General features: G+C 43.3%; 1 protein-coding gene across 1 annotated transcript; it reads left to right on the plus strand.

Annotated features, from left to right (window-relative positions):
• Positions 1 to 22,364: 22,364 nt before the first annotated feature.
• LOC123773918 (DNA damage-inducible transcript 4-like protein) lies at positions 22,365 to 50,019 on the plus strand. Its single transcript, XM_045767887.2, has 4 exons — positions 22,365 to 23,002; positions 44,165 to 44,351; positions 44,996 to 45,151; positions 46,883 to 50,019. Exons 1-4 carry the CDS (start codon positions 22,936 to 22,938, stop codon positions 46,959 to 46,961), a joined length of 489 nt encoding a protein of 162 aa, XP_045623843.1. The 5' UTR covers positions 22,365 to 22,935; the 3' UTR covers positions 46,962 to 50,019.
• The last annotated feature ends 2,446 nt before the right edge of the window (positions 50,020 to 52,465 follow it).

The raw sequence follows: 52,465 nt of genomic DNA on the forward strand, positions 1-52,465 counted from the left end.
GAAGCCGCTACCAGCTCTTGGTCTGGCCTTATATCCCAGCTCTTGGTCTGGCCTCATATCCCAGCTCTTGGTCTGGCCTCATATCCCAGCTCTTGGTCTGGCCTCATATCCCAGCTCTTGGTCTGGCCTCATATCCCAGCTCTTGGTCTAGCCTCATATCCCAGCTCTTGGTCTGGCCTCATATCCCAGCTCTTGGTCTGGCCTCATATCCCAGCTCTTGGTCTAGCCTCATATCCCAGCTCTTGGTCTGGCCTCATATCCCAGCTCTTGGGCTGGCCTCATATCCCAGCTCTTGGTCTGGCCTCATATCCCAGCTCTTGGTCTAGCCTCATATCCCAGCTCTTGGTCTGGCCTCATATCCTAGCTCTTGGTCAAGCCTCATATCCCAGCTCTTGGTCTGGCCTCATATCCGAGCTCTTGGTCTAGCCTCATATCCCAGCTCTTGGTCTGGCCTCATATCCCAGCTCTTGGTCTGGCCTCATATCCCAGCTCTTGGTCTAGCCTCATATCCCAGCTCTTGGTCTGGCCTCATATCCCAGCTCTTGGGCTGGACTCATATCCCAGCTCTTGGTCTGGCCTCATATCCCAGCTCTTGGTCTGGCCTCATATCCCAGCTCTTGGGCTGGACTCATATCCCAGCTCTTGGTCTGGCCTCATATCCCAGCTCTTGGTCTGGCCTCATATCCCAGCTCTTGGGCTGGACTCATATCCCAGCTCTTGGTCTGGCCTCATATCCCAGCTCTTGGTCTGGCCTCATATCCCAGCTCTTGGGCTGGACTCATATCCCAGCTCCCTCTGTGGGCAAACCTGGCACCTTGGGACTTATAAGAGACCCATAATCCATGCTCATCAGCACCGCTCCTGTGTCAGGTAAGTCCACTACGGGCTCGCCATAGCCCGTGCTACTTGCCCCGCTCCTGTGCCAGGTAAGTCCACTACGGGCTCACCATAGCCCATGCTACTTGCCCCGCTCCTGTGCCAGGTAAGTCCACTACGGGCTCACCATAGCCCGTGCTACTTGCCCCGCTCCTGTGCCAGGTAAGTCCCACTACGGGCTCACCATAGCCCGTGCTACTTGGAACTTGTTCCGAGTAGCTGAATCTATAACAACAACAACCATGCTCATCCCATCCTCTATTCTTGGGCTATATTCAGTATACTCGCGGATTGATCAAGTAAGCTATTTGGGATGATCTTTAATAACATTTCCGTGGCTGATGGGTTTAAAACCTATCACCACACGAGTCATATTTCCTCGAGGCTTGTCGCAGAGATACCTGCTTCATGGGGTTCTGGGAGTTCAGAGATACCTGCTTCATGGGGTTCTGGGAGTTCAGAGATACCTGCTTCATGGGGTTCTGGGAGTTCAGAGATACCTGCTTGATGGGGTTCTGGGAGTTCAGAGATACCTGCTTGATGGAGTTCTGGGAGTCCAGAGATACCTGCTTCATGGGGTTCTGGGAGTTCAGAGATACCTGCTTCATGGGGTTCTGGGAGTTCAGAGATACCTGCTTGATGGGGTTCTGGGAGTTCAGAGATACCTGCTTGATGGGGTTCTGGGAGTTCAGAGATACCTGCTTCATGGGGTTCAGGGAGTCCAGAGATACCTGCTTCATGGGGTTCTGGGAGTTCAGAGATACCTGCTTCATGGGGTTCAGGGAGTCCAGAGATACCTGCTTCATGGGGTTCTGGGAGTTCAGAGATACCTGCTTCATGGGGTTCTGGGAGTTCAGAGATACCTGCTTCATGGGGTTCTGGGAGTTCAGAGATACCTGCTTCATGGGGTTCTGGGAGTTCGGAGATACCTGCTTGATGGGGTTCTGGGAGTTCAGAGATACCTGCTTCATGGGGTTCTGGGAGTTCACAGATACCTGCTTGATGGGGTTCTGGGAGTTCAGAAACACCTGCTTCATGGGGTTCTGGGAGTTCAGATCCCTGCTTCATGGGGTTCTGGGAGTTCAGAGATACCTGCTTCATGGGGTTCAGGGAGTTCAGAAACACCTGCTTGATGGGGTTCTGGGAGTTCTTCTACTCCCCAAGCCCGGCCGGAGACCCAAACATGACTTGTGAGACGCATATCAATAATTCCTCCATCTTGTTTAACTGCTCCATCAGCTGTACGGGGGCCATTCACAGCGCCTCCATCGCTGACATGAATGGCGAGGGCGTGGAAGCCTCTCCTCCCACACGCCATGAACTAAATAATCCCAGCTCTGAACGCTGGGATAATTCCTACCTAGCAACTCGCTGGCGGCCGTTGGCAACACGCCCTTCCAGGCTTCGATATTCAGAGTGTGGAAATTTAGTTCTTACGGGACGTGATTTTAAGAGTTGTTTTAGCTTGTATCAACATTTCCTCAGTGCCTGTTTTGGTTCTGAGATCAACTGAAGCATTCTCATCCCTATTCATGAGTCAAATAAGAGCTATACTGGCTTGCAGAATTAGTAATGTGTTGTTTCCGCAATGTTTTAAAAAAAGGAGTTAAATCTGGCCTCTATGTTGTGGTGGAAACATTCATCAACATTGCAAAGGGTTGGCAAACCTCAGAGCCGTTTCTTGAGAAGCGGTGAAGTTGGATATGAAGCCTTAATACGTCTAGTCATACGTGCTATGATAGCTTGCAAGGCTAGTTTGACCATCAGATGCAACAATTTTCAGACAAGTAGAGCCTGTGCCAGAGATAAGAGCCAGTATGTCTTACAGTGCCTCCAATAAGCTCAAGTGCAACACTTGGGGAAAATAACCTCTCCGTCCAAGATTTTTAATGGCGATTATTGCGTGGGTTGGTTCAAAACAGCTCGGCTGCTATTTTTTGTTAAGGAAAACTCGCCTCAATGTGCTACATGATAAGGGTCATTGTTGCCTGCAGTAATTTGAGTTCCGTTTTGCCGCCCAAATTACTCCTTCTAATGGTGGTTGGTGAATGGGTCGGCGTGAGGCGCTGCACCTGTAATTACCAGAGAGGAGCCAGCTACCTGAGCAGGTCCCTCCGGGCCTCGGCCACAGGTCAGCAGCTTCTTGTAAAGGTTGCTAGAGATTGTCTTTAAGATACTGGGTGAGATACACAGACGTGTGGAGAACACACACACACACACACACACTCACACACACACACACACACACACACACACACACACACACACACACACACACACTCACACTCACACTCACACTCACACTCACACTCACACACACACACACTCACACTCACTCACACTCACACTCACACACACACACACACATACACATACACACACACAGTTGAGAGTTGAGAGGAGGGACCAAAGAGCCAGAGCTCAACCCCCGCAAACACAACTAGGTGAATACACACACACACACACATTGATTTTTTTATTATTATTATTTTCTACCACAGACGTGGCCACACATTTACAATGCTAACCAGCATATATACATATATACATTTTCTTCTGTCCTCCATGGACAGGGTTAGAGATGTGTTAACATATAGTTCAAGAGTTTAATGAACAATCAACCACAGGTACGCACGATCTCAGCCTCTCGAGGAGGTCATTCACATAATGGTCCAGAGACCGACCCCTTTGGAGCTGCACTCGTTACTTTCCGCTAACTTTAAAAACTTCGTTTCTGCCTGGCCCTGTTTCCTGTTGTTCAGGTACTTCCTTGTCCAGTTCAGTGGGGCCTCCTAACTGTGATGTATTCATTTCTGGCTCTCTTTTGTGCCTCTATCCCTGTACATTTGTCCTCTGTTTTGTGCCTCTATCCCTGTACATTTGTCCTCTGTTTTGTGCCTCTATCCCTGTACATTTGTCCACTCTTTTGTGCCTCTATCCCTGTACATTTGTCCTCTCTTTTGTGCCTCTATCCCTGTACATTTGTCCACTCTTTTCTGCCTCTATCCCTGTACATTTGTCCTCTGTTTTGTGCCTCTATCCCTGTACATTTGTCCACTCTTTTGTGCCTCTATCCCTGTACATTTGTCCTCTTTAGTGCCTCTATCCCTGTACATTTGTCCACTCTTTTGTGCCTCTATCCCTGTACATTTGTCCACTCTTTTGCGCCTCTATCCCTGTACATTTGTCCACTCTTTTGTGCCTCTATCCCTGTACATTTGTCACTCTTTTGTGCCTCTATCCCTGTACATTTGTCCACTCTTTTGTGCCTCTATCCCTGTACATTTGTCCACTCTTTTGTGCCTCTATCCCTGTACATTTGTCCACTCTTTTGTGCCTCTATCCCTGTACATTTGTCCACTCTTTTCTGCTTCTCACCTTTGCTTCTCTACAGTACCTGTTGAGGCAGGGGGTTGCTTGGTTCCTCTGGTCCAACTCCCTCTTGAGTGGGATGAGCAACTCCCTCACACCCGCATCTTGCTCTAGTCCTTACCTCTATAACCTCTGATCTTCCTCAACCTGTTTTCTAACCCCCTCCTCTAGTATGTCCTCTAGTATGTAAGTGGACGCTATAGCCACTCCCCCTCCCCCCCCTCGGGGCATCTCATACTCTGTCGTCTCAACATACTCTGTTATCTCAACATACTCTGTCGTCTCAACATACTCTGTCATCTCAACATACTCTGTCGTCTCATCATACTCTGTCGTCTCATCATACTCTGTCGTCTCATCATACTCTGTCGTCTCATCATACTCTGTCGTCTCATCATACTCTGTTGTCTCAACATACTCTGTCGTCTCATCATACTCTGTCGTCTCATCATACTCTGTCGTCTCATCATACTCTGTCGTCTCAACATACTCTGTCGTCTCATCATACTCTGTTGTCTCAACATACTCTGTCGTCTCAACATACTCTGTCGTCTCATCATACTCTGTCGTCTCAACATACTCTGTTGTCTCATCATACTCTGTCGTCTCATCATACTCTGTCGTCTCAACATACTCTGTCGTCTCAACATACTCTGTCGTCTCAACATACTCTGTCGTCTCAACATACTCTGTCGTCTCAACATACTCTGTCGTCTCAACATACTCTGTCGTCTCAACATGTGCCTTGTCTTGGACAAACACTAGGCTGCTGGTCTCTCTCTCTCCCCTTACCCCATGATGGTTCTGTAATGTGTTAGGGGAGTGCTGGGGTACGTCTAGTGTTTTTGTCTGGAGAAGAATGTAGTGACTGTTAGGGTGAGTATAGTGACTGTTAGGGTGAGTATAGTGACTGTTAGGGTGAGTATAGATGGGGTACGTATTTGTGTGTTTATTTGGGGGGGTGTTAGGGAAGGGAATGTAATTATCATGTAAAAGCGCCAAGCCATTACGCCTATATAGCACTGGGAACTGGCCAGGATAAGGATTTGGGATAGGACAGTGATGGTGGGGGGGAGATAAATGATTGATAGCAACGCTAAAATGAGGCGAGGAGAGGAGGGTAGACATAGCCTAAGCTTCTCTATCCCTTGAACTTCAGGCGAAGCGAGAGAGATGGGAGCAAGGAAATAAAGGTGGTGGTGTAGGGAGAAGGGTGGAAGCCTCGTGAATAATTCGATCTGTAACAAAAAGGGGAAAAAGGAGCAAGGGCAACAAGGACAGCAACAATAACAACAACAGCAATCGACAGGAATAGATATCTTTGTTCCGTCAACACTGAAACAATTCTGGAGACCAGTTTGTGGAGAAAGAGAGAGAGAGAGAGAGAGAGAGAGAGAGAGAGAGAGAGAGAGAGAGAGAGAGAGAGAGAGAGAGAGAGAGAGAGGAAAGAGAGAGAGAGAGAGAGAGAATTAGTGAGAAAGTGAAAGATAAAGAGAGTGTATGAGAGGGTGCAAGGAAATACATAAAAAGATGGAAAGCTAATACGATGAAGACATGAGATCACTTCTTTGTCTACAGCACTCTATTTGACACTGAAATAAATTGCCTCTTGATGTAGGAACTAATTTCCTCACCCTCTCCCTGCTCGTTCGCTCTCTTTCTCTATCTCTCTCTCTCACACACCCTCTCAGTCTCCCTCCCCTCTCTCTCTCACCCCCTCCCAGTCTCCCTCCCCTCTCTCCCTCTCACCCCCTCCCAGTCTCCCTCCCCTCTCTCTCACCTCCTCCCCTTTCTCTCTCACCCCCTCTCTCAGTCTCCCTCCCCTCTCTCCCTCTCACCCCCTCCCTCAGTACCATGACAGACACAAGGAAGAGTGTGGCCGCCAAATATTCTGTTTTAGGAGCCGCTTCACTGTGTTCCCTCTTGCCATTTCCTCTCCTCCTCTTACATGTTACCCGAATTAGTTCTCTCTCTCTCCCCCGTGTCCACTTACATCCCCAACATTGAGAGGTCGTGGAGGACGGACGCTGACCCTCCACAACGTCGCCCTCCAGTGGAGCATCAAGTATCACCCCTCACACCATCATTAATAATACCAATCCTGATAACATTATCATTAAAATAACACTAATCCATTAATAATAATAATAAAATAGAAATACACAAATAACAATTATACAAAAATAATTATATAATATATATATATATATATATATATATATATATATATATATATATATATATATATATATATATGTCGTACCTAGTAGCCAGAACTCACTTCTCAGCCTACTATTCAAGGCCCGATTTGCCTAATAAGCCAAGTTTTCCTGAATTAATATATTTACTATAATTTTTTTTCTTATGAAATGATAAAGCAACCCTTTTCTCTATGTATGAGGTCAATTTTTTTTTATTGGAGTTAAAATTAACGAAGATATATGACCGAACCTAACCAACCCTACCTAACCTAACCTAACCTATATTTATAGGTAAGGTTAGGTTAGGTAGCCAAAAAAAGCTAGGTTAGGTTAGGTTAGGTAGGTTAGGTAGACGAAAAAACATTAATTCATGAAAACTTGGCTTATTAGGCAAATCGGGCCTTGAATAGTAGGCTGAGAAGTGCGTTCTGGCTATTAGGTACGACATATATATATATATATATATATATATATATATATATATATATATATATATATATATATATATATATATATATATATATACACACACACTTTCCAGTAAGGTACTGTACAAGGTCGTGAGTCCCCCTGACCTTCTCACAAAGGTGGTGAGACCCAAATGCATCCTACCCCTCGCTACACGGAACAACAGATGGGGCAAAGAGGAGACATGATCGTGACGTGTAAGATCCTAATGAATTCTGACACAGTAGGAGAGGACAAAGTATAGGGCGGGTATGAGAATGAGAGGCCGGGACTGGTTGCACGAGATGAGCCATGGGAATATAAGGAAACCATGTCCTTAGCCCCCCCCCCCCCACAGGTAGTGAGCAAATGGAATGATGCAAATGAGCAGGTATTCGAGGCTAATGCGATGCACAGGATTATATAGTCATGGTAGAGTCTAATGGGGTGGGGAATTAACCAACCCATTAACCAGTAGGTCAATAGGAACGACCCCCCTCCCCCCAAATAAAAAAAAGAGTACATTCCACTCCTGTAGGTACAATTGGGCAAGCACGCACACACACACACACACACACACACACACACACACACACACACACACACACACACACACGCACACACACACAATAAATGCATACACGATATATGAAAAGAATAATGTTTTTACTTGGAATCTTTGCTCTTTCAATAAGTCAAATGGCAACAATCTTATTATTTATTGCAATTGGATTCCACAGAACCTATTTTCACTAAATTACAACCAATTACATAATCCCGCTCCTCTAAGTTAACATGTATATACCTATACGAGCGTAAAGCTCAACTAAAGCAGTCCTCGTGGCGAAGTGGTACCACACTCGTCTGGCGTTTCGCGAGCGCTTTGGCCTGGGTTCGTATCCTGGCCGGATAGGCTTAACTGGGCGTCAATCCTTAACTGTAGCCACAGTTCACCCAGCAGTGAATGGATACCTGCCCGCTAAACACACACCGAAACTACGACGTTGGTACAACGTTCGAACAAGTTTTAACCCCTCCTAACCAGTTATAACAACTAATATATCAAGTTGTAACAACGTTCTAATACGTCATAAACACGTTAAGTCAAAATGTAACAACTTTATTACAAGTTGTAACAAGCGGAAAATAGAGACAATTACGGTTTGTGTTTCCAGGGTGGTTGTTAAACGACACGGCGGGTCGTATTCCAGGCGGGAAATGAAGATTAAGGACGTTCGCGAAACGCTCTGCGTGCTAGAGATATATAAACTCATGAACAAATCCATAAAGGGGCCGTAACGAGGGTTCGAACCTACGTCCGAGAGGATCCCAGACGATCCCAAACTCACCTTCGCCAATGACTCGTCAGGGAGCCAGCCGGTCGGCCGAGCAGACAGCACACTGGACTTGTTAGCTTGTGGTCCTGGGTTCGATCCCAGGCGCCGGCGAGAAACAATGGGCAGAGTTTCTTTCACCCTGTGCCCCTGTTACCTAGCAGTAAAATAGGTACCTGGGTGTTAGTCAGCTGTCACGGGCTGCTTCCTGGGAGTGGAGGCCTGGTCGAGGACCGGGCCGCGGGGACACTAAAGCTCCGAAATCATCTCAAGATAACCTCAAGATAGATGACTAGCGTGGCATGAGTTCAGACTTCCTGGAAGGTCTAAGGAGCAGACAAAGACGGCCGGGCGTCGTAAGCCACGTCCCAAGATGAAAAGCAGAGTTCGCAGGCGTGGAGACGTGATGCTGGGCCCGTCGGAGGAGTCAGTGAGCTCCGCCGGTGATGGTCTGACGCATGAGCATCCTGAAGATAGATCACGAGATGAGGGGAACCAACAGCATCCACAAAGAAAGGATTCACTAGATTCAGGATGTTTACTTTGTGAGGAGAGAAAAAAAAAAGATTCGAAGCCTCGTGACGTGTTCAGAGATGTTGCAAGCATCATAATGTAGGTCAAGAAGTGGATAAAGTTACATCCAGACATAAAGATATGAGCATCATAAAATCAATCCCGGGGAGAGGGAGAAGCAGCATCCAAGAGGTTCTCAAAGATGCTGTGAATACCATAATGTGGGACGAAAATAGACTTCAAGATATAAAGATGTGATTAGTTATGACTAAATATCAGTTAGGGGAGATGATTACATTTCAGAGAGAACATTCTCCTACAAAGCGTTGCGAGATAAGACCCAGCATCCACGGTCTAAATGATATTATGCTTCTCAGTGGTATCTTGATCTTGCCAGCTTTCTCACCCTTACACCCTCAAACAACGGAAAGGAAATTATAAGAAAACACTATGTCATTATGACTATGTACCCCATGGAAGCGATATGATGACAGGATTGAGGCTGGGATAGAGAAGAAACCCTCGTGTCCATCCACTTAAACCATCTTGGATGGTTTACCATCCAAGATGGTACCAAGATGGTACCAAGTATCATCCAAGTACTTGGTACCAAGTACCACTTGATACCATCCAAGATGGTACCAAGATGGTACCAAGTATCATCCAAGTACTTGGTACCAAGTACCACTTGGTACCATCCAAGATGGTACCAAGATGGTAATCATCCAAGATGATTTTCTTGGTACCACCAAAAACCGGCCCAGCAAGATGCAAGGCCGTCGTTCCACCGACCAGGTCTAACTACATGGAACACTTAGATGTGTAAACATGGCCAACATCCACATCCTCATCCAAGGAATATCTCCGAGCAAGCAAGTCTCTGCTTAATTTCCTATGTTGTTTTCAGCTTGTCTCTCTCACCTATCTTCTCACACTGAGGAATTCAGTTTACAGAGCACCTCACTTTGCTCTGTACCACCAGCTAGTCCTCCTAAGGTGTCTCAACGTCAAGGAAATGTCGTAGTAAAGTGACCTTGTCCTAACCTACCAGAGAAACCAAAAAAGAAAACGGGACAGTACGTCAATTTCGCGAGCCGCTATCATTTTCTAGAACGACAATTTTGGGAGTTTTGTAGAGTATACGTCAAAATACGACGTTCTATTTGCAGGACCGTTTGGTACCATGTAGTTACTGCTGTAGTTTCCTCAAGGTCTTGTACTTAATTGCTTTGCTTCGTCCTCGGTTAAACCATGAGTTTAATTTTCTCTTTTCGGACATGGCATGTCTTTATAATATAGCTACGGAAACAGGAGGAAATATGAACATACCTGAAACTGGTGAACCTCTGTCCCTCGAAGTCTTGATATTATCTTACCTGAAATTGCACGAAAACGAATTATTCATTTAGTTTAGAGAAATGTCTTTATATAATTAAAGCCTCAAATACCATAAATATAATTACAATAATATTCAAATTTGTATCCATTATATATATATATATATATATATATATATATATATATATATATATATATATATATAATCAGATCAAGTCAAGGTAATGCTTGAGAACTGCTTACCTTGTCCTGAAGGACGAGGACGCTGGTGTCCACAGTCGTGGTGGTAATGTCACCCTGGAGGCAACACAGCCTACGACGACACGCTCACATCCACACATTGTGCAAGACGTCCACAACACTCAACACAAAATAAGAAACACTGGACGAAGGACTGAAGCGGCCGCCAATTATGTCATTCTCCCACAGCAGTTAAGACGTGGTTCGACCGGCATTTCCTACACAACACTTTAGACAACGTTAAACTACGCGCAGAAATTTATTGGCGTTTCCTGCCCTGGTTTTGTCGCTTATTCAGTTTCAGATTCAGATGATTCAGATGTTTATTCAGGTAAGGTATATACATACAAGTGATGTTACATTAATGGATTGATATATAGATAGAGCTAGTACATACAATGCCTAAAGCCACTATTACGCAATGCGTTTCGGGCAATTCTTTATTCTTTACAATCCCCGTTGTAGACCTCACTAGACAAACAATGGTTGCCTTAAGTACCCGAGACTGTTAAAATTGTCCTGTGGAGATTCTAGTGATGCGATTCGGTGTTGGGTTTAGGTCTATCAACCGCTAATTTAGGTCACTATAATAACTTACTGACAAATCAGTAAGTATATTTTAGTCCTGGACAATGTCTAGGACTAAAGTAAACTAACACAGAGAAATGGAATACACCTATTGCTGTATATTTCCTGCCGAACACTAACGATAACACGCCATGTAATTCACTTTGAACACTTGCTGTTGTTATTACACGTAATAAGTTTTCCACAATCATCACACTACACCCTTCACACACCATTACTGATCTGACCATGGGATGTAAAGGGTTCAGGATTTCCTTTCGTGTGAACCTGCTTATAGATTCATTCGAATCCCGGTAGTGTTTACATCACAGCCTGGCCTCAAAACATCAAAACGACCTCAAATCAGCAGCCTAGTGTGAGGACGGGTTGTTTTAACACTAGGCTGTTTAAAGCAGCGGCCGTCCTCCCCAGACGCATTTATAAATTTTAACATACTATTAAAAATCGGTTTGTTCTCATATATATATATATATATATATATATATATATATATATATATATATATATATATATATATATATATATATATATATATATATATATATATATATATAAAATATATGTATAGTTAGGTGAGGTGTTTATAAGTCTTGTTGGCGATTATTTGTATTTGAAGCACATGAGTGAAGCATTTATAGAATTGTGGTTCGAACAGAAGACGTGAGCGAAGCACTTGTTCCGGAAGTGTTCGGAGGTCATCAGTTACGAGTCGTGTGTAACAGCCCGTCCTTCAAACAAAGACCCAAAAGTGATTCCATACACCAGCCCATCCCCCTGTTTATGAATGAAAAACGGTTTACACACGACTCACAACTGATTTCGTTCGAATACTTCCAGAACAAATGCTTCACTAATGAATTTTGTTCGAACCACAACGCTATAAATGCTTCACCCACGTACTACAATAAGCTAATATATTATAATATTAATTTGTATTTAAGAAAATTCGTGTTTTGAATGGAATGCATATTAAAATTTATGAATGCGTCTGTGCGGTCGACCGCTAGATGTAATGGACTTGAGTCGAGGACGGGTTGGGAACCTGGTAACTGGGGCCAGATTCACGAAGCAGTTACGCAAATACTTACGAACGTGTACATCGTTCCTTAATCTTTGACGGCTTTGGTTACATTTATTAAACAGTTTACAAGCATGAAAACTTCCCATTCAACTGTTGTGATTGTTATAAACAGCCTCCTGGTGCTTCGGAGCTCATTAACTGTTTAATAATTGTAAACAAAGCCGCCAAAGATTGAGAAAAGATGTACAGGTTCGTAAGTGCTTGCGTAACTGCTTTGAGAATCTGGCCCTTGTACTCCTAAAAGAACGTCGCATTTTAGCATATACTCTAAATAAGGCCAAACATTGTCGCACTAGAAAATAGTAGCGACTCGCGAAATTGATATACTGTCCCGTTTTCTCTTTTGGGTCGTCTGGTAGGTTAGGATAAGGGCACTTTAGTACTACAGTTTCTTGGCGTTGGGAAATCTTAGGAGGACAGGCTGGATGAGGACAGGCTGCAAAATATTGACTGATTGCTTCGCTCGCTTCTTTTGTTCAAAGCGTATCTATGCGCCGCCCGTCATCATAAGCAATAGCCAAAAGCTCGTTAATCTGTATATGAATGAAAAACGCTGTATACACGTTACTCGCGAATCAGCACTAATGACGTTCGAACTTTTCTCACGTTCTCCATTAGAGTTGCATCTCTCTAAATGCGTCACCCACATGTTGCAAAATACATATAATTGCTAACAAAAGTCAAACATCTAACACACAGAAATCACAATAACGTGATGCATCAAATCACGGCCCTTGTGGAATTGTTCAAACATCTAACTTAGCCTATCTTAGACCTAAATAAGCAAAGCATTGCATTAATTTATAATCGATGAAATATGGCTTTTGGTTAATCTGGACATAAAAATTTACGAATGCTTAGGCTTGGACGAGTGAAGGATGCTATTGGGGTTTTCTAAATGCCTTACCCGCTTACTTTTAATGTAAATAATTCCCAACAGAATCCAAACATTGAAACCTGACTAAAGCCTAACTACCGATAAAACTTGTATATGTTAATTTATCTTCGAGACAACAACAAAATGTTGAACAGTTGGTGTTCCACACTGTAATGAGGATCCACAAAATAATTATTAAAAAATAAAGTTATTAAACTTACAGAAAAAATATACGAATGTTATATCCCTGACTTAATTCTATTCTGGGTCAATGTAACAGTTCTATACGAAGTAACTTTTAAAAAGGAAAACTTTAGTCAATAATGCTGAGAATACATGCATATATCTATGAAATATTGATTTTAAAATAGTTATATTTCACAGCCTTCCTGAAACTAATACATATCTCCATCCTATGAAATACTGAACATTCTTATAAAAACAGGAGACCTCACAATGAACTAACTGCATAGGCTACGAATTTGCCTCTCTATGAAATTCAATTGTCATACAGCTTTTTTAATATGGTCAAGTTATTTAATATAATTAGGTATCCATACATTTACCAATGTACCGTTGAATGCAAGGATCAAACATGCAAGTCTTCAAACTGCATTGCCTACCGTAATCTCCTAACATCTGCTCTTAACATTCATCTTGGATCATTATATGTCAAACGCAAGATACTTATGTATAATTCTGGAGTAGATACGCAGTCCATCGGGTGGATTGAGAGCCTTTATATAGGTCCTGAGTCCGCACTAACCTGCATAATCCGTCCCTCTCTCGCACAGTCGGCGGCGGCTTCGTGTTCCCGCCAGTCGTTCCAATATTATTCAATTTTATAATATTATCTCCTGCATTCGTATATTAGTATATTAAGTCCGATACTGTATTTAAACATTTAACGCTGATCTCTAGTGATAACTTTAAGCCACACTATGTACAGGGAAATGTTTTTATTATGCTCTTGGCACTGTTCTTCCTAATTTTTTTGCAGGAACTTCACAGTGTTAGGAAATGTAGATGTTTATCTCTCAGAATGTTTGGTAATATGTTTATTGTTTGTGATGTGCTTATATGTATGTATTAACACGATGTACTGAACGGGGTGAGAGTAGCTTGAGCTATCTCATCCCTTTGTGTGTATTTTACCTCAATAAACTTATTTAAATTTTCAATTTTCAATTTCACAGTGTTAGTGAAGCCGCGCATGCGCACATTAGCTACCGCCCTGACGGCACTTTCAAACGTGCCTATCGACATTTCTTCAAACTTTTTCCATCCCCCAAAAATCTTATTCTTTCATGTATATGGTGCTACATAGTCTCCCCGAGTCGGCGCCTTCTTTGGATAATTACTTACTTACTTTCACGTATATGGCAAGTCAAGTCTTTGCCATATGAGAAAAATACCTTTACACACCTTTCCCCTACAACACCATACTAATTTATTCAAAGGAAACTTTAAGTAGTGTTTTCTCTGATGTTGGTGCTTTAATTATTAGTTCGTTTCCTAGCAACTGCTGATATATATCTATATCGTTTAAATTTACTTCGGATATATATAGAGGGTACCGCCTATGGTTGCGTTTGTAGGGACCCTTGACCTCGAAGAAATATATATATATATATATATATATATATATATATATATATATATATATATATATATATATATATATATATATATATATATAATTGAATATACAAGTTTGAATGGTGATAGGCTATTCCCTAATTTTTGAATTGTGCTGACATATAACTGTTCTATACGCAATTTTATACCTATCATTTTAGTGAATAGAGAAGTTAGTCAAGGCTAATAATTTTATAATTACAGTGGTCTTTCTTATTTATCAACTAAATCAACATAATTTAGTTGACATGAGTTAATGGGATAGGCTATTCACTAATTCTTACAATATGCCGCTCATTCAATTACTCTTTACAGAATTTTACAACTATCACAAATCTATTTACTATTTCACTACTTGTTATAAATGAAGATTCAAAGTATTCATTTCGCTAACTGGTTTACATTTATTAACGCGCTTAGGTATACACAGCAATGTGCTGTACACTATTCTGTATGAAAGCTTACACAGTGTAAATCAAAAACTAGCTACAAGTTCATCTAATATCCCCATCTCACAGGATAGTTAAACATGGAATCAGGAGAAAACATAAAATGAAAAGCTTATCAGCAAAATTTGGGGTACGGCACAAGAATATCTTCAGTATTCCTGAGTGTATGAAGTAATTACAGAGCTCAAAGTACCTCATACCATTTGGTCTGAAGTCACTGATAACAGGGCAATCACAGATATAGTGTTGGAGAGAGTCCAAGCTCTTGTTCACATAGTTTACATTTGGAATGTTCACCCTTTGGGGGGATTCATGAAATTGCTCCTTTAATTAGATTGAAAAAGAAAGAATACAATAATTCTGCCATTCTATGATTAACGTCAATGAAATTCCTAAACTAAAGGGGACACTAAAGCCCCGAAATCATCTCAAGATAACCTCAAGATAACTACTAAAACAATTTAATATCAATGTATTATTTACTAATCTCGATATCATCAGAATCATCACAGATCTAGCAGACTCTTGAGGGTGAGAGGTGTTCATCATGTTATGACGTGTTATAATTACTGTTGTGGAGGCGTGTGTGTACAACCAGACTATCTTGAGGTTATCTTGAGATGATTTCGGGGCTTAGCGTCCCCGCGGCCCTGTCTTCGACCAGGCCTCCTTTTTGTTACACATCCCAGGAAGCAGCCCGTAGCACCTGTCTAACTCCCAGGTACCTATTTACTGCTAGGTGAACAGGGGGCATCAAGGTGAAAGAAACTCTGCCCATTTGTTTCCGCCTCCACCGGGGATCGAACCGGCCCTCGCAGGTCGTTGAGGGCCGCCAGGAGCCCTGTAGTGGGGGTACAAAGAGCCCGGAACGAACGACTCCCGGGGTGTTGTGGTCCTGTTCACTGGGTCTGTGGAGGCTCCTTGTGGGGTGAAGAGCGTCGAGCGTGACACTCCGTCAAGCTTCCTAGTGAACCAGGAGTGAGCTGACCGGTCTGTCTTCCTGGAGGTCTGGACCGGGGCGGAGGTCGTCTGGGGGTCAGTGTAGACAGGTCCTGTGAAGGGGACGCCAGCACGGACCAGGTAAACTCCTGTACACCCGGACCTGTCGGGCAGGTTAATTACACACAGTGGCAGACAAGTGACTTGGTTATAAGTTGTTGTTGTTTAGAGTAAACAGCAGTATGTCTGTTCCCAGAGACACGTATTGCCCTAGTGGAGTCAGAGAATTATATCACACAAAAACGGAGGAAATTTTGTTTTAAATGTTTACTGAAGGAGCTGCAGCCAATTGCTGAACATTTTGGGGGTTGAAGTATCTGCAGAGGTCGCAAGTGTGGCAAGCCGCCTGCTGGTTAGAATGTTCTGATCGCCAGAACACGTTTCAGAATGTTTCGCATATCGGTTGATATATAGATATATATCTCTATATATCGGTTGGTGATAGAGCCTCGAAATTGCTCTGTTAGTGTAGAGTGAACGTCTATCTGACTGGTACATATCACACCTCTTGTTTGCTAGTTTAAATGAACAAATCCACAAGGGCCGCGATGAGGGTTCGAACCTACGTCTGAGAGGATCCCAGACGCGCCTTAATCGACTGAGTTACGACATGGTAAAAAGAATTGCACCCAGGATTGCAATATAACTCTTTGTTCATTTGATGCATCACGCTATTGCGATTTCTGTGTGTTTGATAGTTTATTCTTGAGGGAGGTGTTTGTGAATTTATATATGAAGGGAAGGCAGGTTTTCAACTTTGTACAATACACACAGACCGGCCACACGTCTTTTCTGTTGCAGAGCCTTTGTGTACGACATTGGCCTCGGTCTGTGAACTTTGCTTGTCGATAGATGACCTAACTTGAGTTTTGTTTAATAGTTTAAGATAAGATTATGGACAGGAACCCCCCAAATTAGTGCTGAGTACTTCATTTGAGATCTGATTTGGGAGTTGTGAAGTGTTATGTATTTAGGAATGGAGGTGACAAGGTCAAGAGGTCAAGAAGGATTTAGAAGTGGATCCTGGGTAGCAGTCTTGACAGTCTTTGAGATGTAAGTCTCATCCTAGCCTTGCACTCAAGATAACTTGACAAAGCACTCAGGAGAGTGCGAAAGACTTGATGTAAATCGTTGTATAAATTATACATATTCATAACTGTGCTTTTTCGTCCTTCACACAGACATTATGTGTTTGAAGAAGATTTCTTCAAACAGATTAAGAAGATTATGTCTGTGAAGAAGACATTACCATTACTTATCATCTTTATTATTATTATTATTGTTGTTGTTGTAGTTACCTTCTTGATACTATTTCGAGAGGAGAGCAAACATGTCTCAAGCATGTTTTGATCATGTTGTTGACATGTGGCTTGCAGAAGGGTCTCCTCTCCTCCCTCAATGATGATGATGATGACGTCTCTGTCGTTGCTACCTCGAGAGAAAGAGAGAGAGAGAGAGAGAGAGAGAGAGAGAGAGAGAGGTGTCCTCCTCAGATCCTGGTGTCAACAGCCAACATAAAAGTCTTGTCCTGCGGGTCGAGGTCGCTGCGCTCTCAGGCGCCGGTCACAAACACATTAGAGAGAAAATAGGGCGGGAGACATTACATTGGACGACTGGCGGTTGGAAAAGAGGGATCCAAGAGCTAAAAGCTCGACTCTGCAGGCACAAATAGGTAAATACAAGCAGATGAACACACACACACACACACAACAGCAAGGTGTGTGTGAGAAATTCAACAAAAGATTTCAGGCGGTCTTCACAAAAGAACCAGCGCTGAGCCAGGGTTGCGAAATGAATGGCCAGACGAAACACTGGATGACTTTAGAAGAGGTTGAATAGCACGTCAAGGAGCTCTAGATGTAACAAAACCAACAGAACCAAACCTAATATCCCCATGACAGTGTACACAGGCGGCAGAGGTACCTTGTCACTCGCTAACAAATATTTTAATCGAAACACTTGAGACGAAACTCACAGAATTGTGAAAAAGGGGCCACATAGTCCAAATATTAAAAAAAAGGACGGACAGGAGGCACGAAATTACAGACCGGTGTCATTGACAAGTATTCCGTTGATTGATTTTTTTGATTGTTGCCGCCGAAGGCGGCTAGTTTATTGTGCACCCCATACTCATCCTGTGAGCGGTAGCGCAAAAGCATTACAGAGGGCACAAAAGGTCTTTATCAGACCTCATCTTAGATTATTACATAAACAATTTCTTCAATCCTTCACACCTTATAGATACAATGTCAGCTAGTTACAGAGAAGTATTCAGTGTAAAGTGAGAAAATAGTAATGTTCAGAACACTTGAGCACTTGGAGAGGGTGAACGTTGGAACAAAAGGGGCAGCATGGATCTAAAAGGAGAAAAATCACGTTTGGCAAGCCTGATGAAGTCATGTTTGACACTCCTAATAAAACGAAAGAGTAAATTTGAAGAATTAGCAAATGGTGATATAAACGGCTATACTGACTACAGCACTGGAACTCTGTCAGCTGATGGGAAAGAGGTCATTGTAGCAGTGGTTAGAGAGAGAGAGAGACAGACAGACACACACACACACACACACACACACACACACACACACACACACACACACACACACACACACACACACACACACACACACACACACACACACACACACACATACACACACACACACACACACACACACACACACACACACACACACACACACACACACACACACACACACACACACACACACACACACACACATACACACACACACACACACACACGTCAAAATTCCTTACACAGTGACTTGAAATTGCAATAACAGTCCCCCTCTAAGACTACTAAGGGAGCCGGTCGGCCGAGCGGACAGCACAGTGGACTTGTGATCCTGTGGTCCCGGATTCGATCCCGGGCGCCGGCGAGAAACAATGGGCAGAGTTTCTTTCACCCTATGCCCCTGTTACCTAGCAGTAAAATAGGTACCTGGGTGTTAGTCAGCTGTCACGGGCTGCTTCCTGGGGGTGGAGGCCTGGTCGAGGACCGGGCCGCGGGGACACTAAAAAGCCCCGAAATCATCTCAAGATAACCTCAAGATAACCCCATGCACCTACATGATCAACATGTAAAGGCAATGTGTCTCATCTTCTGATGATCATTTATGCTTGAGTGGCTGTAACTTTAGCCTATTCCCCTGGTGATAAACCTAAGAGATTTAACATGGAGAATTGTGCATGTGTTTGAGCGAGACGTGACTCATGGCATGATATCACTAGGCTTCCTCTACGCGATATATCTCCCTACAGCTAGTAGAGAATATATATATATGGATATATCTTATAGGGATATATGGATAGATATATAGAGAGAAACAGGAAGAGCAAGAGAGGCTGAGAGAGAGGCAGAAACAGAAACAGTTTTGTTTTGAACTTAGGTACATCTGCATTTATGCAGCTACCTTAGACTATATCAAGGGTCGCGTACTTCGTGACAAGAGCTTCCTATGTGATGCTAAACAAAACCAAATATTCGCCATCTCGCAGGATGGTTAGTCATACAGGGCCATGTGATCAGTAGCCTGCTCTGGCAAACCTTGGGATCCATTATGAGGCTATCCTCCAGAACACCAGAGTGAATAAAGTAATTTCAAAGCTCCAGGTATCTCATGCAGGCAGGTCTGATAACTGGACATTCGGTGATATAGTGTGGGAGATCATGCCGCAGTTCCTGCTCACAGAGTTTGCACATGGAGTGCTCAGGATTGGGAGATCCGTTACTAGTAGCCACCTGCCACAGGTAACGGTAACCCAACCTGATCCTAGCAACCACAAACTGATGGACGTTTTGTGCTGCCCATATGAGGCATCAGATCTAAAGAAACCATTGCGTTTTATACTAGTTCTTTCGGGAAACCTTTCTATATACTAGTTCTTTCGAGAGAAGTCACTTCCCTCACTTTCAGACCTGAAAGTGAAAGCTTGGATTAATACTAATCCAAGCACTTCTAGGTATAAAAAACGAAGATTTTTCACCTGTTTAACTAGTCATACGTTTGGTTAGATTATGTTGGTTAGATAATTATTGATTATATCTTTGGGAGTTATTGTACCTAGAAGTGTTTGGATTAGGATTAATTGTTATTGATTTTGGGGCGGCGACGATTGAGGGATCGTATGTGACTCGATAATCAGGGTTAATTGAGAAGTGCGCTTTGAAAACTTTTCATTTCAAGGCAAAACATTTCTCAACCAAAAAAGGCAACCTGTTTAGTGCCATATATGCAGCCCGTCCTCATAAACAATGGCTGAATGATCCTTAAGTCTAGATGCCAAAATCAATGTTTATGATTGGCAAACATTTTACATATAAATCACACTGAACTTTCTTTGTTCAATGTACATTCGTATTTTTCGAATGCACATTCGAAAAGTTTTCGAATTCATTCGAGCTTTTCTTCGCCCTCTTTCTGTGCTCCACGGGCCCCTGCCTAAATCCTTCACTCATGTGCTGAAAAGAAATTATAGCCAACAGAACCAAATCAAAGCCAAATTACATGCCAAATTTGAGCATAGAATAAGATCAATTCATGTTTGGGAAATTATTCATTTCGGTAGAGTGCGTCTGGGAACACACACACAGCACAAGGTTCGAACCCCTCTCATCAAGGCCCTTGTGAATTTATTCATTTGATCTATCACGTCATTGTGATTTCTCTGTGTAATAATAATAATAATAATGCTAAATAGTTACATCACTAAAATAATCATTAATGGTAATCATTAAAGATTTCTATTTTCCAAGGTTTTCCTGCTGATTGCTGACTTAGCCGGCTGGGTACCTTGTGACTTGACTGACATAGTAGCTGAGTGCCACTGATACTCGCCCCCCCCCTGCTTATCTCCGAGGCACTATCTCCCCCCCCCTCAACTCTAGTGGCACTGTGTTTACCCTAACACACCCCGAGCTAGCGAGCCATGACTCCCACAGCGATGACATAGGCCAGCCACTTGTCAGCACTTGCCACTGGTGCTCGCAAGATCTTGAAGCCTAGCGCGTCCACAGGTCGTCTGTACGACTCTGTCATGATCAGAGCCACGGCGTGTCGTCATTATTTGGCACACGTTTGGCACTCACGACCTGAGGTTGTCTTGATGATTGATGACACTACCTGGCACTAGGGTGATCCCAGCACTACCGTTGGTGCCACTACCTGGCATTCGAATTATTCCGTCATCTAGAACAGGGTGAGAGAGAGAGAGAGAGAGAGAGAGAGAGAGAGAGAGAGAGAGAGAGAGAGAGAGAGAGAGAGAGAGAGAGAGAGAGAGAGAGAGAGAGAGAGAGAGAGAGAGAGAGAGAGAGAGAGAGAGAGAGAGAGAGAGAGAGAGAGAGAGAGAGAGAGAGAGAGAGAGAGAGAGAGAGAGAGAGAGAGAGAGAGAGAGAGAGAGAGAGAGAACAGATAGAGAGAAGAAAGACAGAGAGGGAGCGACAGAAACAAAGAGACAGAGAGACAGAGTTAGAGAACACACTAAGTACAGTGTACATGAGGCAGCACCGACCTTGGTAACACCAGAACACAACCATTGTACATACTTAAGCACGCCGCCTCAGCCGCCGACGACCCTGTATAACTGTCTGCATCTGGCCAGACTCCCCTGCACATTCTTACCACAGTTTCTCCTCTCAGTAACGACGTCGTTCGCAACCCTTATCTGCTTTCCTCAGTACTGTATATAATAATTTAAAGCATTAATACCACTTTACACATAAATCACAACACCATAATATATCAATGAACAAATCCACATGGGGCCGTGATGAGGATTCGAACCTATGTGTTTGATGTTCCCAGACCCGCTCTAGTCAACTGTACCAACACATGGTAAAAGAATTGCTTCCCCTTCAGTGGAAGCCTCGTGGGAGCAGTAGCATTCCAGGTTTCCCAATGTAATAGTTCTATTGTTCGTACGCTTCCTTCGTACATGTGTCCTTCTAGCATTAAGAGATACAAATTGAATTTTGACTAATACAACTGTATGAAGCCTTGTATTACCTTGGAAATACAAGGCAATATTCTTGCCACATCTTGGAGATGTGGCAAGTGTGGCGACCGTTGACCATACTTGGAGGTGTATGACATGCGTGTATATGAATTAATGTCACAAGGATTAGAACTTCTCTTTCTCTATCTCTCTCTCTGTTTATTCTTTCTCTCTCACTGTCTCGTTCTCTCGCACACATCAACATAGGGGAATTGCCCAGCATGCGTTAGGCTACCAGTCAGTAACAACAGACCTCTACTTCTCTATCGCTCTAATCTTCTTGGAAGTATATACTTCTCTAATCTAGAGATCTCTATCTCCAATCTTCTTGGATTAGATACAATTTCCGACCCCCCAGCAGCAGCCTTGAGGACGCCGACGGAGGCACGGAGTCTTCACGTCCCCCTGGCTGCCTGTAGCCGTGGTGGCTGCCAAGGCCGCTTCACACACTCAGTGTCCCGGCAGCTCCAGCCACGGGCGGGTGTCATACCGTCCCGCGTAATCTCTCTCTCTTGTGGCTGCTCCGTCCTCCACCAGCTGCTCCGCTACCGTCAGATCCAACCTGCAATAACCGCGAGCGACTGCTTATCTAGCGTCGTTACCCCCTGCGCGCGCATTCCTCCGAAGGCCACCCGGCGGCGTGTGAAAGCCAGGAGCCCCGCGGTCAGGCAAGGTTGCTCTCACCATCCAAGACTCCATACAGGCGTCGTGGTTGTCGTCGGCACAGGACGACGGTAGTTGTGGCCACGCCAAGAAGGAATTCATCTTGAGCTCCGGCCCCAGGAAAGAGCAGCAGCTGGGAGTTAATCGTTCTAATTGAGGAAGGAACCCGTCCATCATCTGACCAAATCTGAGAGGAGAGACAACGACAAGGAATACAAAACCTGTATAATATCTTGGCCACGACTTGGAGGAGAATTATAAGGATCTTAAGGCAACTCAGGCTTTGGTCGCCGTCCCCACCATGGAGCGGCTACAGGTGATGAGGCCAAACTTGTATGATGTGCTGGGACCTCTCGACGCCCCAGACGGTGAGTACATCCCCCTCTCACATTATAATTATTATTATTATTAATATATATATATATATATATATATATATATATATATATATATATACATATATATATATATATATATATATATATATATATATATATATGTATATATATATATATATATATATTCTTTATATTTATATATATATATATTATATATATATATATATATATATATATATATATATATATATATATATATATATATATATATATATATATATATATATATATATATATATATATATATTCTTTCTTTTAAACATATGTTGTTAAATATGACTGAAAGGGCAAGATTAATTATTCTAACACGAATCTTCTCCGTATTTCTTACGTTTTTCTTCACTGTCGAGGGTAATTGAAAAATTAACTCTCCAAAGTTCATTTTCACATTTTTATTTATAGTCTGACGCCGGTGTTGACTTTTTGATGTGGAGATCAAAAAGTCAACACCAGCAATCAGCAGCCAATTAACACATAATTACATTCTACCCACTTCAAGATCCCGAACCAACACAGAAACAAGAAGATAAAATACACAATAATTCGTGTTCTGACTATGTACAATAATCTTAACCCAATGATTACCTATTGGTTTGTGTCATATCACCTCACACAAAAGCAAATATAAGCATGAAACGGCGTACATAAAAATTTGTCTTTGAAAATGTGAGAAGTCTTGCGAAACGCTTCTAGGCGTCAGACCATAAATATAAATGTGGAAATAAACTTTGGATAGTTAATTTTTCAATTACCTTCGACAGTGAAGAAAAACGTAAGAAATATTGAGAAGATGCGTGTTAGAATCATTAATCTTACCCTCTCGGTTAAATTCAACATGTGTTTACAAGAAAGACTGCTGCAAGAAAATATATATATATATATATATATATATATATATATATATATATATATATATATATATATATATATATATATATAATATATATATAATATGTATGTATGTTATATTTTTTTTTTTAGTCTTGTCCGCCCTTCGGCAGTGTCTCCATTCTCTCCTTTGATTTGATTGTTGCCGCCGGCGGCGGCTAGTTTATTGTGCACCCCATACCCATCCTGTGAGCGGTAGCGCAAAAAGTTTGAGAAGAGACCGAGGAAGCGGGAGGAAGACAAGAAGGAGAGAGCACTTGGCACCATTACTCCAGGGTCACAGTTTATTCTTCTGGCACAGTGCCAACAATAGAACGTCACCACAGAGAAAGAGAAAATGAGAGACAGGCAGACAGACATCCTACAATCCTACAATCATTAACACCATTAAATCAAACACAAATAACAGACTACAGCTCTACACCACTACTCATCACTTTCTATATTATAAACATTGCTCAACAAACCACTCAGTCAATCAACACCAATAATTAAATAATTCATCTAGGGAACAAGTGAACAGACAGTCGATCAACCACTAAATCTATTTAATATGTGAATTAACGTATCTCTTCAAGGTGTGTCAGAGTTGCCAACCTGATGGATCACATCTCGTGCCTTTATTAACCTGGCGGCTCCCAGGGCTGGCAAGTCGGTATACTTGGCAACAGTGGGCGTGGCTCGCGAATGTAAACTATTGAATTGCAGGTTTTATTATTGGAATTCTTTACTTAAATTAATATATTTGCATTTTTTGCGGGTTGACAACGCTAAGTCGGGACCTTCCGCTGGTTGACAACAAACAGGCGGCACATGCTGGCTAATGAATTGTAAATATAGAAGTGAAACTTTGTGCCCAAACTGGCCGCTTGGTGTAGCAAGCTCCGCCCCATCATCCCTGGCCCTATCCGCGTCTCTGGCCCTATCCCCGTCTCTGGCCTGCCCCCTCCTCTCTCAGTTTCTGTCCCTCCACAGGTTTCTTGGTCCTCTTTACTCTCTCCTCCATCATTTATGGCAATTATTTCTCTCGTCTCAGGCGGTCTTCTCCCTCACGCCCGTGTGACACTCAGGGAGGTCAACCCAGGTGACCTCAGACCTCCTGGAGAGTGTGTGGAGGAGTTTGCTTGGGTTTGCAAACATCTTAATACCAGTCAAAACATCATAATGGAATATTCCTTTGCTAAAGCCGTAGGTATCCTCACGGTCAATTTCCTGACCCCAAAGGTAGCCTCGCATTTGTCTCTGTCTGTCTGTCTGTCTGTCTGTCTCTCTGTCTCTCTCTCTGTCTGTCTCTCTCTCTTTCTCTATCACTCTCTCTCTCTCTCTCTCTCTCTCTCTCTCTCTCTCTCTCTCTCTCTCTCTCTCTCTCTCTCTCTCTCTCTCTCTCTCTCTCTCTCTGTACACACATAAGTACACACGCAGTGGTATAACACATAAGTGGTATATATACACATAAGTACACACACAGGTATATCTTCAGAGGGACATGACCAGGGACGAGATAGTACGGGCAGCAGACGCAAGGAAAAGGTGCAGGGAGAGGGAAGGGAGCCAGGGAACCTCAGCCTCCAAACCAGCAATCCCAGAGGGGAGTGGGGAACCCCAAACCAGCAACTCAGGAACCCCCAGAGAGGACTGCAACACCTCAGCCCACCACCCAATAGGACCTCCCTCCCTAACCCACAGCATAAACCCTTCCTTGCCCCTGCACAATGCCCATCATATCACCCAAATTCTCCCTCTCCCCTTACCCCAGTGGGGAGTGTGGGTGAAATTGGATATAAGAAAGTGAGCTTCAAGGTAATGTACTCAAACATTGATGGGATTACCAATTAGGCAAGTGACCTGGCAGAAAGGCGCAAGAAGAAAACCCTGGTGTAATAGGACGCACGGAAACAAAATTGTCAGGAGTCATAACAGATGCTGTGTTTCCAAAGGACTACTATATAGTAAGGAAAGAGAGGGAAGGGAGAGGAGGTGGAGGAGTGGCCCTGCTGATAAGGAGGACTGGAGTTTTGATGAGATGGAAATTCCGGGCTGTGACGGGTTCAGAGATTACATAACAGGAACTATAACAATGGGTGGACCTAAGATAATAGTGGCAGTCATTTGCAACCCTCACCTAAATGACAGAAGACCTAGACAGGAGTTTGATAGGAACAACATGGGAACCAATAATATAATAGAGAGAGCACCTTCAGTTGCCTGCAGGAATGGCTCAAGACTCTTAATCTTGGGCGATTTCAACCATGGAAAGATAGACTGGGAGAATGGGGACCCACATGGTGGTGCAGATACGTGGCGAGCTAAACTCTTGGAAGTGGCAACAAGGAACTTTCTGAGCCAGCATGTCAGGGAACCCACAAGAGTCAGAGGCAATGATGAACCAGCTAGACTCGATCTGGTATTCACCCTGAATGAGTCAGAAATAAGGGCAGTCAAAGTTGAAGCCCCCATAGGAATGAGTGACCACAGTGTACTGACTTTTGAGTACTTGGTGGAGGTAGGGATAACCTATCCAAGGATGGGAGTGGTGGGGAAAAGACTGAATTACCGAAGAGGAAAATATGACGAGATGAGGAACTTCCTCAGGGGAATACCATGGGAAACAGAACTTAGAGACAAGAATGTGCAGGTCATGATGGATTTTGTCACCCAAAAGTTCCAGAAAGCTGCAGACAGGTTTATCCCCGTCTAAAAGGAGAAAAACGAAAAACAACAGAAAAACCCATGGTTCAACCAGGAATGCAAGGTAGCGAAGCAACTGAGTAAAAGAACATGGAGAAACTACAGAAATAACAGAACACCGGAGAGCAGTGAGAGATACCAAAGGGCTAGAAATGAGTACCTCAGAGTGAGGAGGAAAGCAGGGAGACAGTATGAAAATGACATAGCGAGTAAAGCCAAGACCCAACCAAAGCTGCTCCACAGCCATATCAGAAGGAAAACAGCAGTGAAGGAACAAGTGATGAAATTGAAAAAAGGGGAGAACAGATACACAGAATGACAAGGAGGTGTGTGAAGAACTAAACAAGAGATTCCAGGAGGTCTTCACAATAGAACAAGGAGAAGCCCCTGCACTAAATGAGGAGGAGGCAAACCAAGCAACCTTGGAGGAATTTGACCTCACCAGTGATGAGGTCAAAAGGTGTCTGCTGGAGCTGGATGTGACAAAGGCTGTTGGGCCTGACAGAATCTCACCATGGATACTAAAGGAAGGTGCAGAAGCACTAAGTGTGCCACACTCTATGGTGTATAACAGGTCACGGGAAACAGGAGACCTACCAGAAAGTTGGAAGACAGCTTGCATAATCCCAATATACAAGAAGGGTGACAGGCAAGAGGCACTGAACTACAGGCCAGTTTCCCTAACTTGCATACCATGCAAGGTGATGGAGAAGATCGTGAGGAAAAGGCTCGTAGATCATCTGGAGGGAAATAACTTTGTAATACACCACCAACATGGGTTCAGGGATGGTAAATCGTGCCTCACAGGTCTAATAGAATTTTATGACCAGGCAACAAAAATTAGGCAGGAAATAGAAGGGTGGACCGAATGCATTTTCCTGGACTGCCAGAAAGCCTTTGACACAGTACCCCCATAAAAGGCTGTTCAAAAAGTTGGAGCAACAGGCAGGAGTAAAAGGGAAGGTGCTCCAGTGGATAAGGGAGTACTTAAGCAACAGGAAACAGCGAGTAACGGTGAGGAGGGATACATCAGAGTGGCGAGATGTCACCAGCGGAGTCCCACAGGGCTCAGTACTTGGACCCATCCTGTTTCTAATATATGTAAACGATCTTCCGGAGAGTAAAGACTCGTTCCTCTCAATGTTTGCTGATGATTCAAAAATTATGAGAAAAATCAACATGGATGAAGATAGACAGAGACTATAGGATGACCTGGACAAACTGGAGGAATGGTCTAGAAAATGGCTGCTAAAGATCAACTCAGGAAAGTGTAAGGTAATGAAATTAGGCGAAGGGAGCAGGAGGCTGAACACAAGGTACCATCTGGGAGGTGAAATCCTGCAGGAGTCAAATAGAGAGAAAGACCTGGGCGTTGATATCACACCGAACCTGTCCCCAGAGGCCCACATCAATAGGATATCATCAGCGACATATGCTAGACTGGCCAACATAAGAACTGCCTTTAGAAACTTGTGTAAGGAATCGTTCAGGACCCTGTATGCCACTTATGTCAGACCAATCCTGGAATATGCAGCTCCAGCCTGGAATCCATACCTAGTTAAACACAAAACAAAGTTAGAGAAGATTCAGCGGTATGTCACCAGGCTCGTCCCGGAACTGAGAGGAATGAGCTACGAGGAAAGGCTAAAGGAACTGAACCTCACGTCCCTGGAAAACAGAAAAGTAAGGGGAGACGTGATAACCACCTACAAAATTCTCAGGGGAATTGACAGGGTGGACAAAGACAAACTCTTCAGCACGGGTGGGACACGAACAAGGGGACACAGGTGGAAACTTAGTACCCAGATGAGCCACAGAGACGTTAGAAAGAATTTTTTCAGTGTTAGAGTAGTTAATAAATGGAATGCACTAGGAAGTGATGTGGTGGAGGCTGACTCCATACACAGTTTCAAATGTAGATATGATAGAGCCCAATAGGCTCAGGAATCTGTACACCAAGTGAATTGACAGTTGAGAGGCGGGACCAAAGAGCCAGAGCTCAACCCCCGCAAGCAGAACTAGGTGAGTACAACTATTTATGTCGGTACCCAACACTAAAGAGGAAGTGTGTGGCAGTAGCAGTAGAGGCACTAATAGTGCCAACAACACAAACAGATGGGCACAGTGCCATTTAGGGTACAGGACAGTCATTAGAATGTTAACATTAAACAACCCTAACGTGCGTGTGCTCTCTCTCTCTCTTTCTCTTCGGAGGCACATATAAACATGATAACATCAGCAGCATACTCAACACTAGCGAAAGTCTGGACATCATTCAGGAACCTTAATAATGAGACGTCTTACTGACTGTGCACCACGTACGTGAGACAGTCCTAGAGTATGCCGACCCATCGTGGAGCCTCACCTAAAGAAATATATATAAGGAAACTCGACAATGTTCAAACGTTTGCAACGAGGCTCGTCCCAGAATGGCGAGTGATATGATATGAAGAAAGACTGAATGAACTAGACCTGATATTGCTAGAAAAGTGCAGAGAGATGGGAGACATTATAGACTTCAAACTTTTAGTGTATTGACAGTGGAAAAAGAGGAAATGTTTTCAATGAATAACAATAAAACAAGATGGCATAAGCGGAAGCTAGAGACTCAGATGAGCATACATAATTAAAAAATATAGATGCAATAGTAAAAAGATCAGTTGTCATTACACTAGACAACATCGACGGGTAGAAAGGCAGAGGGAGGGTCCATGAGATAAAGCACGATGCCATAAGCACAAATAGGTGAGTACACACACACACACACACACACACACACACACACACACACACACACACACACACACACACACACACACACATTCAGAAACTTGTGTAAAGAATCATTCAGAACTTTGTATACCACATATGTCAGGCCAATCCTGGAGTATGCAGCCCCAGCATGGAGTCCATATCTAGTCAAGGATAAGACTAAACTGGAAAAGGTTCAAAGGTTTGCCACCAGACTAGTACCCGAGCTGAGAGGTATGAGCTACGAGAAGAGACTACGGGAATTAAACCTCACTTCGCTGGAAGACAGAAGAGTTAGGGGGGACATGATCACCACATTCAAGATTCTGAAGGGAATTGATAGGGTAGATAAAGACAGTCTATTTAACACAAGGGGAACACGCACAAGGGGACACAGGTGGAAACTGAGTGCCCAAATGAGCCACAGAGATATTAGAAAGAACTTTTTTAGTGTCAGAGTGGTTGACAAATGGAATGCATTAGGAAGTGATGTGGTGGAGGCTGACTCCATACACAGTTTCAAGTGTAGATATGATAGAGCCCGATAGGTTCAGGAATCTGTACACCTGTTGATTGACGGTTGAGAGGTGGGACCAAAGAACCAGAGCTCAACCCCCGCAAACACAACTAGGTGAGTACAACTAGATGAGTACACACACACACACACACACACACACACACACACACACACACACACAAACTGAGTGCCCAAATGAGCCACAGAGATATTAGAAAGAACTTTTTTAGTGTCAGAGTGGTTGACAAATGGAATGCATTAGGAAGTGATGTGGTGGAGGCTGACTCCATACACAGTTTCAAGTGTAGATATGATAGAGCCCAATAGGCTCAGGAACCTGTACACCTGTTGATTGACAGTTGAGAGGCGGGACCAAAGAGCCTGAGCTCAACCCCCGCAAGCACAACTAGGTGAGTACAACTAGGTGAGTACACACTCTCTCTTCTCTCTCTCTCTCTCTCTCTCTCTCTCTCTCTCTCTCTCTCTCTCTCTCTCTCTCTCTCTCTCTCTCTCTCTCTCTCTCTCTCTCTCTCTCTCTCTCTCTCTCTCTCTCTCTCTCTCTCTCTCTCACACACACATTCAGTTACTTGACAGTTGAGAGGCGGGACCAAAGAGCCAGAGCTCAACCCCCGCCAGCACAACTAGGTGAGTACACACAGATCACATCAATTAGAGTTTTTTGATAATCATATCAAAGTTTGGGCATCAAAAAAGGGGTAAACCACAGGGGAGGGTGTTGAATATGTTGTTGTGACGGACCTAAGGGTGGCTTTGTGCCACGATGCTATAGCCTGGTGACCCTTGCGCCATCTCCCCGCCGCTCCAGTGGGTTGCTCTAAGGCTATTGAACTCTAGAGGGGCCGGGTGGGGATGGGGGGGGAGTGATGGGGGAACGAGGGGTGACTGGGAAGGGATGGGGAGTCCATGCCTGTGGGAGATGGGGGTGACGGGGCGTGTGGGAGAGGGGAAGGGGATGAGGGCTTGGGGGGGATGTGGGAGGGGGTGTCAGGGGAGTTGGGGGGGGGGGGGGGTCGGAAGTAGAGTGGGGAATGTGAGAAGAGAGGGTGGGGGTGTGGGAGGAGTTGCTGCACGTAACTATGTGTCGTTACTCTTAGTCTTGTTGAGACAGACAGACAGACAGACAGACAGACAGAGTGAGTGGGAAGTAAGGTTAGGAGTTCATAGGAGCAGATGTAGAACAATCCTGCAAATGTTGAAGAACTGAATCGTAAAAGCCACATAAATACTGCTTCCAATTACAAGTTATTTTTGGGAGGACGCAACGACCCCTTTAATGGGCGCCTAGTGTATGAGTGAGGCAGGGACACCAGCCACTAGAGTGCCTACAGAGAGCCACCAAAGTGCCAAGTGCTGGAGGCGAGAAACCCCACTGAACTACAGACCTGACTAGAGAATGGTCCAGGACGGACCGAAACGTCGTCGTCCCTTCACCTTCTAGTGTGTGGTCTGGTCACCATACAGACCTGCGACACTAATAACTATCCCCTACACGCTTCAAGAGACTGACACGAAGAATGCTGCAGCTCTTGGCAGGCCGTCTCTTCTCCCAACATGGGGAAATATCTAGTGATCAATGGCAATAAAACATTGCTAAAGCAAGGGGAAGGAAAGGTCACGAATCTTGCTCAAATGTCAGAAAAACATTCGACATTCGACAAGAAAACAAAGCAAGTGATGTCAAGAGCACCATGGGAGTCAATGCTATGGTTATTTCTGTTATTATGTGTTCTACTTGATACGTGACCACGGAAATCCCCGTTTACAGCTGATGGATGGTCGACGAAAAGATTTGTAACACAGAAGGACTGTGAAGGACCACAAAGAACACGGGTCGAGCTTTGGAGATGACTAAGAACATAAACAGTTGATCCTAACACACAGAAAAAATAAACTTATGAAGACAAACAGGATCAAGAAGGCCACATAAACAGTACCGTTGAAGGAGAGACAACTTCAAGAATCAGAGGCGAATACTCTGGGTTTGGTAAACCCCCAAACATGTCGCCAGAGACACACTTCACCACCGTGACGTCTTCAACACATACATGACCACCATGTGTCCAGAGCGCCTCTAGGAAATTTGACTAAGAAGTATTCAGAAATGTTAACAGACCTTCACCTGAAGGCCTACAACTTACTAGGACCCACCTTCAATACTACAGCCGTGTCTAGTATCCCCCCGCTTGCAAAAAGGCCAAAATCTAACTCCAAACACCTCAATATTCACTATAGCTACGTTCCGTTCCGTAACTGAGAAGACCCAACTACACCCGAACTGGACTTCATTATGCTAGAGAAAAGATGCGATACGGATGTGATAAAAATGGCAACAAATAATAAAGGAAGTCTAGAAAGTAATCAAATAAGCAATTATCAATATGAGAAACAAAAGAAGAACAAATCAGTGAATTTGTTCGCTGGTACAATGTGGTTGCAGCTGGCAATCCCAATCATTATGGACGAAAAGGAGGTGGCCGCAGGAGAGAATCAGTAATAGCGAGAATTCGTCATGGATACAAATATCCATAGAGATTCGGAATGGAAACAACAGTTGAGCAGAGGAGTCGCAGAATCTGTGATGAGAGTGACGGACACCGCCTTGACCACTACCTGAGAGAATGTGAACATCTAAGAGTCATTATAAATATGTGTAGAATAATAAACCCCACATTGTTTTGAGTTAGGAAAACAGTACTTGTCAAATATAGATGCTGTTCTTAAAAGATTCCCCCATTATGTACCCGCAAGATAACGTAAGAACAACCCAGTGGGTTTTCTTCCCATTGGGGAGTGTTGTACATGCTGCTGTAGCGGTGTGTTCACTCACAGGACGAGTGACGCTGCCCAATACTGTCACTATGGCGGTGTGTCCACTCAGGATGAGTGGCGCTGCCCAATACTGTCACTATGGCGGTGTGTCCACTCACAGGACGAGTGACGCTGCCCAATACTGTTGTTACCTATCGTACGTTACGGCTCGTGATCCTACAGCAGCCAAACTTTAATAAGTCTAGGGATACGACACAACTGCTGTTCTCAATAGCGAATCACCAGTATAACCCCTTAAGAGGTAATGAGCACAAAATAGAATCTTCATTTAGGACTGAAGAATAGATACACAATATGATAGCTATATATTCAAAACAGTATAATATAAAAACACAGATGGTAAAGTTAACTTATAGAATATGATTGTATAGTCATGGCACAATATATATAATAGTAATTATGGCAACAAATGAATAATAACAGACTTATCTCCCACTTGTTACTCCTCCTAGTTCCCCGAAGCTACTGAACTCTCGCTCTGTCGCCACCCACATTCTCACCTCCCGTCTGCCTCATCCCAGGATGAGGGATGGAAACTAAGGACTTTTTAATATTATAAACTAATTGAACAACCACTTGTTCTCAAAACACATAAGACTGCAAGTTACATATAATAGTTGCTTACAAAATATATAAGTATAATGACACCTGTTTAATTACAGTATATAAAACAATTCTAACTAAAATAAAGTGACATCTGGAACTCCCAAACTGAACAGGTCCAGCTTTCCCGTATCAATCAAGTAATAGACGTGTGCAGAGACAACCGCTCTCCTGTCCACTGACGCTGCCAAACCACACGACAATTTACCCAAAACACAATGTGTGTACATATACATGCAATGATAAAATAAAATAATATTTATTTTAAATTTATATACGTATTCTGCTAGGAGTACGTAACACTTCCACCTCCAAGAAAAAAAATGCAATAGATTGAAAATCAATGGCATTTTTTCAAAGTAAAATGTATGACACTTGAGATTTATGGTATTAATTACACCAAACATGTATAAGTAATTAGAACACATCTCTGGACAAAAATGAAAACACTCCAAATATAGTCTTACAGGAAACTCAGAAATTTCAGTCTTATGACTATGTTCTACATTTGTGTCACTGGAGTATGCAAATTTATCTCTCCAAGGTACTATCTCATTTATTTCACTTTGTTTTAGATCATATTTCACACACCTATCTACAACAGTATCATTAGTAGCATGAATAGAATTGTCAATAAAGGTAGCTGCTTTCACACAGTTATCATGGCAATTTTGCTTTTCATATGTTTCTACTATTTCTTCAAGATCAGTTTCATTTTTCCATGTGATTCCTTTTCCACATGGTGAATTTTCCCAAGACAGCCTCGATTTTCCATTACTCCCTTTTTCTGGAGCTGAACTGCTTAATTGAAGCAGGCTGTATGTTGAGTTGAGTTGGGACTTCTCCTGGGTATGCTCTGACACAGACATCTGCTCATCACTCTTGATCCTCTGTGGAACACATACTCTCGCCCAATGGATACTAAAATTAGAGAAAGTAGCATTAAACCTCACAATTATGCATAAGACTTTCCCATTCATAGAACCTTCCAAAACACAAGACACCGACTTATCAAACCTTTGACCTTCCAACCAAGAAATACAACCCAAGACAAGTGCAAAGACTACCTGATCGAACTGACTCAGATGATCCATAAGGAACACAGAAATCAATTGCCTCATAACTCTGTCATAACGATCAGTGAAAGAAAACAGGCATATGCCTAGGCACCATATCTCAATCATAACTCTCAAAACGAGTTCACACCCTCTGATGGTGAACTTGAACACAACACACACGTTCATCAACCGTCTAGTCTTCCAAGAGACTAAATAAAACATGCCGAAAACGTTACAACCTTCACCATCACTTCCCAAGTGATTTACGTCTGATGACAACCAATCAACCAAGAGGTTTAAGGGTCTGAACATCTTGAAGATGAACAGCAGATTACCTGGAAAACGCCCAAGGACAATCTGAAACCCTTCACAATAATTAACTCTAGGTAGGATAACCTTATCCTCCAACTTGAATTGCACACCTGGAGCCTCAAACATCTGCTCCCCAGTATGATTTAATCTTTCACCCACAATATGACTCTGAAAGTCAACTCCAATATGACTCTGAAAGTCATCACCACACTTAAGTGGAACATACACTCTTAACACTCGTGCATCAAAATTAACTGGATCTGAATATAGAGACACTGCTCTAGCATAACTCACCACTTCCTCAGAACTGGATGCACAACCTACTTGAGTAAACTCTCTCTGCTTCACCACAAGGCTTGACAAAGATGTCCCACAGTCCATTACTTCACAAGAAAATGGCTCCTGCAGAATAAAAGTAGATTTCAACATCCTACACACACTCTGACTCAATGTACCCAATGAGAAATACTTACTCCACATAGAATAAGAATCACAACTCCGCAACTTAGATCCAAATGCTACTTTACCACTCTTAATGATTTTACCAAAATTTCCTCCCATGACTTCTGGAGCTGCTTGGAGTACTGTCTGCTCACAATCAACAATATAACTACCAAGCTGGGTCACATCCTCACAGACAACTGAAGAGGGAGGCTCAATGGGTCTCCATCTACTCAACAGAAGCTGATCCTCTGGCTGCTTTCCCACACTCTCCAAAACTGGATCTACAGTACAGACTGTCTCCTTGCTTCTCTCTGAAATCTTAGGGTCAGTTCTACTCAAAGCACATAAATGAAGGGAATCTGAAGCGAGCGGGCAAGTAACAGGTAGTTTGACCTCCTCCCCTATTATATCACCTTGACTAGGGTGAGGCGGGGCCTCCACAACGGACTTACTCTCGACAACTGATTCTAAACTTGGAGTGAGCGGGAATACTTCTGCCAACCCGACATCTTGTCCTAAACCATTCACTTGGCTAGAATACAGAGTCGTGGCTTTTAAGTTTCTCTCAACTCCTGGCACAACGTTCGTAGTGAGCGGGCAAGACAATGGTACATGGACATCCTTTCCCAATTTATTGGAATAAAGCAGAGTCATAGTATCAGGCTTACTCTCAACAACTGAATCGGCCACACAGGAATCTGGAACAACCACATCCCACTTCTCCACTGAAGGGGTACTGGTTACTGGAACAAAGGCTTGAGTAACAACATCAGAACTGACAACTGGATTTATATTAGTACTGACATCAGCACAGGTAGAATGGACAAAACCATCTTCTACAACAGGTTCCTTCATAGAACTAACTTCAGCACAGGCAGAATAAACATGGTCTGCAACTGGCTGTTTACACAAACGGGGATCATTCTCGCCCACAACATGATTTATGGCCACATCATTACCCAATATAACATCCACACCTGGGATGGGCAACTGTGTACTAACACCCACAGTGCATAAACGTGGTGTAATGGTGGATCTGAAATTAATATCTATTAGAGGTACAGTTTTACATCCTGCAACACTCTGAAGAACAACAAACTTTCCAGTATCTCTCTTTTCAACATCAGAAAGAATATTGGATGAAATTATGGTTTGGGAAGCACCTGTATCACGAAGAATAACCACTGGCTTCCACTTTCCATTAATACACAAGACTTCACCTGAAGACATATATGGTGAATACTGTTTCACCCAATTGGGGTTTACAGTTACATGTTTATTAGTAAATTTATTTTGCACACCTCTGCAATAAATGAGACCAGTTGGTCGTAACTCAGGGTGCAATATAAAACATGAATGAATTCCATGGCCTTTTCTCTTACAATGGGAACAGGACCTTACAGTGGACACACTGGTAGAAACAACTGTAGGTTTAGAAATAACCTTATTATTATTTGACATTCCTGACAATGCAGTAGCAGGATTAGGTTTTGTAAGAGAAGAGCTCATGGGAGTAACTGGAGTACTAGGACTGGATGGATTCTGATAAGGAGTTCGGTGAGCATTATAATTTACTCTACGACTAAACTTAGGTGAAGTGGCCGTAAACGGGGCCTTAGTCAGCAACTCATGCTCATCCGCGAGCTTTGACAGCTCATCAATGTCTGTTACATTCTTTTGTTCTGCCATAAAAGTAGACAACTGGTCTGGGAGACATGACAATACTTCTTCCATTATAAGATTCTTTAAAGCATCAAAATCAGTGACTGGAAGTGACTTTAACCATCTGTTACAAAATTTCGTCTTCTGACGAGTAAAATCTGCTATTGTCTGATCACTTGTCCTCCTTAGATTTCTGAACTTTTGCCTGTGTGCCTCTGGATTTAGTTGATAAGCATTTAAGATGCTTTTCTTTACAAAGTCATAATCAAAGCTATGAGCGTCAGGTAGGGATGTGAAAACCTCCTGACTACGCCCCTTGAATTGAGACTGCATAATGGCTACCCACTGATCCCTTGGCCAGTTCATACTGATGGCAATTTTATAAAAATGTGCAAAGAAAACCTCAGGATCTTCCTCATTGAACTTGGGCAACTCTATATACTTATTCATCCTGATGGGATTATTATCACTATTTGTTGAAACATTACTAGTATTTCCATGCCCAGCTGCCATACGCTGTGATTCAAGCCTGAAGTTAGTGTCAGCCATTTGTTGTTGAATCTCTAATTGCCTAGTTTGTTCCTCGGCTTGTTGCTTCTTTGTGGCTTCAAGTTGCAACTCAATTAAACCTCTCTGGTTTTGTGCCGCAATTTCTAAACGCCTAGTCTCTAGCTCCCTTTGCTGAGCTTCAGCCTCTAATATTTGCTGTTGCTGTTGAGCTTCAATCTCTCTTTGACGAGCTTCAGCCTCTAATATTTTCTGTTCTTTTTGAGCTTCAAGCTCTAATTGGCGAGCTTCTAACTCAAGACGCTTTAACGTCATCTGATCACTCGACTCCTCTCTTAACTCCTCTAGAATTTCTTCACCTAAATCCCCATTCTCAACAAAATGCGTCACAATGACTTTCAATATTTGGGCTTTAACCATTCTATTGCTGGCGGTCAAATCCAAATGATTTGCCATTTGTATTAACTCAGTCTTTTTAAGGTTCTGAATCCCTTCAAAGTCTGGGTGAGCCACCAACGCTGCAACTTTCTCCTCCATCGTTACTAACACTTGGCACTTGATTCACAAAAATAATTAACACAATGGCACTGCACTACACTTCACTGTAAAATTGTCACCACACTGAAAATTCGCTTGGCCTCACTGCACAAACAAAATATATAGGATGACTTACCTCAAAATCGTGAAACGTTGTTACTTGACACACAGGAAGGCTTGCTTGGCACATGGAATAGTTCTTAAGAAACACACAGAGACACTTGACACACTGGTACCTAGGAAGGCAAGGTTAGATTAGCATAGTTAAGTTAAAAATGGGACAATATTTCCCGGCACAGGCCCCCATAACTCTTTGTTACCTATCGTACGTTACGGCTCGTGATCCTACAGCAGCCAAACTTTAATAAGTCTAGGGATACGACACAACTGCTGTTCTCAATAGCGAATCACCAGTATAACCCCTTAAGAGGTAATGAGCACAAAATAGAATCTTCATTTAGGACTGAAGAATAGATACACAATATGATAGCTATATATTCAAAACAGTATAATATAAAAACACAGATGGTAAAGTTAACTTATAGAATATGATTGTATAGTCATGGCACAATATATATAATAGTAATTATGGCAACAAATGAATAATAACAGACTTATCTCCCACTTGTTACTCCTCCTAGTTCCCCGAAGCTACTGAACTCTCGCTCTGTCGCCACCCACATTCTCACCTCCCGTCTGCCTCATCCCAGGATGAGGGATGGAAACTAAGGACTTTTTAATATTATAAACTAATTGAACAACCACTTGTTCTCAAAACACATAAGACTGCAAGTTACATATAATAGTTGCTTACAAAATATATAAGTATAATGACACCTGTTTAATTACAGTATATAAAACAATTCTAACTAAAATAAAGTGACATCTGGAACTCCCAAACTGAACAGGTCCAGCTTTCCCGTATCAATCAAGTAATAGACGTGTGCAGAGACAACCGCTCTCCTGTCCACTGACGCTGCCAAACCACACGACAATTTACCCAAAACACAATGTGTGTACATATACATGCAATGATAAAATAAAATAATATTTATTTTAAATTTATATACGTATTCTGCTAGGAGTACGTAACAACTGTCACTATGGCGGTGTGTCCACTCAGGATGAGTGGCGCTGCCCAATACTGTCACTATGGCGGTGTGTCCACTCACAGGACGAGTGACGCTGCCCAATACTGTCACTATGGCGGTGTGTCCACTCACAGGATGAGTGACGCTGCCCAATACTGTCACTATGGCGGTGTGTCCACTCACAGGATGAGTGGCGCTGCCCAATACTGTCACTATGGCGGTGTGTCCACTCACAGGATGAGTGGCGCTGCCCAATACTGTCACTATGGGGGTGTGTCCACTCACAGGACGAGTGACGCTGCCCAATACTGTCACTATGGCAGTGTGTCCACTCACAGGATGAGTGACGCCGCCCAATAATGTCACTATGGCGGTGTGTCCACTCACAGGATGAGTGGCGCTGCCCAGTACTGTCACTATGGCGGTGTGTCCACTCACAGGACGAGTGGCGCTGCCCAATACTGTCACTATGGCGGTGTGTCCACTCACAGGATGAGTGGCGCTGCCCAATACTGTCACTATGGCGGTGTGTCCACTCACAGGATGAGTGGCGCTGCCCAGTAAACTCACCCCTCGGGGCAAAATATTAATTTTAAGTACAATTATTGGTCACGTTTGGAGCCCAGGCACACAAGTGAACCACACATGTGTCACCAAGGGTATAACCACACATGTCACACATGGGTGTGTGTGTGTAAAATAGGTGCATGTGTAGCAGGTGAATACACACAAAACTACTCTTCCCCGCTAGGCTTTTTAACTAGGCTGTGCACTCAGTTGTAAACACGCAATGGCCACGGCCACCTTCTGGTGTCTCCCTCTGGTGGTGTATCCTCACTACATCTGCCTCATTCTGGCTCAAGATGAGATCTAACCTTGAAGGAGCATATTACGTCCTTTGAACAGCCTCTTTGATATGTTGCCTCAAGAGGTTTCTCTGTTTAAATCCTCATCAGGAATACATGTCAGTAATCCCTTAGTGTGAATGTTCTCAAGTCTAGATAAATTGGAAACAGGTTTTTATGCTGGGTAGAAGAGTAAGGACATTTAGAACTCACATTAGGCAACATAACTACAGTATCTGCGGTGTAGTTAGTTATGCAATGGTTTGCTTGCTCGCGCAAGCGATCATAGAAATTGTCTTTGCATTTGCCAGTATTTTTGTTGTGAATTTCACTCTCCTCTAGAAAAAAAAAAGTTATTTGTAGCAGTTTGAGTAAACACTCAATAAATTGTCATTTCAATGAATAAATCACGGCCCTTGTGGATTTATTCATATGATATATCATGCTATTGGGATTTCTGTGTGTATATTGTTATTTCAGTCTTGCTGGTCGCATGTATATGTATAAATTTGATTGGTAACAAAAACACACACACACACACACACGTCAAAGGACGTAATTAGGTAATTAGGTGAGTACACACATATACACTCACTGTATTTATCTGGAGCTGGTGGCCGAGCGGACAGCACGCTGCACACGTGATCCTGTGGTCCCGGGTTCGATCCCAGGCGCCGGCGAGAAACGATGGACAGAGTTTCTTTCACCCTATGCCCCTGTTACCTAGCAGTAAATAGGTACCTAGGAGTTAGTCAGCTGTCACAGGCTGCTTCCTGGGGTGTGTGTGGTGTGAAAAAAAGTAGTTAATAAAAATTTGATTGACAGTTGAGAGGCGGGCCGAAAGAGCAAAGCAAAACACAACTAGGTGAATACATTAGGTAGTGATGTGGTGGAGGCTGACTCCATACACAGTTTCAAGTGTAGATATGATAGAGCCCAGTAGGCTCAGGAATCTGTACACCAGTTGATTGACAGTTGAGAGGCGGGACCAAAGAGCCAGAGCTCAACCCCCGCAAGCACAACTAGGTGAACACACACACACACACACACACACACACACACACACACACACACACACACACTCGCTCAAAACAAGAGACGATGTGATAATGTGTGTATCAAACCCCTTTCACCGAGCACGTAAGTCAACGACCGACCCGTCCTCGCCCAGGGCCCGCCTGGCGCCACCTTCCTCCTCGGTACTTGCTGGGGTACCACATACATGGAGTCCTGTAGCTGACATCTGGGGAAGAGTACATGTATTATAATCCCCCTTCCCACATCCCCCCTTCCCATATCCTCCTCTCCCACATCCCCCCCTCTCCCTCAACCTCCCCCCCATACATCACAGCTCCTAACACCACACGGGCTCACCATAGCCCGTGCTACTTGGAACTTTTTGTTCCAGGTAGTGAATCTACCACAACAACCACACATCCTAACACCAGATTGCCTTGATCAGGCGAGGCAGTGGGGCCCGCCCTAGGAACCACCAGTCACACAAAGAATAGTGTAGGTGTGATTTGTGTCAGTTCTTTGGCTGTTTCTTAGTGTGGTAGTGTTGGTGGGGTGTAATAGGGGGGTAGTGTTGGTGTTGAGAGGGTGGTGGTGGAAAAGGGGGGGTTGTGGTGGTGGTGGTGGTCATGTTTGTTGAATGGTAGTGGGTGTGGAGGTGGAAGCACTGGTGGTGATGATAAGGGGGGAAGGGGTTGTGGTGATAAGGGGGGGGTGTGGTAGTGGTAAAGGGTAGTGGTGGGTATAGGTTGTGTCGAGGGTTGTACCAATAGTGACGATAGCTATGTTGGTTGGGGGGGGACTTATAAATTGTAGCATAGTTCTATAATAGGTTAGCAGCTTCTACCACACGACTAATTTGGTGCAATAACTTCTAGCAAGGTGTTCTGTCCAGCCACTTGGACTGGTCAATACAGCTTGTCCAGCCACTTGGACTGGTCAATACAGCTTGTCCAGTCTCCTGGATTGGTCAGTACAGCTTGTCCAGCCACTTGGACTGGTCTTTACAGTTTGTCCAGCCACTTGGACTGGTCAATACAGCTTGTCCAGCCACTTGGACTGGACTTTACAGCTTGTCCAGCCACTTGGACTGGCCAATACAGCTTGTCCAGCCACTTGGACTGGTCAATACAGCTTGCCCAGCCACTTGGACTGGTCAATACAGCTTGTCCAGCCACTTGGACTGGTCAATACAGCTTGTCCAGCCACTTGGACTGGTCAATACAGCTCCGGCTTCGTGTCTCACAGGTGGGAAGTCTCAGAGAACCTTCAATGTTTTGTGTAGTGAAGTCTTCAGATCCGCTCTTCTTCCTCGGCTCCAGAAAGCTATACAGGGAGGTCTGAGGACATACATGGAGGGCTGAGGTCATATATGGAGGGCTGAGGACACACATGGAGGGCTGAGGACACACATGGAGGGCTGAGGACATACATGGAGGGCTGAGGACACACATGGAGGGCTGAGGACACACATGGAGGACTGAGGACACACATGGAGGGCTGAGGACACACATGGAGGGCTGAGGACACACACGGAGGGCTGAGGACACACATGGAGGGCTGAGGACACACATGGAGGGCTGAGGACACACATGGAGAGCTGAGGACACACATGGAGGGCTGAGGACACACATGGAGGGCTGAGGACACACATGGAGGGCTGAGGACACACATGGAGGGCTGAGTACATGTTTTCTAAGACAGGGAGCCACGCCATCCAGAAATACCAGTGACGCAATTTCCTAAAAATTAGTCTCCCTTACAGTGGATCCCTTGCTACGTGTGTGGTGTGTGTGACGTCAGCTAGGGGCTTTCACTCTGTATCTATATCTATCATTCCTGATAGCTCTGTATCTATATCTATCTCTCCTGATAGCTCTGTCTCTCCCTCCCTCATTTGTTATATTTTTAGCCCTTAGGGGTTAGGGGTGCTATAACCATCCCTCTGTTAACTGGATCTTGTCTATCCCTGGCGTTAGTAGGTCATGCGCATGTGCTTGATATAGTACATATATAGCTTGATATAGATATAGTTCAAACACATGTGTTTGAACATCCGGCATCTCTTCCCCTTATACACCTGTTCATGGACTAGGTCGCCTGAATTCAAGAGGGGGGAACAGCATACCAAAGATCTCATTCTGACCCCAATGGTGATTTTTTTAACACTGCCTGCTGGATACACCTTTGATAAATATTCTAAAAACAAAAATGTCTAAAAAAGGACATTTTCTGCTATTCATATTTTGGTTGTAGTATCATAAAACAATCTCCCCATAGCTTCAAAGGAGTTCTTAGACCCCCGCCGCTTTCTTAAAGCAAATGGGTAACTATTATATGTTTTAATATTTCACACCATTAAGTTCCTTTCATACGCCAATGGTAGACTTTTATATTTGTTATAAGAGAAACAGAGACAGATTATAAATCAGAGACAGACAGTCAGCGACAGACAGACAGAAAGAGAAAGAGACACACAAACAGAGAGAGAGCAAACAGACAGATAGCCCTACAGAGACAGTCGACCAGGGTGAAGAGACAGACAGGAAGATCAACATAAAACAGAGACAGACAGAGATAAGGAGAGGAGGAAGGAGAAGGGGTTATTTGATGAGAGAGAAAGAGGAAGAGATGAGGAGGAGGAGACAAGTGAGAGAGGAGAAATATGAGAGGGGGGGAGGATAGAAAGTTGAAGAGAATGGGAAAAAGGGTAGAGTGGAATAGAGGAAAAGAGAGGGTGAAGAAGACAGGCGAAGGGTGAGAGGCGAGAAAGTTAGAGAAGAGGGTGATGGGAGGAGATAGGGAGGGGGTAGGGAAAGATATAAGAAAGGGGGGCTATTGGTTAGGGGGAGAGAGAGAGAGGGAGAGAGAGAGAGAGAGAGAGAGAGAGAGAGAGAGAGAGAGAGAGAGAGAGAGAGAGAGAGAGAGAGAGAGAGAGAGAGAGAGAGAGAGAGAGAGAGAGAGAGAGAGAGAGAGAGAGAGGGAGAGAGAGAGAGAGAGAGAGAGAGAGAGGGAGAGAGAGAGAGACCTGGGAGCTGCCGGATATCCCTTCTTAGTAATAAATAACTTTATTTATTTATTTATTAGTGGAGAACATTTAATGTTCTCCAGTCTCTCATGTGATATTGTTCTGTGTCCCTGTATTAATGACAAGATGGTTTGTTCCCCCTGTTAACGGAACATATTGTTCTTCCTGTTAAACGTATAATGCTGTTCACCTTCATGCTATACAAGTTGTTCTTCTACTTCTTCACGGTCCATATTGTTCTACTTCTTAATGGACCATAGTGTTCTTCAACCTGTTAACGCTACATCTTGTCCTTCAATCTGTTAACGGTACACGTTGTTCTTCTTCCTGTTAACAGATATGGAGGCGTTTGAGGTGGAGGGAGAGGCAGCAGCGCGGGTCAGCCTGGTGGAGCAGCTGACGGAGGAGGTCAGGAGTCGGGCTGACGCCCTGGGCTGTGGAGAAGTCGTGGTACCTCAAGCCCTCACAGACCAGGTCACAGCCCAGGTCCTGCGGCTTGCTGACTCCGAGCCTTGTGGGCTAAGGTAAGACTGAGTGTGGCTGTGGGTGTGGGTGTAGGTGAGAGTGTGGGTGTGGGTATGGGTGGGCGAGAGTGTGGGTGTGGGTGGGCGAGGGGGTAGAGGTGTAACAGAAATGGTTTTATTTAGTAATTCACTAATAAGAATGGAGTCAAGTCACACAGGAAATGGCAGATGCCAAGTTGACTGCAGTCTCAATAATAGACTGCTCACACCTTAGTGTCAACGTTGCTCGTGACCCAGAGGTCAAGCAAGGCCTTGTAGGTGACCTGGCCACTGTCCTAAGTGGCTAATTGCAAGCGGCTTGCTGTACTATCCCCCCCCCCCATCAAACGAGCAGCCGGTCTTGGTGTGATAGCGGTACAGCTCTTCAATCTATCGCTGGTGGGCGAAGCCTTAGCAGCTTTGGATAGGCTGAGAATAGATTCAGGAGACAAAGGGTCCTCAAGTTCCTATCTCCCTCACCCTACTCCTATTGCCCATTACATTCACGTTGATATATGTTAAGTAATGGATGAAACAAAAGACAATCCGATTTGTTTAACCATCATGACAGTATGTACAAATAAAATGTCAATCTTGAATTTGTGAATGATTGCCTCAGAGGTGGGATCATTCCCCCTACTCACTGCCCCACTCTCCCCCAACAGAGGGGGGGTGTTGCATGTGCACTACGACGACGGCCAGCAGAGGTGTGGTCTTGCTCGAGTGGTACTCGACCCCACCATGCCCAACACCTTCCAGCTCCACCTCACACTCTCTCCAGACACCACCACCTGGTATCACAAGATGGCCAGAATTATCAAGTCAGTACCTTACTATATCTATTTACGTATATGAATATGTGCAACAATGATCACAAAAACACTGATCCAAGTATGCAGAAAAACCACATGTGAAAAAAATAGAGAATGCTTAACGCGTTTTCGGCTAATTCGCCTTCATCAGAGCAGAGTAGAATCATTTCTTCTCTGCTCTGATGAAGGCGAATTAGCCGGAAACGCGTTAACCATTCTATATTTTTCACATGTGGGTTTTCTGCATATTAATGTGTATTTATGTAAGCATTATGTCCCAGTCCAAGGATAGGGGATGGGGGGGGGAGGGGTTGTTAAGTGGACCCCAACTTTATAAACAGTTACACAAATTAATGATAAATTACAACAGAATAAAGAACCACCTTTACTACCGATAACTAAGAGGCGTTGCCCAGGAGCTGCAACAATTTCATCCTTCAAACCTCTCTAGGTGTATATGGCACTATAGGGGCGTAATGTTGACCAGACCACACACTACAAGGTGAAGGGACGACGACGTTTCGGTCCGTCCTGGACCATTCTCTAGTCGATTGTCAATGGACTTGAGAATGGTCCAGGACGGACCGAAACGTCGTCGTCCCTTCACCTTCAAGTGTGTGGTCTGGTCAACATACTTTAGCCACGTTATTGTGACTCGTCGCCTACATAGGGGCGTAAGCCACCGGGTCAGAGTAACAAGAGTGCCAGAACTGTTGACCTCTGGGGTCACCAGTGCCAGGGAGGGGGGGGGGGAGCCTCCAGACTGGCACCCTGTACACCACACCATGCTAGCATTAACAAGTACCTTGGTTAACGACACTATTACTGGTCGAGACTATGTTAATAATTAATTTTTTTTATAATAATTATATTTCTTAATGTAGGATGTATTTTTATATAATTTTACTATTATGAATTATAATAATGAGAAAATCCGTAGCAGCAGTGATGAGGGTTCGAACCTGTTCGGTGGGTGTCCCCAGGCACACGCCCTAGTCAACCAGGCCACGACATGTATTGTAACTTGGAGCTCTACTGAACCCACGAGGGTTTTCTGAGGCTTCCACTGAAGCCGAACCAGGATTTTCACACAATCCCTCCTCCTCCCCATGCACTCTGGCTCTGTCATCCAGGAATTGCAACATCCAGGTTGCAATCTTTTTGACCATGTCGTGGTCTAGTTGACTAGGGCGTGTGCTTGGGAACACCCACCACACAAGTTCGAACCCTCATCACGGCACCTACGGAGTTTCTCATTGACTCATCACGTTAGTGTGATTACTCTCTCTATATAATAATAATAATAATAATAATAATAATAATAATAATAATAATAATAATAATAATAATAATAATAATAATAATTATTATTATTATTATTATTATTAGTATTACTAAAACATGAATACATTCATATTACTATTTTTTCGTTATACATGTAACAGTCACGTAAACAAACATACAATTATTCATACATACATATACATTCAAACCAACATACACTCATATATATGTACCAAAATACAATAAAATAATCAGAAAATACAATACGTTACATGTGTCCCAGACCAAACATAACATAAGCTGCCACATCCTAGACTAGACAAATATACGATCTAAACCAAAGTGAACACGAACGAACTTTGTTTAATCGTTCAGTGTACGATGCGACCACACCCCCCTATGATTTGCCCACACCCCATTTCGTATAACTGACTATTATCCTTGTGGCTTCCTCAGGCCTCTTCGCAAGTCCAGTCCCCTCCTCCTCAGCACCACCTTCAAGCTGCACAAAGTGAGACTCTACCCGGAGGAGTGACCACCTCAGCTCTTCCTCGGCTACCTAAGATATTGCTTGTGTCACAGCTGCTAGCTTCTCTTGTGGCGTCGGTGTGCCGGGGACCGTCAGTCAGTCAGTCAGTCAGTCAGTAGGCGTTTGATATGGCGTCTCCCGCAGGCCACAGTGTGGGCGACTCGCTAGGTAGACTGGTTGGAGACCAGGGGGGGGGGCCGCATACAGGTTATGTGTTGGACTGTTTGAGGCTGAGCCTCTCGTTAAAGCCCTTTGTACGCGTTAGAATTAAGACACTCATCAAAACTACGAGCAGACCTGAATCATCCTAATCATTCGCACTTGTGTAAGGTATCTTTGTCAGCTGCGGTAGCGTTATAATCATGTACTCTCGCTCTCCTGACTCCAGGGGCCAGATTCACGAAAGCACTTATGCAAGCACTTACGAACCTGTACATCTTTTCTCAATCTTTGGCGGTTTTGTTTACTGTTATTAAACAGTTAATGAGCTGCGAAGCACCAGGAGGCTGTTTATAACAATAACAACAGTTGATTGGGAAATTTTCATGCTTGTAAACTGTTTAATAAATGTAAACAAAGCCGTCAAAGATTGAGGAAAGATGTACACGTTCGTAAATGCTTGCGTAAGTACTTTCGTGAATCTAGCCCCCCTGGCCCCTTGCTGGGGTGCTGATCCCCACTTGATATACACTATCACACCCTCCCTCGGGCACAGGTTATTGACACTTGAGATTGTTATGAGTATATCTGAAGGGAAAAAGGCTATATCTAGAGATAATATCAGCTACACTATCCCTATATAGTCTTTTCTGGCTGGTACAGGTATAAGAACACAAGAAACAATAAGCTGCAGAAGATTGTCGACTTCTCAAGTCGACAATCGACTTGAGAATGGTCCAGGACGGACCGAAACGTCGTCGTCCCTTCAACTTCTAGTGTGTGGCCTGGTCAACATACTTCAGCCACGTTATTGTTACTCATCGCCTGCAAGCTGCAGAAGGCCTGTTGGCTTATACTACACAGCTGCTACTTATTCTCACCTAAACTCATGCATCTATATGTCTAGTCTACGCTTGAAACAATCCATCGAACCCACGCCTGTTATGTTATTCCGACATTGAACAGTATCTACCTGGGAAACATTGCACAGTTAGATAGGCTGCAATGTTCACTAATAATAACTAAGTGAGGACAAAAACAGACCAAACCAAAAGAGAGATATTGTCTCACCCAACACACGTGTTTATATACAACCAACTGGAAAAAAATCATTAGGGGAAAAATGGATGTACCTTTGGCAAGCCACCGGCTTCCTGTCCCCGTCGAGAGAGAGAGACAGGGAGAGACGTGGAGGTCCTCTGGTAAATATACAAATTCATAGTCTCTAATGGCCTCTAGATAACTAAACGACCCGGCGATGATAACTAAACGACCCGGCGATGATAACTAAACGACCCAGCGATGATAACGAAACGGCCCGGCGATGATAACTAAACGACCCGGCGATGATAACTCGGTTAACAAGGTCGATGTCAGATAACCTGCAAGGCGGTACCTTTATCCAGCTTCCCACCAGGACATGACCTCAGCACCCTCCTTCCTGGCGTCCAGGTACCAGCAGTTCGAGTGCCCTCGCCGGCCTAAACAGGAACGAAACCTCTGGATCATCCCAGGATCGGCCCTTATAGGGATCACACGATTCACACTGCAGCTAAATATCCCAACAGCGACAGCTTATTTTCAACTCGAAACGGAGAACAGAATTTCGAAAAAAAGGAAAGGATTGATGAACTAAGAGATGAACTAAAAGGAAGAGAAGCGATATGATGACCATGATTAGTTATAAGATATGGCATAGAACTATCGTGCCCAGGACGAGAGCAAAACAAGATACATTACCTTATCTCTACTGGTTTCCAGAAAAACAAGCAAGAGGCTAAACACTTCCTGCGAATTCTGCTCTCCCAAATGTACTTCCAGGGAAAGTGAGTAGGGGTCCAGGTCACGATTTCCTGGAGCAGAAAGAAGCAAGAGAGAAACTAACGTTTTTCAATGTTCCGCGAACTCTCTCGTTCCTGGAATGGCTGAAATCTAGTTTCTGCCCTGGAAAATTTTTCTCTCTCTTCTCCGTTCAGAAGTTTATTCAATTCAATAAAACCTTTGACTAAAAAAAATGTATAGTAATAAGGTTCTCCTGAAAATAGTATTTTTCGGACTATTTTCATTGACGTCCTTTTGCTGAAGAACGCTTCATTTATCATTGGAAAAGAGCAATAGAGACTACAGGTGCACTACAAGCTCTGGTTGGCCTTGTGACTGCCTGTAGACTCTTAAAACTATCGGGTGTACTTAAGGTCCACCACATTTTTAGTTCACTAGGGCAGTCAGGTATGAGTTAAACCCAGAAGTCTTACCTGGAATTAGCCCTAAATAAAACTTACCAAATACCTGGAGCTTAAATTAGAACTCGAACTTTAAATGACTTATCAAGTTCTCTGGATCTTATCTGTGCAACTACCTGGAACTTAGGCTACCTGGAACTTAGGCTACCTGGAACAAAACCATTACATGGATTTAGACAGGAAGTGAGTTAAGCTGGAATTTGGTGGCAATGAGTCAGGTGATGAATGTCTCCCAGTGAATAAAGTCCCCTAGGGAGTATGTGAATACACTATACTTGGTGTATGTTGAAGAGGGGGAGGGGTGTATGTTGTATTAGCTTATTATGCCTGGTATACGCCCAATAAGTGTATGGGTATAGTATATATACCTTGTGTATGTCTGGGGGGGGGGGAAAGGGGAGGGAGAAGTGAGGGTTATATTATTATATTATGCCTGTTGTATGCTGAAAGTGTATGAATATACTATATTATTATTATGAATTATACTTAGTGTATGTCGGGGCTCTGCCTGTATAATACACTAACTTTGCATTAAGGCATCCTCTCTTGTATATCGATGTTATTTAATATGCACATCAAATATTTTATTTACCAAAAATACAGAAACACTAAAATTTGAATTATATCTATATATAAATATATAAATATATACATATCTAATATAGTATTTGTTTTTTTTTCCTTTGTTACCCCTAGACATTGGCAATTGGAAATAAGTGAGTGAGACATACACATAAAAAAGGGAATAAAAGGGCTAATTCTGCTCTCAGACATAAAAACAGGTTAAAAACATCAAATTTTTACAATGACTTGTACTGAAAAAAACTATCACTGAATGTCAGAAAACTTGTTTAGTGACTTTGTTTTATTTTCTCCCAGTAAGCATTTGCTTTTGGTCAAAATTAGCATTTTAATTTAAGACAAGTGATGGTTCTCAGTTGATGGAAATACAATTGAGATTATTATTATTATAATACGAAATATACTTAAAGAAGTATATTCCTCTTCTTGATGTATATAACTTGATAGTATTCTAGACTCACCTATGCTCATGACAAAGTATATTTGATGGTTGAGCAGTAAGCCATTATAGTGGCCTTATTAATAACCCTGCAGAGGGTATTAGGCTTTAAATACAACACCAAACCATACAAGGGATATATCCACTGAGACGTGCTTCCGGCTACTCTGTATATATATATACACTTGAGAGTGGACTTTAGTCCTAGACTATGTTCAGGACTAAAGTATATTTGATGATAGGTCAGTCAGTAATTGTGGTGGACTGAATAGCCCTGCAGGACACCAGAGGGTAATAAGCCTTAAGCCCAAAACCAAGCCAATATTGGGGTTCAAAAGGCACAAAGAGAAAATTATCACAGACAACTTAAGTCATTGTTTGGTTCGAGAAAGAAACCGCGTCCTTCCTATCACATCTCAGTTATTTTACCCATTCACCACTCCTCCCTAATGCCTGTGTTGATAACCCGCCCTCTTGCAAATTACGTCGCTTTTCGCTAGTATGCGCTACGGCCAAATATCGACGTAATTCAAAATGGAAATATATTTTCCAATTAAATTTTTTATTTATTTTTTCCCAAAACAGCAATTTAAGGTCCTCTGGTTGTCAGGTGGGCAGGAAGTTCTCCTAAGCTTTATTGAAAGTTTCCTCTCCTAACAGCCTAAGCCAGACGACCCAAAACAGAAAACGGGAGAGTACGTCACTTTCGGGAGCCGATTCCATTTTAAATTACGTCCTTTCTTAGCCCGAGTGCGCATACGAGTGAAAAGCGACGTAATTTGCAAGAGGACGTGTTGCTCAGTCGGCCAACCAAGCAGGAGCCGCGGCGACACACAGAGAAAGAGACAAGTCAACCAAGTACAGGAAACAGATCACCGGTACAACTTCGTTACAATAGGATCTTAAGACCCTTGTTCTTTGGAGAGAGAGTGCAGACAAGTTTCTTAAGGGTCCATATTCCAGGCTCATTGAAACTACAAGAGAGACTCTAGAGTGGCAAGTGTTCTCTTCCAGCGCCTCAGTGTCGCGATCCAGAGGGGGAATGCCAGCTGCGTCCTCGGTTCCTGCCCGGCGTCGGAGAGGTTCGAAGAAATCTACAGCCTCTAGAAAACAAACTTCCCTTTATTTCCTCTTAATGTCCACTTTTTATAACCAATCATATATGTAATTGTGTAACCTTGTATAATAAAGTGTACAACATAAATAATAAAAGAAATGGGTGGTAGGAGAAGTGAACACTCAAACGTGTTTAGAGTTGAATGGTAAGTTTTTCTCTTAATGCTCTATATTCCCTTCTCCGAGGCTATGGGTCCCTACAATTGCACCAGAGGTGGTACCCTTTATATATATATATATATATATATATATATATATATATATATATATATATATATATATATATATATATATATATATATAATGAATCTTGAAGAACGCTAATTACGAGAACATCCCGGGCACTTAATAAATAATAATTCCATAAGACATAATATTAAAGACATAATGAACATGATGTTCATCTCTTAAGTGTCCAAAGAGCAACTAGTATTTTCCAAAGCAAAAATTAAGGTTGTTATATGTTGCAAGTGCAGGTAGATGCAGGTGAGGTTGGTTGTCATGGTTACTGTGTAAGCTGGACCTGAATGAGCCACATCTCGAGTCATAGGCAAGGAATGCAACCCGTCCTCGACTCAAGTCCATTCCATCTAGCGGTCGACCCCACAGACGCATTCATAAATTTCAACATGCTGTTCATTCAAAACAGGAATTTTTTCAATCATAAATTAATATTATAATATATTAGCATATTGTGCATATATATATATATATAGGCATAGGTTAGGTGTTTAGGTTTTATTGGCGATTATTTGTATTTGTAGTACGTGGGTGAAGCATTTACAGCGTTGTGGTTCGAAGAAAAGTCGTCAGTGAAGCATTTGTTCCGGAAATGTTCGAACGTCAACAGTTGTGAGTCGTGTGTAAACCGTTTTTCATTCATAAACAGCTGGGGTTTGGCGGGTGGATGGAATCACTTTTAGGTCTTTGTTTGGAGGACGGGCTGAGTTATGATAGACGGTGTGGTTCAG

The sequence above is a fragment of the Procambarus clarkii genome, chromosome 91 (assembly GCF_040958095.1).
Source record: "Procambarus clarkii isolate CNS0578487 chromosome 91, FALCON_Pclarkii_2.0, whole genome shotgun sequence".
Classification (NCBI taxonomy): Eukaryota; Metazoa; Arthropoda; class Malacostraca; order Decapoda; family Cambaridae; genus Procambarus; species Procambarus clarkii.

Coding starts and splice junctions, on each gene's coding strand:
- LOC123773918 (XM_045767887.2), top strand. CDS start 22,936: ATGGAGCGGCTACAGGTGATGAGGCCAAACTTGTATGATGTGCTGGGA. Junction 44,352..44,995: donor TCCGAGCCTTGTGGGCTAAG/GTAAGACTGAGT, acceptor CTCCCCCAACAG/AGGGGGGGTGTTGCATGTGC. Junction 45,152..46,882: donor AAGATGGCCAGAATTATCAA/GTCAGTACCTTA, acceptor TGGCTTCCTCAG/GCCTCTTCGCAAGTCCAGTC.